The following is a 69,701-nucleotide window of genomic DNA, read 5'->3' as shown; positions in this document are numbered from 1 at the left end:
CTCTCCCTCTAAAGTGTCTTTTACCTCAACCCAAGAGTTTTCCAGCTTTTATCCTTCCAAGTCTGCCCCTGCTCTGGCTGGTGTGGGAGTGAGCGAACGTCTCCACAGTTGCTGACTGGGGTTAAACCCTGACAGAGCTTGTCAGTGGCACAATGGCCCCTCGATTCCACGAGGGTCCGCAATGTCCCAGGGCTCCTTCAGTTCCCTGAGGTTCCGCAGGGTCCCAGGGTTCCTTTGGTTCCATCAGGTTCTGTAGTGTCCCAGAATTCCTTTGGTTCCATCAGGTTCTGTAGTGTCCCAGAATTCTTTTGGTTCCACGAGGCTCCACAATGTCACAACGTCCCCTTGACTTCATGAGGTTTCTCAGTGTCACAGGGTTTCTTTGGTTCCACCAGGTTCCACAGTGTCCCAGGGTCCCTCTGTTTCCCTGAGTTTCTGCAGTGTCCCAGGGTCCCTTTGTTTCCATGAGTTTCTGCAGTGTCCCAGGATCCCTTTGGTTCCATGAGGCCCTGCAGGGTCACAGGGCTTTTAATTAGATACGATGGGGGAGAGGCACAATCTCAGGTTTGTCCCTGGAAAACTGTGGGAGGATATGAAAAACTTAAGGGGACAAGGTACCTGGGAGGGCCCTCTGCAGTGACTCTGAGATGGAGCAGCCACACTGGAGCACACCTGACATCTTACAGAGACGAGCCAGGGACTCCTGGGATAATTGAAGCCAAGAGGGAAACACTGGAGAATGTCCCTCATAGGAAAAGGAGAATTAAGAGGGAACTCCTGGATCAAGCACAGGCAGCCAAAGACACAATCACTACACAGGCCTGGGGCTTATCCCTTTGCTTTCCCACTGGGATATTGTCTCCACCAAACACTTCTATTAGGTGCCTGTACACCAACACACCCAGTATGGGAGCAAACAGGAGCAACCAGAGACCTGCAAGCAGTCCCAGGACTTTGATCCCACTGGGACTACAGAGCCGTGGTGGGACAGCTGCCAGGACTGGAATGTTGTCCTGGAGAGCCCCACACTGCTCAGGAGAGACAGAGCAGGAAGGGGCCATGGTAGAAGTGCCTGATGTGAGGCAACACTTGGAATGTGCCCAGCTCTGTCTTGGTGAGGATGATGAGTGAGTGAGACCCTGTGGGTCAGGATTAAAGGGCAGCCTGGTCTGGGTGACATTGGTGTGGGTGTTTGCTACATCCCACTGGATCCAGGGGAGGAAGTGTATGAGGCCTTCTACAGGCAGCTGGAAACAGCCACAAAGTCACAGGCCCTGGTTCTTGTGGGGCACTTTCACTGCCCTGCCATCAGCTGGAGAAACAACACAGCAAAGCACAAACAGTCCAGGAGGTTCCTAGAAAGCACTGATGACGACTTCCTTTCACAGGGAGTGGAGGATCCCCCAAGGAATGCTGCTGCTGCACTTCACACTGACCAACAGGGAAGGCCTTGTTGGAGATGTGAAGGTTGGGGGCAGCCTTGGCTGCAGTGACCACAAGATTGTGGAGTTCAGTCTTGAACAAAGAGGCAGCAGGACAGTGAGCAAGATTATGACCATGGACCTCCTGATGGAGGCCATCTCTACCCAGGAAGACAAGAAGGTGATCAGGAGTGGTCAGCATGGATTGACTAAAAGGAAATCACGTTTGACCAACCTGACTGCCCTTGACAATGACACAACAATGATGGATGGAGGGGAGAGCAGTGGATATCATCCCCCTGAACTTCAGCCAGGCTTTGGACACTGTCTCTCCCAACGTGCTGCTGGGCTGGATGAGTGGACAGTGAGGTGGGTGGGGAACTGGCTGAAGGGCAGATCCCAGAGGGTTGGGATCAGCAGCACAGGGTCCAGTTGGGGCCTGTCACCAGTGGTGTCCCCCAGGGTTCTATACTGGGACCAGTGTTGTGTCACTTGTCCATCAATGGGTGCAGGAGGGGTCGATGCCTCCTCAGCAGCTTTGCTGCTGACACAGAGCTGGGAGGAGTGTCCCATATCCCAGAAGGACATCGACAGGTTGGAGAGATGGGCACAGGGGAACCGTCTGGAATTGCACGAGGGCAAGTGCAGGTCCTGCACCGGGGGAGGAACAGTCCCAGTCCAGGCTGGGGGGACCTGCTGGAGAGCAGCTCTGCGGAGAAGGACCTGGGGGTCTGGGTGGGCAATGAGCTGTCCCTGACCAGCCGTGTGCCCTGGGGGCCAAGGGGGCCAATGGGATCCCGGGATGCATCGGGAAGAGCTTTGCCAGCAGGTCAGGGACGGGATCCCACCCCTCTGCTCAGCCCTGGGGAGGCACATCTGGAGTGTCCAGGTCCGGGCTCCTCATGACAACAGTGTCCTGGAGCTCCTGGAGTGGGTCCAGTGGAGGCTCTGGAGATGCTGAAGGGGTTGGAGCATCCCTGATGGGGCTGGAGGGCACTTGGGGGGCAGGGAGGGACTTGTGGGGCTGAGAGAGACTTGGAAGGCACTTGAGGAGTGGGAAATAGTTGGGGGTCACTGGGACCCCTATTGGCGGGTGGGGAAGAGACTGAGACTGATTTCTGAGGAGGGGGAGAGGCAGGAGCCCCTTTGGGGATGGGGGAGGGGCTGGAAACACCCATTGCCAGAGTGGGGGAGGGGCTGGGAAGCCAGGGGACCCCCAAGAGCCCCTGTGACTGAAGCCCATACTGGGAACCCTTGGGCCTGTACTGGAAGTATTTGTGACCCCATACTGGGAGCTCTGGGAGTACTGCTGACCCCATCCTGAAAGTACTGGATACACTGGGAGCCCTGGTGCCCCCATACTGGGAGAACTGGAGACTCCTACATTGGAAGCCCTGACGCCCATACTGGGGCCATCCTGGGAGCCCTGGGAGCCCTGGTGCCCATTCTGCTGCCATACTGGTGTCACTGGGGCCTGTCCTGGTCCACCCTGGTGCTGTACTGGTGCCCCTATGGGTCCATATTGGCCCATACTGGTACCATGGTTGTGCTTACTGGTCTCAGACTGGTCCATACAGGTCCAAACTGGTCTGTACTGGTCTCATACTGGCCTGTACTGGTGCCATAGGGGTGTGAAGGGAGGTATTTGTTTTTGTGTTGGTGGTGGGGAGTGCCTGTAGTTACTTACTTATTTATGTATTTTTTTTATTTTGGGGCATGAGAGGTAGAGGGGGCCAGAGAAGGGATGTTGGGGGGGTGCTGGTGTTGTTTGTTTCCCTTTTGCAGCACTGCATTTTGGTTTGGTTTGGTTTTTACTTGTCAGTTTTTCAATGAAATAAATCTCTCCAGACATGGAGCTGCCACCCTGCAAAGGCCGGGCCCCCCCACTGCTGCAACACAGACACAGACAAAGAGACACAGACACACAGAGACTCCCAGACAGACACACAGACACACACACACACACAGAGTGTAGGTGTAGAAAACATTTGAAGAAACACCGAGGATGGAAAACCTTAATGCCCACTCAAGGAAACTCTCGCTGCCAGGGAAAAGCTTTAACGTGGGAAGAAACAACTTTCTCCTGCAGGGTGCTGCGATGTTTTCTTTATCTGCTGCCCGGAGGTAACTCCCTTGCTCCAAGCGATAAAATCCTCACAGAGGTGCCTGGGCCCCCCAGGGGGGTCAGGCAGGTCCCAAACCCAGGGGAGTGTGAGAAACAGAAACCCAGCCGGGCAATTTCCAATCAGAATTTTATTATGTGATAAAAGCAAATTCAGCGCTGGGTGATCAGGGAAGGGGTTCAACAACTCCCAACGCCTGTCACACCCAAAGAAGATAGTTGTTCTACATTTATTTCCAGCTGCTACATGAATATTCATTGTACATAAGTATAAACATTACACATTGTTAGGTCAGACCGAACTGTGGGCAATTGAGATAAAAAGCTTAGAGAGTGGGGAAGGCTTTTTAGCACCTAGAGAGGGGTGGGGAACCTGAAACTGCCTGAAGTGATAAAACTTTATGTAACTACTCCATAATGGTAAAATAGGAGGTAAAACTAAGTGTCTATTTAGATAAAACAAACTGCAAAGGAGTGTATACTTATAACCTGTAACTGTTTGAAGTGATAAAACTTTATGTAACTACTCCATAATGGTAAGAATAGGAGGTAAAACTGAGTGTCTATTTAGATAAAACAAACTGCAAAAAGAGTGTGTGTAAAGATAATTTTGAGCTTGCTCCTTTCACACTGTATAAAAGGCTGTGTTATTTCTTGGCTCGGGGGAGTGCCCTGGGGAGAACAGCTGCCCCTTTGCATTCCCCGGCCGGAATAAAGGTGCTTTTCAGGTTGGCAGAGGTTTCTTTGACTCATGCTGCCAGCAGCAGCCCGACTTCTGGGCGTAGGAACAGAAACGCGTGAGGTTCACCGGGGGGAGTGTTATAGGTAAATAAACCAAATCCAAATTTAGCAGCAAACTTTATTGTGAGATTTCTATAAAGTGCAGATAAGCCAATCAGTATGCTGGGTGGCCTGGAGAGACCCCTGCTCCCCACAAGCCCAATAAAGACAAACAGCAACTTTTATACTTTTCCAACTCCCCTCCCACAGTCACTGTTAGCTCTCGATTGGGCTTGGGGTCGTTCTGGGTGGTTCTGTTGTGGGCCCATTTCAAGTGCCAGGGACTTTCCATCAGTACTTTCCATCAACAGCTTTAATTAGCCCAATGTCCTTGGAGCTGACTGTGGGAAGGTGTCCAGATGGTCCAGATGTTCTCCTTGGCTCTTCTTTATCATCTCCATCCTTGACCCTCTGATCCTCGTTCTCTTCTTCTTTCCTAATGAGTAACTTAGGCAATATTTTTAGAAAAGCAGGATATGGTACACGCGCTCAGCAAAGCAAGATACTCTCTCTTTGCCAACTTGGGAACTGCCAGTTGCAGGACAGTCAACTCATAATAATAATAATACAGCAGTTAACTATTCCGCAGCTCACAACTCCCCAGTCCCAACCAAGCATTAGCTATAATATACAATATTTTTTTTTTTTTGATGAGCAAATTATTTTATCATTGCTTACTTATTACGAGAAGATGTTACGCTGCTGCTGCTAAGGGACAATTGAAGCTGCAGAGTTGAATAAGTGCAGTTTCAGGTTCCGGGGCGGTCGCTAAGGGAGCAGCCATGTTGGCCGGGAGCAGCCAATGGGGAGGCGCCCAGAGGCAGCCAATGGGAAAGCTGCGGGATGGCGGGAAGGGGGGCAGCCAATGGGAAAGCTGCGGGATGGCGGGAAGGGGCAGCCAATGGGAGAGCGCGCGGCGCAGCCAAGCGTAACCAACAGACAACCAATGGGACACCGAGCAGCCGGGCAGCCAATGAGGAGCTGCCGCCAGGGGCCGGTGCTGAGAGACTGCGCATGCTCCGAGAGCGAGGGGACAGTTCGGAGAGAGGAAGACTCTGAGCCTTCATCCCCTACGACCGCCCGGGACGGCCACGGGAGAGAAGCGCGCAGGCGGCAGAAGGCGTGTGCCGAGATGGACATCGAACACCGCCCAGTCTCGGGTAGGTCATGAATATGTAAAATGCACAATGAATATGTATGACGTAGTTGTAGAAAAGGGGAGCTGTGAGGGGGGAGGCTGTGCGCGTGTTGGTTGGAGGTGTCCTGTTTTCGCCCTGCGCCGTAATAAACAAATAGCGGCTTAATAGGACCTGTGGCTATTGGGTTTTCCTACCGTCGGCTTTTGCCGGCCTCAGTTCCGGCCAGCCAGGCGGGAGTCACCCTGTGCTCGGCTGCAGACTCCGCTGGAGGCAGGGACTCCCTGGGGCGCCCTCGGGATTTTGCCGAAGGGACTCCTCACTTCCCTGGGCTCGCTGCGGGAGCAGACGGGGACCTCTGCGACCAATTGAAGGTATTTGTTTCGTGTAATTTGGTTTCGGGTGACCGGTCACTGGAAAGTACCTGTAAGCCGCTTTCTGTTTCGGAGTTCGTGTGTGTCCCGGTAAATTGTTTCTGTTTCGGAGTTCGTGTGTGTCCCGGTAAATTGTTTCTGTTTCGGAGTTCGTGTGTGTCCCGGTAAATTGTTTCTGTTTCGGAGTTCGTGTGTGTCCCGGTAAATTGTTTCTGTTTCGGAGTTCGTGTGTGTCCCGGTAAATTGTTTCTGTTTCGGAGGTCGTGTACGGTGTGTAAGGCAAAGCTTGTGGGTCTTAATAAATTATTTCAGAAGTTTGGTGAGTGCAGAGTGTGTGAAGTATAGCTGTCAGTGTCTGGTGTAGCTGCTGTGAGAGAAGTTTTCTTATTGTCTTGTAGCACGGGTTTTAATGGGCACGTGTTGGCATCTGAGTGTCTGGTGTGAGTGCTGTGAGTGAGAGAAGTTTCCTTGTTTTATAGCACTGATTTTAATCGGCACGTGTTGGCATCAGTGTCTGGTGTAGGTGCTGTACTATGAGCAAAGTTTTACTCTTGTAGCAGCGATTTTAATCAGCACGTGTTGCCATTTCAGTGTCTGGTGTGGGTATTGTGAATGGCAAAAGTTGTCTTCTATTTTTGTGACACGAGTTTTAATCAGCAGCTGTTAATATCTTAGTGTCCGATACAAGGAGTGCGGCCAGAAAAGACTTTTTTCTTGTTCTGTGACACTAATTTTAATTAGCACTGATTAATATGTTAGTGCCTGGTGTAGGCAGTGTGATGAGGAGAAGTTTTTCTTATCATCTGTGGCGCTAATTTTCATCAGCTTCCGACAATTTATTTCCCACATTTCCTAACTAAAAGAGTTGCATTTAAGGGTTGGTGAAAGGGCACCTGTTGGCATCTGAGTGTCTGGCATAAGTGGTGCGAGTGAGAGAAGATTTTTTGTTATCCTGTAGCACCGATTTTAATCGTCAGGTGTTGCCATGTGAGTGTCGGGTGTGCCTACTGTGAGAGCAGTGTTCTTAAAACAGCGATTTTAATCAACAGGTGTTGGCGTCTGAGTGTGGGTGCTGTGAGAGAAGTCGTTATTGTCTTGTAGCACCGATTTTAATGGGCACTTGTTCGCGTCTGAATGTCTGGTGTAGGTACTGTGAGAGCAGCGTTCTTGTCCTGCAGCAGCGATTTTAATCAGCAGCTGTTGGCATCTGAGTGTCTGGTGTGGCTGCTGCGAGTGAGAAATTTTTTCTTGTCCTGCAGCAGCGATTTTAATGGACACGTGTTGGTATTTTATTGTCTGGGATAGATGCTGTGAGCGAGAAAAGTTTTCTTTTTGTCCTGTAGCATCGGTTTTAATCGGCACGTGTTGGTATTTTATTGTCTGGGTTAGATGCTGTGAGCGAGAAAAGTTTTCTTTTTGTCCTGTAGTATCGATTTTAATCGGCACGTGTTGGCGTCTCTGCAGTAGATGCTGTGAGAGTAGTTTTCTTGTGTTCCAGCAGCGATTTTAATCAGCAGGTGTTGGCATCTGAGTGTCCAGTGTGAGTGCTGTGAGCGAGAGTAGATTTCTTGTCTTGTAGCAGCGATTTTAATGGACACGTGTTGGCATCTCGGTGTCTGGGGTAGGTGCTGCGAGTGAGAGAAGATGTTTTCTTGTCTTGTAGCAGCGATTTTAGTCAGGAGGTGTTGGCATTTGCGTGTCTGGTGTGGGTCCTGCGAGTGAGAGAAGTTTCCTTGTGTTGTAGCAGCGATTTTAATGGGCACGTGTTGGCATTTGAGTGTCTGGTGTGGGTGCTGCGAGTGAGAGAAGATGTTTTCTTGTCTTATAGCACCGATTTTAATCGGCAGGTGTTGGCATCTGAGTGTCTGATGTAGGTAGTGTGAGAGCAGTGTTCTTGTCTTGTGGCAGGGATTTTAATCACCACGTGTTGGCATCTGAGTGTCCAGTGTGAGTGCTGTGAGGGAGAGAAGTTTTCTTGTGTTGTACTACTAATTTTAATGGGCACGTGTTGGCGTCTGAGTGTCTGGTAGGGGTGTTGTGAGCTGAGAGAAGATTTTTTTTCTTGTCCTATAGCAGCGATTTTAATCAGCAACTGTTGGCATCTCAGTGTCTGGTGTGGGTATTGTGAGTGAGAAATTTTTTCTTGTCCTGCAGCAGCGATTTTAATGGACACGTGTTGGTATTTTATTGTCTGGGTTAGATGCTGTGAGCGAGAAAAGTTTTCTTTTTGTCCTGTAGCATCGGTTTTAATCGGCACGTGTTGGCGTCTCTGCAGTAGATGCTGTGAGAGCAGTTTTCTTGTGTTCTAGCAGCGATTTTAATCAGGAGCTGTTGGCTTAGTGTCCGGTGTGAGTGAGAGAAGATGTCTTGTAGGACCAATTTTAATCGACACGTGCTGGCGTCTGAGTGTCTGGTAGGGGTGTTGTGAGTGAGAGAAGATTCTTTCTTGTCTTGTAGCAGCGATTTTAATCGCACGTGTTGGCATCTCGGTGTCTGGGGTAGGTGCTGCGAGTGAGAGAAGATTTTTTCTTCTACTGCAGCACCGATTTTAATGGGCACGTGTTGGCATTTGAGTGTCTGGTGGGGATATTGTGAGAGAGGTTTTGTTATTGTCTTGTAGCGATTTTAATGGGCACGTGTTGGTGTCTGAATGTCTGGTGTAGGTACTGTGAGAGCAGTGTTCTTGTCCTGTAGCAGCGATTTTAATCAGCAGCTGTTGGCATCTCAGTGTCTGGTGTAGCTGCTGCGAGTGGGAAATTTTTTCTTGTCCTGCAGCAGCGATTTTAATGGACACGTGTTGGTATTTTATTGTCTGGGTTAGATGCTGTGAGCGAGAAAAGTTTTCTTTTTGTTTTGCAGCACCGATTTTAATGGGCACGCGTTGGCATCTGAGCGTCTGGTGGGGGTGGTGTGAGTGAGAAGTTTCCTTGTTTTGTCTTGCAGCACCGATTTTAATCAGGAGGTGTTGGCAACTCAGTGTAGGTGCTGTGAGAGAAGTCTTGTTATTGTCTTATAGCAGCGATTTTAATTAGCAAGTGTTGGCATTTCGGTGTCTGGTGTAGGTTGTGTGAATGGGAAAAGTTTTCTTATTCTTTTTGTGACACGAGTTTTAATTAACAGCTATTAACATCTTAATGTTTGCTGCAAGCAGTGTGGTAAGAAAAGAGTTTCTTATTGTTCTGTAGCACTCATTTTAATTCGCACTTGTTAACATCTCAGTGTCTGGTGCAGGCAGTGGGATTAGGAGTTTTTATTTCCCGTGGCACTAATTTTCATCAATTTCCCAGTATTTATTTCCCGCACTTCCTAACTTAAAAAACAGTTGTATTTAAGGGTTGGTAAAAGGCAAGGAGGTAGGAAAGCACCTGTAAATTATTGTGGGAAATAGCCAGAGTAAGAAAGTTGTGAAAAAGAGTCCTCTGGGCTGTATTTTAAGCCGCTGGAGAGATCTGGGTGGTGTGAGTGGAAGTGGTGTCAATAAGGCTAACACGATTAAATCTATTAAATCTTGCAGATAATGGTGGCCTTTGTATAAATGAGACGAGGGAGAAAGTTTGCTGCCGAATGGAACTTTAAATTATAATACAGTTTTGCAATTAATGTTATTTTTAAGGCGTAATGGAAAAGGTAACGAGGCAATATGTGGAGATAGGTTTTTCTGTTTGAGAAACCATCCAGAATGGCAGAGAGATTGCAGGAGAAACGTTTCACTCCAGGATCCCCTGTTAATAGCATTAGAAAAGGACGGGGGGAAAGAGAAGCAAAAGATAAAAAGGTGCTGCTCATCATGCAGCATCGGGCAAAGGTGCCTTAAAACAAGGAAAGGGAGAGACCCTGTGTCTCCCGGGGTTATAGATCGGGAAGAATTGAGAGCAGCACACCCCCAGTTCCCCCCCGCGGGACCTGAAGCCCCTGCAGTGGCATCAGGAGATGAATCCAGCAGTGATGGCAGTGAAGCAGGAGCCAGCGGCAGCACCCCCATCACCGCACAGGAGGAGTAAAAGGAGCCAAAAGCCCCCAGCTCCGGGCCCCCCTTGGGCAGGGAGTAGGACGGGCAGGAGAGGTGGTGAGAGTAAAGGTCCCTTTGAGTACAGCAGACCTTGATAATTGGAAGGGAGTGGTTAAGGGGTACCGAGATGATTCCAGTGAGATAGTGAAACATTTTGAAAGGAGTGTTAGAAACCAAGATCCTGATTGGTCGTTTATGGATTTAATGCTTAATGAGATGACTGCCTTTGATTGCCTTTGTTCGCAGGCGAGCCAGAGTGCTGTCCCTTTGGCCGTGGAGAGGAGAGGAGCAGATGAAAGACTAAAGGCATTGAAAAACCCCGAATCCCATCCGGATGGAAGACACTCCTCTAGCGGCCAGGCCAAGTCCGTTCCCGGAGCCCAGGGGAACCCAGGAACGGGGAGCAGGACCTGCGGCAGCGGGATCCGCCAGGCAGGGGGAAACGGGGCACGGGAGTGGGATGCCATGTCTGCCCCACCCAACCCAGGCGTGCCAAGGGTGGGTGATAAACAAAGTCTCGAGTTCCTATAAGTTTTTGAATAATGGTTTATTATATGGGAAAAGCAAGCACCTGGCTGGGTGACAGAGATGGGGACCAGTTTCCTAAATCTGCACACATATTACAGGGTACATTTAGTATTTATCTTAATTATTTTGTGCATATTAATTATATCATATATATATACATTCTACAGGTTTTTGCTAAGTATTTAATATATGGGTTTTCTTACAGCTAAAACTAAAAGTGTTATCTTTACAGCCGGTCATAATTCATGCATTCTTGGACGAACAGGTGCCTAAAGATTTAAAGTTCTACCATATTTTATTCTTAGGATAGTAAGGAGATTTTAGGCTTCTTGACCTTGTAAGGGTCTGTTTTATTTCTTTATGGGGGTGTAATTAAGTTTTACGAGCCATTTGTTTTATTTTGATGTAATCACCCATTCGTTTCACGGATCGCAATTATTTATTTATCACAGGTGGGTGCCCTGGCTCGAGGGCCACCAGGTCTCCTGTGTGGTGGGAGATGGGAGCAGCCGGACCCCTGCACTGATCAGCGAGGGGCCGCCTGCCACTGCCACCCCCTGTGACGGTGGGTTCCCCCATCGCAGCCCAGCCCCAGCCCCGCGGATCCCACCGAGGGAAGCAAAAGCCACCAGTGGCTTCCCATGTGCACTCCCATTGTTGCCTGGTCCCTGGAGCCCAGGTGCTTGGTGCCAGAAGTGAGAGCCCCCCTCGGGGCTTGTCCCCCCCCCTCAGTGGGTAAGTGACAAAACCATCAGAGTAGCGTGTGCCCGGCCTCCTCCTTGTTCTCCAGCTCTCGTGTCTCTTGACAGCACCAGACTGGAGTCAAGCTCCACAGGGACTTCTTTCCTTGGTGATTCAGTTCCCTTGGTTGTGGTTTTGCTGGATAGTCAGTAGGGACAGTGGGAATCTCATTCCTGCATTTATGCTCATCACTAATTAGATGACAAGGCATTTGGCTATTTATCAGGCACATATAATAGCAGATATAATTTCTATGTGCTCTTTTTCTGGATTAAGTGAGGGTGGCCTGTCCACCTTGGTCAGGCTTGGTAGAATTTTGTCACAGATTGGTGGTATGTGACACATCATGATCTGATTCCATTGTCGTCCCCACCTACTATTGAATCCGAAAAATCGGTCCGACAAACTGCTCAGAGACTTTTTATCTTTAAGCAGCAAGGTATTTGTTTATTCAACGTTGGGAGCAAGCCAGCTCGCGCTGGACAAACTTGCTCAAAGGCTTCACACAAAATCAGCATTTTTATACAATCTTCAGATGTGATTAAATGCATATTCAAGTGATTCCAACATTTATCTCTGCATATTAATAATAGGCGGAGTATAGATGGAGCTCAGGCGGGGCTTGGGGCGGTGCTTCTCTTGGCCCTCAATTTTGATGGGTCTGGAGGCTTAAACTCATCTTCCTCAGCTTGACCTTCCTTCTTTTCCATTGTTCTTGACCCGCTCACTGAAGCTTGGAAAAAGCCCTGGCTCCCGGCCTATTTCTTCTATTCAAATGTTTACCTGATCCTGTTATATTTCTAATTTATTGCTTCTAGGCCTATTACGTGTTCTTGTACTATTTGAAGCTTTGGTCCAGTAAGTAGAACAGAACAAGCACAGATCGTTTTGGATGTTGCTAACTTGTTAGCAGGCCCAAATTTCTTAGTTAACTCTTTTGGGCCTGGCCTCCTGTTTCACTATCCAGGCCAGATTTAACTGGATTGTGGTGGCTCTGCATTCACAGCACTCACTTGAAGTGCTGTGAGACTTTGTTGTGAACTAAGGGGATACAACAGTACGTGCTTTGCTCCCAAACATTGTACAATATCTGCAGAGGTAAGGAGTGCTCTGGAGGGCAGGCCCTGGGCTGTCTTCTCTTTGTTCCATTTGGAGAAACACAGGTCCCTCAAAAGTTCCTCATTTTTACGGTACCATTTCCCCTGTGCTCCAAGGGGAAAGCCCATAAATACAATGTCTGCTGCATTTGTCAGATCCTAAATTTGTTGGTATTTCCCTAGTTTTTCCATTGCAGTGTCTTCCAAAGATGTGTCAGTATCACAGTGACATCCACCCCCTATGCTTGGTTGTCCTTCACAAATATGAGGTGCCATTTATGTAACTTGTTGTTATCTCTTCTCTGTGGTTCCTGAAACACCACCCAATTTTTCTCTTTAGCTTCCTTTGATAAGGTACCACAGATACAGTTGTGCCTTTTAAGTCTTGCCTCCTGCAAGGCTGGGCAGTTCCTGATGATATGGGAGCATGTTTCCTTCTCAGCCTGGCAGTGTCTGCAGGATTTGATGTACCTTGCTTGTCTACCCCTTGCCAGGAACTGTCTTGTGGGGTAAACGTTGGCTCTCAATTGCAGTGCTGTTCTAGGCTTTGTGTGGGTGATGCCTCTGTAGTTGTTGATCCCAAAGTTGCTGGTCCCCCCCCTTTCAAAGTTGGTAATGCCCAGGTGCTGGGATACCAGCTTGGTCCATTTTGCAAATTCTGATGCTCTCCAGTTTCAGGGTTTCAGAAAGCTGATGTTCTTTTCTCATCCCCATCACTGGATAGTTGGATTACTGGTTTGGGTTCCAATATTGTTGGCTCTTTTCTTTGTCTCCTCCAGCTTTTATCCATAGCTTTTCATCTGCTTGTTTGATTTCTTTTATTTTCAGAATTGTTGTGGCTGTTTCATCTGAAGACTGAGCCAGTCTCTGCCATCTTTGGGCTTGTGCACTTGGGATCAATCCTGTCAACCTGGTGACACCCAAACCTCCACCCCTTGTGCTTGAATTTAGGATGATGTGAGATGTGCTCGGTGGCAAATGCAGCCATTCCTTGACAGTGGATCGTATCTGTAGGTCCAGGGACTGGAGGAACCCTGCTTTCACATCAGTGTGGGGCCCAAGTAGGTGAATGTGGGGATGGGATAAGTTTTGCAGATGTCAGTTTTCTGTAATGGTTTCAGCGGTGCCTTATTGATCCATTGTGACCAATTTGTTAATTTTGCAGATAGTTCTGGTGTATCTCTACCAGTCCAGGGGTCAATCTGCCATCCCAGATATTTCTCAGAACTACTGGGTTCAATCCCATTGAGGGGTGTGCAGTTAAGGGTCTGTGCTGGACAGTCACTGACGGTGTACGAATCCTTAGTTGGCTTGGTGTAGAAGCCGTGGCACTTTTCTCCCTGTGTCCTGCAGAAGGTCTGTAGGATTTTGATGTTGTTTTTTATGCCTTCCCAGGATCCATTTAATAGGACCAAGTCATCAGTGAAGGGCATTGCTGTTACAGTGTTCCCTCCCTGCTGGTACCCTTTTCCATACTCTTGCAGCTTGCACAGCAGAGGGTCTACAGGCAAATGGAATAGAAGCAACAACATTGGATCACCTTGTTTCACAGCACTTTGTATGTGGATGTGATCGGTGTGTTCATTCTTTGTGTCTATACAGGTGTAGATGTTCTTATGCAGGTTCTTAAACAAGGTGATAATAGGAGGGTCTCCTCCCTTCTGTGCCTGAGATTAATGGGACATGCCTTGGCCAGCCTTGCTGTCAGTGTTCTGGAAAAGAAGCTTAAAATGATTGATCCAATGGTAATGGGCTGTGAGTTGCTGATGTCCTTCAGGCGTTCTGGTCTGGTTGACTTTGGTATTAAAATAGTCCAGCAGCACCTCACCATGTCTGGTATCACTGCTGATGCCAGCCATAGATGGAAAACTTCCATGGTCTGGGAGTGGCGAGGGTCCAGCTGCCACTGCCACCCTCTGTGACGGTGAACGGCGAGTCGATAACTAAGTGATTGCAGGTGGAGGCGAGAAACTGGAATACTTTATTGAAGAGCGAAACGTGATTTAAGGGCCTTGGGGGTTGGGCATGTTAATGAGGAGGACAGGTCATGAAAATAAGGGAATTCCACAAGTTTTTACTGAAGTTACTTAATTGATTAATCTTTCCCTCAGCCAGGATTACATGGGGGGAAGAGGATAAAGGGTTTAAACGTGGTCTGATAAAACCATCTCAAAGTCCTTTCTTATTTTGCTGCAGGAGCCAGGCTAAGCCACATGGTTGTGCATCACCAGGTCTTGTGAGGAAGGTCCAGTCCCTCAGGTCACGGGATTTCTCTCAGTCCTTGTTGTCAAAGGTTTACTGTTCAAGCCCACTAAGCCCCTTTCTGCTGGCAGCTGGGTTTGGGCTCCTACAACGGTGAGTTCCACCGAGCCTCCAGCCCCACGTATCCCCGCAGAGGGAAGGGAAGGCAACGAGAGGCCTCCCACGTGCCCTGCTATTGATGCCAGGCCCCCGGGCCCTGGGCACTTGGTACCAGAAGTGAGAGCCCCCCTCGGGGCTCACCCCTCCCTCACTGGGTGAGTGACAGAACCATCAGAGTAGTGGTATTTCACCGACGGCCGGGACACCGGTGGGTGGGTCACCCTGCACTGCCGAGCACGTGCCCGGCCTCCCACTTATTCTACACCTCTCGTGTCTCTTCCCAGCGCCAGACTAAAGTTCAACAGGGTCTTCTTTCCCTGCTGATTCTGCCAAGCCCATTCCCTTGGCTGTGGTTTCACTGGGTAGTAGGTAGGGACAGTGGGAATGTCCTTCATCCATTCATGCACATCACTAATTAGATGACGAGGCATTTGGCTGTTTATTGAACACATAGAAATGTATGTTCCTTTTCCGGGTTACATGAAGGTGGCCTGTCCACCTTGGTCAGAATGGTAGAATTTTGTCCAGAAGTCGACGTTTCATGTGACACGTGATGATCTGAGCCCCAGTTGTCATCCCCACGTACTGTCTGCCCTGATCCAACTGGCTTGTGGCAGCCCTGCAGCCGTAGGTATTGCTTAACTTTACTGTAAATTAAGGTACAACAGTATGAGCTATTTTTGCCTTGACTATGCCATTAGCTTGCAGATAATGTGGTGTGTGGAATACCCACTGAACTCCTTCTTCTTTGGGCCAGTCTTGGACTGTAGCTGTGAAATATGACCTGTTGTCTGATTGAATTGACACAGGTTTGGGGAAGAAACTGAAGCCTGCTTTAAGAGGTTCCAGAGTGTTTGCCCCAGTTGCTGGAGGGAAAGCCTCAGCTTGTCCCAGTCCTGATCTAACTTCCACTCCTACCAACACATTTTGCTTTCCTTCTGATTTCCAGAAAGGTCCAATATAGTCCAGCTGCCGTGTGTCCCCCGGTCTCTTCCTGTCTCTTCTGTGCAAGGGAGGTTGTTGTAGGGGATGATGCTCTAGTCGGACTCGACACTTCCCATGCAGATATGCAGGTATGAGCCATCTCAGGAGTTACTGCCATCCTCTACTTCCTGCTTGTTTGTCTAGATCTTGTGCCCCTGTGTGCTTTTGCTTTGAGTGCAACCACTCTAATAATTGGTCCCAGTTTTCTGCTGGAGTTTTTACGTGTGGTGGGGCTAGTCTGGCCAGTTCATCTGCCTTGTCATTCCAGTGGCTGGTTGGGATTTCAGTCTCTTGGTGAGAGGCTACTGTTGCCTAAAGTGAAAGGAAAATTCTCTGGAGAGTTTGTTGAAGTAAGGCAGAGAGCAGGTCTTTATTTAAGGCCTTAAGGTGCATAAAATATATTCATCACACACACGCAGAATAGCTGTTACAATTTTATAATACTGGCTAATTGTCCTATCTAACCATTACATCCTGGCCCAAAAACTGTACATCCCCCCTCCCGCCTTCAGGCCCTCCCCTAGGCACACCTCCCCAAATTGGGTTGGTGGTCTCAAGAAAACAAGAGTTGGTCCCTCCTTCATCTTCATCATCCCTCTCTGTCCTGCTCGGCCCTCGTTCAAGGATCCTGGGTGTTCTCTACTAGTTTAGTCTAAAGTTTGATAAGGGGTGATCAAAATCTAGAATGGTGATAAAAGATTGTGGCCTTAGATACTTCCTAGAGTTAATTTTAGATATAATACTGTTAAATTGGAATAGGCCTTGCTTGCTTGTGTTAATTCACAGACAGGATATAGTTAAGTTTATAATGAGAACTGTAGCAGGAGCAGAAAAACCTTGGGGTTTCCATAAGGGGCTTTGAGGCTTAAGAAGAGGGACCTTGAAGACTGCTAAAGAAAGGTTCCTAGAGATGATACCAGTTTGGAGGTGATTGGACAGTGCCAGCTCAGCAATTCTTAGCAAAGGTGAAAAGTTTAGAGCCGAGGAAGACTCTTACTTCATCCAAAAGACCCCCAAATGAAGACCCTCAAGGGGCATTCCGAGGCGGAGTCGGAGGTGTGGTGGATGTTAATGACTTCCCCTCCCAGTTGTCAGGAATTTGCTGACTGCATCTGTAACACAATTAATGTGTATGTAACATTGTATGAGGTAAAAGGGCCAAACAAAGGGAGTAGGTGGCATAGTGGGCAGAGATATTCCCTATGCACCCGGTGCCTGCATAAACATACCTACTCAGTACTCTGTGAGTTTTGGGGTTTGTTTCCACAAGTCAAGTTATATCAAACAATGTGTGTGTTATGTTGTCTAGGTGCATCTCCTCCAGACTGGGTGTTCTTGCTAAAATCTTTCTTTGGAAAAGAACATTAAACAGAGTTTCAGGAATTTGACACAAAGGGTGGTTAGAAATGACACTAAATTGTAAATACTAGGATCTAAGGATCATGCTGCAGGCCTTTTAATTTGGTCTAGGGCAGTGAGCGTATCTGGGGGAATACAGACCATTCCTCCCCTCCACCATATTCCCAGGAGTTTCACTTCTTGCGAAGGCAGTTGTACTTTTTCAGGAGGGAGATGTTTAAGAATGTGTGTTTGGGTTGACTGTCCAGGTGCAGTTTCATCTCCTGCTACCAAAATGTCATCAGTGTATTGGTATACTTTTACTCCCTGTGCAAGAGGAATGAATTACAATTCTGGTGCCAGAGTGTGGTGTGGTAGAGTGGGTGAATGCTTCAGTCTTGTGGGAGGCAGGTTAAAGTGTCCTGCTGGCCTTCCCACGTGAAAGCAAAACACTCCTGATCTTGGTCCCACAGGGGAAGCATAAAAGACACGCCTTTGACATCAACAGTGGCCATGATTTGGTGGTTTTGTTGTTGTATGGTAGCCATTAGTTCAGCAATATTTGGGACTGCTGCAGTAAGGGGCCCTGTGTTTGCATTAAGGCGTCGGTAGTGCCCAGTTAATCTCCACTTGCCTTTTGGCTTGTGAAGTGGCCAATTCTTAGAGATGGATGTAACTCCCCCAGACCAACGCTCGTGGGGAGATCTCTGCCCTCAACCTCGAGGAGTGACTTTGGGGGGTCCCCAGCCAAGGCAGGAATCTCCACACACCCCTCCAAGGAGGGTTCTGTTGTAAGAACCTGCCCCTGGGAAAGGGGACTGGCCCTTTCGGTAGAAGGGGATGGACAGACAGTCACTGGGCTCCAGGGGTTGCCTCACCTTCAGGGGGTTCATGCAGGGTGGAAGCAGCAGCCAAAGCTCTTCCCCCAGTGGGGGCACTCAAAGGGCTTCCCTTACCAGTGGGTCCATTGGTGTTTGTGATGCCAATTTGTGCCCCAAAGAAGGTGCGGAGTAACTGCTCCGAGACAGAATTTTCAGTCTATAAGCAGGAGGTATTTGTTTACGGCCAGGGAGCAGCCAGGTCACCCTGGACAGCCTGCTCCATCAAGAAACTCACAATTGAACTTTTTATACACTTTTTGCCAAGCAATTGCATCACATATTATGAATATTCATTACATTGCAACATCTACTTTCAATATTCATAACAGGTGGAGTTGAGGCAGAGTTAGAGGTGTGGTCTTTAATTTGGGGAGCACTTCGGTGGTCGTTCCTGTCTTACTTCATCATGAACTCAAGTGTCCTTTCATCATCATCTTCATAAACTTCTGAACCTTCCCTAATTTGGGTAGTTTCCTTGTGCATTTGGCAGGGATTTTCAGTATCTGGCAAGAGTACCTGATTTCTTGGCTTGTCCCTTTTCTTATCTCCCTTTGTTTTCTTCCATATGTCCTTTTTTGTGTGTGCTAGCATTTCTAGTTCTCCCCATTCATGCCCATGTTCCCTCATGTCAGAGTGTCCTGTATTCTAGTGAATTTATTGCCTCTGCTATTTCTTAATACTAAGTTCTCTATGCCTTTGTTTAAGGCCTGCATTTGGTGTTTAACTCTAATTCTTGTAGTGCTCTACTAAATTCACTTGCCAGGTTTTACCTGGCTTCATTTGGTCAAGGCAGAGCTGTGGGTGAAGCTCTCCCCACCCTTGTAGGGCCTCCCCCGGTGTGGCTGCGCTCGTGGGTGAGGAGAGTGCAGTTCTGATTGAAGCCCTTCCCGCAGTCGGTGCAGCGGAAGGGCCTCTGCCCCGTGTGTGTCTGCTCATGCCTGAGGAGATGTGAGCTGGTCCTTGCCACGGTCCGTGGGGGAAGGGAAATGGGACCGGGCACTGCAATAAGGGTTCTGACACAGTTGAGGTCTCGTGCAGCAATGCCACTTTATTCAGGGCAAACAAGGGTTTAAATAAAGCGGGTCTGAGGGGCGGATTCTAACCTGGGGAGGCGCAAGAGATTGACAACTCAGGGCAAAGTGTGATAGGGAGACAGGGGAAAGGTGGGTGGAACTCCCGGGTCTCTAAGGGAATGGGCCAATGGTAGCTCTCCCTGCACTGTGGCGCACTGTAACCAATCGGCGGCAGAGGAGCGGGAAAACAGGGGAGACAGGGTGACAAACAACTTTGGGAGGGAAAATCTAAGGGAGAAATGGGGACAATGTGGAGGTATGACAGAATTCATAAAATTTAACAATAAACTGGGGTGCATAAGAATTCATAAACACACAACAATAAACTGGGGAAAAACTGTCAGTCCGGTAGGTGAATTATCCAGTAAGTAACAGGTCCCTTTAGATCCCATTTATGCTTTTCCAGGCAACATCTTTCCCAGTCTGTCTTCTCATCCAGCACATCTCCCCCTTCTCTGTCTTTAATCGTGGTGACATTCACAGTTACACTGCGGATGATCATCTGACGAACACAAATGATGAAACACGGCAAACAGGCACACAAGAAAACGAGGACAAATAGGGAAATTACTAGCATGGTTATAATTTTGCGGGACCATTGAGGAAGGGAGGGAATTTTTAGCCAATCAAAAAGTCCATCCAGTCCCTCATCACGGGACTGGTGGATATCTTTTACGAGATTTTTTAATTGATGTGTGCTTTCATAAACTGACTGCGAATGGTCTGAAAAATTCATGGAGCACATTCCTTCGAACTCCTGGCACCCCTGACCGTGTGCCAGGAGTAGGAAGTCAATGGCAGCACGATTTTGGAGACTAACTTCCTTCAGTTTTTGAGTGTCTTCTAGCAAACCCTCAAGTGCTTTTGTGGTTGCATTTGCCTCCTTGGTCAACCAGCAACCAAGGTGGGAAAGTAAGGAAAGGGCATGGGCAGTTCCTATCCCGGGGATAGGGAAGGAAGCCCAAAAGTTCTTCATGTGGGACCAAATGTCAAGGCTGGAATCACAGTCCGCCGGGAAGGGTAGGGGCGGTGGCAGAGTAATGATTGCATCAATCACACATGGTGCTGCATTAATACTGGGAGGAATGACTGGGCTCTTTGGGGCAACTTTGGGTGTTTTTGGAATGGTTTTAGGTTCAGATTTAGGGAGCCTCCAATTTTCCAAATCTTTTTGAAGGCTGGGGAACCATCCTCTTTTTATACGGAGGGACCTTTTGACTTTATTTTTGGGAGAAATCACTTGATCTGCTAACTGAAACTTCGCCGGGTTAAACAGTGCCAACTTTCCTACTGTGCAGGGACCCCCTTCCGGGTAGGCAGGAATACCCTGCCACGCCCGATCCCCGCACAGGAGGAAAAACCCTTTGGGGAGCCTCATGTCCCTGGGAACATGCTCTGTTGGCACTGTGGTGGCGATTGAACTATTGCACCACGGCGAAATGGTCCCTCTGTAAATTAGTTTGTGTCCGGTTACATTATGAGGGGTGAACAAAACTGGTTGAGTGTAGCGGTGGAAAATAACACCACTAACAGTGGGTAAGGAACCAAGTAAATCAATTTCTTGAAAGGGAGTATTGGTGAAGGTTTGTGCTGCTATAACCTGCGCTAAATTGGGTGAATTCAGTGGTAGGGACCCCATGCTCCGGGTTTGGGACACAAATGTGTTCCATTCGACACCCGAAGTTACGGGAATCCCCACTAAGCAGGTTTTGAAGGGGTTGCTGGCGCTGGTCAAGGCCAGGCAAAGGTGTCCGTGCCCGTGGCCTTGGCCAGCGTTACCCACAAGTTCTCTGAAGGTTGGCTCATCCAGTCTCTTAGTGGCGACATGATGATGCGAGGGATGAGTCCGATGATAACACTCAGGAAGATGTAAAACAGGAGTGCTTGCATCTTTCTCTTCAAGTCTGGGAGATCTTTATCCGCTTAGCAGGGACCCACTTCGGCCCTTCTGAACCTACCAGATGGTCGGCAATCTGGTTTCCCTCCGCCACAGGACCGGGTAAAGTAGTGTGTGACCTGGTGTGGACAATATAATAGCCGAATTCTCTTCGAATTGGTGTGGGAGGAATATCCACTCCCATAAACAGAAGTCCTTGCAGTCGCGGGTAAACTGGCCCAAGAGGGCCAAAGGCTGTTTCTGTTCTCGGATTACTACTAGGGAGGATGGCAGTCCCTCCATCCTCCTGCATGATTGTCTCTGGGTGATTTTCTTCTCGACAGTGGATAAGGCCTTTTCTGCTTGGTTGGAGCGATGCTGGTCTGCCCTCTGGTCCGTAGATTGTTAGCACTTCCTTGCTCCTGACGGGATACTGTGATCCCCCTGCCCCACTGACTTTGACGTTAGCAGTCTGGGCTGGCCAGCCGTATGGCCAGTCCTTGGAGGCAATGATGGTAATGTCCTCCACTTTGACCTTCTGCGGGTGCCTAGGTTGTGAAAAAGAAACCAGACACGTTAAAAGTGGACGGGAGGTTTTCAGCGAGGTCGTCCAATGGACTTCCCTCAGTGCTTCCTCCCTCCGCTCCTCATCTGAGGATTTCACGCAGAGTAAGTCGTCTGTGGAGACCGTCTTTGTCACGGGGAAGAGGTCCTCCAGCTGCACGGGAGGGAGATGCACAGTTAGGCATATAGCAATATTTGTGTTTGTAAGTCCTGTCAGGAGGGTGGGTACAATAAAGATTCCCTTAGCCACTGCTGAGAAATGTGATATCATTAAGTATGTTTTGTCAGGATCTACAGGGGCAGATGGCCTGACTCTGGCCAATTGCTCATAAGAGCTTAGGTGTGTTGAAGGGTGGACGATGGAGAGAATGATCCAATTAAGGGGAATACATTGATTTTTAACTGGAACAGGGTCTGCCAAATTAGGGGAAATACACGGAACAGGAATAGGGTCTGTTGGATTCAAGGGAATAGAATCTGCCGGAGGCTTTGGGCTTACAGGGTAGCAGGGTGTGGTGTGGGGCGCAGGATTGAGCGGAGAGCAGGGGTAATTTGTGTCGTCACGCCCCCCCGGGCGCTCTGCTCCCCGTTTCCCGACGGCCCACACTCACATGACCGAAGGTCCGGCAGTGACGAGAAGGTCACTCGCTTTCGCAGCCTAGGTGAACGGCGCGGAGGGAGAGGCTCTCCGTTGATATTTGTGAGGGATCGGCAACTGGAAGTCCAGTGCCGTCCCTTCCCGCACCTGCGACATAAAGTATTGGGTAAGTCAGGGGTAGATTGAGACAACTTTGGACAATGTTTTTTAAAGTGTCCCTTCTCCCCGCACTCGAAACAATGATTGGGACCAGAGAAAGCGTCAGCCATCAGACGTGCTTTATGGGAGTTCGATCCTATATTTTTGAACGCCTCTATCATGTCTAGTAGAGTGGGATCTTTTAAAAGCTTAAGTGCTTTTTGGCAGTCCTCATTAGCCTTTTCGATAACCAATTTATTAAACAAAATTTCCTGGCATTCTTTCTGAGGAACTTGCCGGGCAATAGCCTCTTTCAGCCGAGTTATAAATTCTGTGAATGGTTCTTTTACGCCCTGATTAATCATGGTAAAGGAGGGGGTCGGCACATAAGCGTCGGCCACCTTCTTTATGGCCTCTAATGCCAATTCTTTAGATTTATCTAACAATTTAGGGTCTAATCGTGCTTGATCCCCTCTACGAGCGTAATCTCCCTCACCATAAAGCATGTCTGGCTTGCCGTAGGGGGATACCTCGCCTCTCCATTCGGTCATTCACCCAGGTCACTACTCGCTTTTTCCGCTCCGCCTCAAAGACTGAGGCCTGTACGGTTGTCAGTAATCCTCCCATCACCGCCCGTACATCGAATGGAATTAATGTGTACGCTAAGAAAAAGGACTCGAGTAACCCAGTGGTAAAGGGGGCGCCCAACCCATACTCCACGATAGCTTTCTTTATGTCTTTTAACATGGGGTATGAAATTGGACGCCATTCTGGTGGTTTGCCCTCTTCATAATATACAGGAAAGGCCCTTAAGAACTCTGTGTCTTTGGCGGATGCCGCCTCTTCCCGGAAGGCTCTCCAGATATCCGGAGCGTCAGATGGTTCCTCCCAGGAGTGTGGCACCCAGTGATAATCGGAGTGGGGGTACTGGCAGGCGGAGTAGGCCTCGGTGGCCTGGGCCTTATGGGCGTGGCCATCTTGGCGGATGTTACTTTGGGCCTTTGCCCTTGCCCCGCCCACTGCACCGTGTGGTTTCCGGGAGGGAGAAGGTTCCGGGGAGGAGACTGGAGTGGCGGAAGTGGGCGTGGAGGAAGGCATGTCTGGGGAGGGGCTCCGTGCGCGCGTATACGGGGGCGGAGGCGGCGCTGTGGGTGGAGCTACGAGAGCCCGCCTCCGCTTTTCCCGCGTCGATTTTTCCCGCGAAACCCGGGGCCCCGCCTCCTCGACGCCATCTCGAGATCGACGCGATCCTTTTCTTCGCGCCCTCCCGCCATCTTGGGACTCGCTGTCCGTCTCCCGCCCGCCATTTTGTGTGTTGGAGCCGATGTCCTTCTTTTCCCTCCCGCCATTTTGGTGGAAACTTGCGGTGTCCTTATCCGAGTGAAGAGTGTCCGTGTCAGTATTTTTAGTGTCCTTGTCCGTGTCTGGTTTGTTCTCTTCTATTAACTTGGAGGATTCAGCGCCTTGGTTGTTATTGCTGATGTTCTTGTTCATCATCTGGTGCTGAAGCACCATCAGAACAAGCCTCCAGGCTATCAGCGCCTCCTTAGCAAGCCGGTCACCCTTGCCGCTCTCTCGCCATAGCTGGAATCCGATGGCTTGCCACTTATCAAATGTAGTGTTGTCATTAACTTGGTGACCATGACGGTCAAGCCATCTGGCGAGGGCTTTCGCTGATTTCTTATCCAGCGGGGACCATGCTCTATCACAAAGTCTTTGAGGCGGCGGTAGACAAATTTCTGGGAGGTGGAAAGTGTGAGCCCCATGATGTTAATCGGGTTTCTCACCATACTTCCAGATGTTATTCCTCCCTTTTTAGTTTTGATTACGGGGATGAGGTGTTGGGTGAGGGTGTTAGGGATGTCCCCTGCAGCTCACCTTTCCAGGCGTGCGACCCGTGCGACTCGATGGAAGTCCACAGCCGTCAGCTATGCAGAGGAGGGTCGGCGGGACGAGCTCCGCTCCTGGAGTCGTCTGAGCCCAGCAGCAGCACAGGAGTTCTCCTGATACAGGAGACCTCTACTGTGCCCCACGTTGGGCGCCACTTGCCACAACCCGCGGGAAAAGGAATAGGATCGGGCACTGCAAATCAGGGTCTTGACACAGTAGAGGTTGAGGAGCAATGCCAAACTTTATTAGGGAAACAGTAACTTACATAGGATAGGTTTAGGGGTGGAGTCTGGGCTAGGGAGGAGCATAGGACTGACAACTCAGGGATGAATGTGATTGGGTAACTGGGTAAGGAGGGGAGGAGTTTAGGGTGTAACTGGGGAAATGGGCCAATGGCAGCTACCTCTGCACTGCACCAAACATCAGCCAATGGCAGGCAGAGGAGCGGGAAAACAGGGTTAAGGCGGGAAAACTGTGAGGGGAAGAAGGAGACAATATGGAGGATAATTTTAAAAACAACAACTGGGGGTACACACAATCATATAACAATATAACAATAAACTGGGGAAAAGTGGGGTAAAACTGTCAAGTTCGGGGAATGTCACATCCAGTATAACAGTGTCCAATCCCGTATAAAAATGTCCATTTATGGGTCATAAATCTTTCTCCAAGCTTCATATTTTTGCCACTCCGTCTCTTCTCCTCTGATATAGATAAAATGAGGCTATAATTTCGATTGCAAGGTAAAAAGGTTTATTAATGCTAACAAGCAAAAGCGGCCAGCTGGGCGACCGGGGAGACCCTTGCTCCACCACAGTCAGCAAAATGGGGAACCGAAACAGCAGCAATTATACCCTTGGTTGACACCACCCCCCTGAGTCATGTCAATAGTCCATTGGTTGGGGTTTCGCAAGCTGCTCCCTGTTTGGTTCCTCTTTCGCGGGCAGATCTGTGGTTGGTCCTTCTAATCCCGGGAGTCGGCCGTTGCTGAGGGGCTTCCACCAATGAGGTTAAAGTTATTAGTCTCTATGAGGTCGTGGTTCTGGAACTTTCCATAGGGTGATGTCATCTAGTCACAAGACTCCTCATGACTCCTCATGGCTTGCCCCTTTACATTAGTCCATATCAATATGCCTGTAACAAACAACTTCAAAAACACTGAATTACTCTGCGTTGTGTTCTGCAATAGTCAAATTTATGGTTAAGGATTCCATAATCACTCTACTCATAACTTTTAATAACATAACAACTTAATTAACCCATTTCTTGAACAGCAAATTTCCTTGGTTTACTTATAACATCCTCCAACAGTCCTCCTCATCTCCATTGTTTTCATTTTCAGTGTCAGAGAGATTGTTTTTATTTTCTCTGACTGAGTCTGGTGTAAATGACTCGTAAACTTCTGGAAGTAAAGCCAATTTATCCCCTTGTATTAAAGATTGAGTGGCCTGCCAGTTCTCTATCTCCTTTGAGCTAGAGAACTCTAACTGTTGCAATTCAGTTTCATCTGATGTTGTTACTAAGGGACTAGATGTTTCATCTGATTTGGCTACAAAAGGTTTCCAATCATTAGGATCAGTTTGAGTGGCTGTTGGTACATGCATAAGCCTCATCAACCAGCCCATTTTGTCAATTTATGTAGTTTGTCCATCCAAGTGAGAGATGACAAGGTTAACAGTACCCCTCAATATCTGTCAACCTGTGCCCAACTTGAGCCCGTGGGCAAGGTTCTGGGTAAATAACTTCTGTAAGTTATTAACAAAAAATTTGTATCACTTTCGTTTGATTACTCTCGCTGGGCAGTGACTCCAGACGATAGGGAGAGAGAGGCTTTAACCCCTCCTCCGAACTGGGGCCGAGGCCAACTTAGTTACCTGTGAAGGGCATCCAGCGGGACCACGAGGAGGTGCGACCTCTGCGGCTGAGCCCAGTCAGTAACTCTGCTCCCCCTTAGGAGAGCGATAGTTACTCCGCCGTTTACCTGCACTTCACTGAATTTCTTCCCTTTGCCATGGAGAGCTCTGGGCAGAAATCCCAGCGCGTCAGCCCCCGCCGTGGGCCTTGGCGATGCTTGGCTTTGATTAAACAGTCGGATTGCCCTGGTCCGCACCAGTTCCGAGCCTGGTGCTGAGCCCTGGCCAAGGGGGGGCCCTGCCGTGGGGCCCCCTCTGGGGACCCTCCCCCACCTGAACCGTGGAGCTGATGTGTCCCCACCGGGCAGAGCGGGAACCCTCCAGACCCAGAGGGTCCACCCTGGGGTGGAGCTGGCACGAGTAAATTGGGATAATGAGTGATTGGTCACTCAGAAATCTGAACATGAAATAATACGTTCTTTAGAAGATCTGGTGAAGGAATTGTACTTTCAGTTAAATGAGGAGAAGGAAGAAGAGATGCAGGTGGAGGGGCTGCTGCTGGTGAGCACCGTGTTGGAAAGCTTCCCCCAGAGCTTTGGAATGCACATGAGAGAGAATCCGAGGGAAGAATTGCAGGATGTAGAACCTGTGACTCAGACCTTCTGTGTTCAGTGGAGGAGTTTGGGAGATGGTGAATGAGTGTTATTCTGATAAAGAGCAAAACCTAACGTTTGCATTGACAGCTGATGACGAGGAAGTAACATTACGACCCTTAATTAAAACTGAAACCACAAACGATTGTCAGGGTCAGCAAACTGCTACTAAAATGGTGCCATGTACGGCCACGGAGATGTGAAGGTCTGGCCATAAATGAGGTGAGATTGAAATCTGGTCAGCATTAAAGCAGTGGGATGCTGAGAGGCCAGGTGTGCTTCCCGGGTAGCAAAGAGTTAAAATCACTGCAGTAAACAGAGCAAGTGGGATCTGCCAAACTGCTGAGGTGACTTTATGGCTCCTGGTTGAAAAGTGGAAATCTGGTAATCTTAACCCTAAAGGAAACACAGGGATTGTGCTCTCACAAGGATTGTGCTGGGGTTTGCTGCAACACCAAACGGAATTTCTGAAGTTACAGCTAATTTGGCTCCACTGACAGCTGCAGCATTAAATGTTGCAAACCCAGGAGCCACAGTAGCAGCACACCCGTGCTTCAGCCCTGGAGGAGTGGTCTCAGCCTTCCCTCCTAATTCTCCTCCCTGGGCAGTTTATTACAGACAGCTGAATACCAATGCTTGGCCTTTAACAGCTGCTCTGCCAACCAGGACCCCCCTGAAAAATAGGGGAAGTTTGTGTTGTTTTCTTTTCCAGGAATGCCAGCACTGCCCCCACTGAAGATGAGAAGAAGGAGTTGCAAGCAGGGCAGCTGCCAGCGGATTTCCCCGAGAAGGCTCACAGCCAGCCAAGATGGGATAATCATTTTTCCCTTAGGCCCTTTGAACTTTGGTTACTTGCTGCTTGAGTAGCATCCTGCCAGACAAGACATTCTTTCTTCTTTTTAAGGATTGGTCTATATTAGGCCAAATTTTCCCTTTGTTTTTCTAGGAACCTGCTGACAGGTGAGACCCAGCTGCCTGAAACCGATGGAGCTTTTAACTGCCCCATAATTGCTTGTGCTGTCAGTTTATTAATGTTTGTGATTTGTTCGTGTTTCCATGGCAAGCAACTTGTTGAGAACTAAAAATATTAGGAGGATTTTATAGGACAAACCATTCTGTGTATTGCCAGTTTGATTTTTGCTAAGTTCATTTTGTCTTTTTACAAAAAAGATTGGGGTGGGGAAAGCTTTTATCTTATGGACCTATAAGTTTGTCTCAGAAAACTCAATCAAATTTAGCCTGGGAGTTGGTACAAGAATTTATGCCTATTTGGAATCCTATAAATATGTATTAACCTTCCCATTCTGCCTGAGAAGGATTTAGATTTATTATGATTTGGCTAATTTTTTCAGAGATGTTAGTGAGTGAACTAAATAATCTTAACAAAAGAAAACATTACATGGGAAATGGTTGAGTCCCCCTTCCTAAACCAGAAGGAGGGATGGCCAAGGACTGCAAAGGGGACATGGATAAAATACAGGAAGGCCTTTTACCAGCTCTCAAGACCTGTAACCAGTTTTGGAAACACTTGTATTCTCACTTGAACGTGTCTGATGTACTGTTGGGTTTCCTACCCTGTGTCCTAAGCAGGTTTTTTACTTTGCATCTCTTCTTTCATTTTTGCTAATCAGTATGGTAACTCTAGTCCACTGTGCACCCCACATGCTTCTAAACTTTGGGTGCAATTTACTGTAGCAGCAATTGTAAAGGAATGTGATGAGGGGAATTTGCCCACTAGAATTAAAAAAATAAAAAAGGAAAAGCACCTGGGGATAATACAGTTAAATTTGAAAGGGAATTAATTTCATTTATGACCCCACCACCAGTAAAGCCACAGCTTTTTGTTTTGTGTCAGGACTAAATCACGACAGAGCTCTCCCCTGTGCTCTGTCCCCTGAGAATGGAGCATAGGCCTGATGTAAAGATGTGCTTATATGAACACTCTTTTATATTTTGTATGAGGACTTTGTACACCAAAAGTTAATTTTTCATGGTGTGTAGAATTACCCAGTGGGGCAGGAACATTGCCAAGAAATTCTTCCAACTCGATGTGGATGTGGCCAAGAGAGAACCCTGTTTTAAAGCCTTTGAACTGTATGAACACACCTCCTTACAAACCCAGTCACACTTGTTCTGGTGTGCAAAGGGAACCAATTTACTGGGAGACCTGGAGATGCCCTTTGAGTCTTGGCTGAAAAACACGTGTCTTATACGTGAGGTGTGTTTGTTGGGGATCCCCCTCGATGGGATTGAAAAATCAGTACTTGCTGTGGAATTCTGGGACTCATTTCAAGCCCCAAATGTACTTGAGAGACCCCTGGACTTGCAAGACAAGCAGCTCTGGTGCCCCACTTGGGTCAGCTTGGGGTGTTCCTGACTCCTCACTCTGGTCTGAGGTGGGGGTAGTGCTGCCATCCCTTTGCCCAAATCGTGTCTCTCCTTACCCGTGGGCAGGAAGGACAGGGCAGGAACTGAGTTGTCCTGAACAAAGCTGAGACTGGATCACTGACACACGTGCCCCAGATTATTATACAGTCAGGCAAAGGATAGATTTTCATCTTTGGGTATTTTTTACACCTTCTCTAGTTCTAACACACCACCAGTGGGCCTTGGAAAGTAGCCCAGGGCAGGTGCATGCCCTCAGGAATTGGGACAGGTGTGTTCAGAGAGCTGAACTTGGGAGTCCAGCAGGTGTCAAAACTGGCTTTACAAAATGGGTTGGTGTTAGAGATGTTACTGTTAAAGGAACAGGGGGTGTGTGGAATGTTAAATCTTCCTGAATGTTGTATTGCCATTCACAATGTAACGGCAGCAATTGAAAAAACCTGAGGCAAAACGAAAGAAAAGGCTGATCAAACCTCAGAACTTTTGCAATCACTCCAACCCAAGGACTGGCTTCAAGGAACTGGCCCCAGTTCCTGGCTGATGTCCATGTTCTGATCCTTGGGACTGGCGGGGTGGGGGCAGTGGCTGATGAGGGTTGGGTTGATGGTTGCAATTGGATTTACATTTTTCATGATTGGAATAGCTGATGTCCGTGGTATGATTACTCTTGTTGTTGTTTCTGCTGTTTGTGTCTTTTCTGCTCTGTCTTGTCTACGTGCACATCACCCTGATGGAAAACCCGTGAACTGAGGAAAAGTCCCTGGCAGAGAGTGTTTGAGCCATGGGGTGGGGTAAGGACTTCAGTGCAGTTCCCTCTCTCCAAACCCTGTCAAAGCACAGAAGGAACTTGCTGTAAGAGAAGCCACTGGATAAAAAATCCCCACTGTGCAGACTGTGAGAACTTGAGATGAGCCCAGAAGGGAGGAATGTGCAAGAGGAAAGAGCTCATTCCAGGCAGGTGGTGAGGCAGATCTGGGGAACCTCCTCCTTCCTTCATCTCAGCAAAAATTCCCCCTGTGGCAGCCTGGGGGAAAGGAAACAACTGCTCACACATGTGCCATCCCAAGTAATGGGAATGGGATCTAGGCCCCTTTTAAAGTCCAGGAGTTCAAGCAAGGCAGTAAAACTTAGGAGACTGATGTATCTCACCATACTCAGCCATAAGGTTCACATCTGCAGCGGACACTTTTATAGCATGGAGGCAAGAGGTACCTGCACTACCACTTCATGAGGTAAAGATGACTGACTGTAGTCAGGGGGGGCTGTGGCAGGGGGGCCTACCCCGAGAAGGCCCAGAAGCCCATCAGAAAATGCCCACAGTGCAGGCTCTCATGCAAGCTGGCTGTGGTGAGTTCTGGTGGTGCCACGGTGGTGGGTTTTGGTGTTGAATGAGGCTAAAACCAGCCTGGTTCACCAAACCCCAAACATCCTGCTTTTTGAAGTTGGGTGTAGCAGATAAGCTGGTGGCTGGCCTGTAAATTTGTGACTAGCAGTCAATCACTTTATACTATAAAAGTCCAGTCCACTTTTCTGCAGTCAGGTTCTTCAAACATAGCCCTTCTTGGGGTGTATGTGTGGAGATTCCTCCCTTGGGCTGGGGACCCCCCAAGGATACTCCTTGAGGTTGAGCAAAAGAGTTCTCCCCACAAGCATTGGTATGGGTGAGTTACATCCAATCTCTACTTAATGATTATTTCCCTTTTGCTACCTTGAATATAATTGCTTCAGTAATTGCTTCAATAGAGTGCACTATCCTATCCTACCCCGTGCTAGTAGTAGTCTTAGCCTTTATATTGTGCAGTAAATAATTCTGATTAAGATCTCTCTGTTCACCTGTTGATTTGTCTGATCATTTGTATCAATAAATGATTCATTTTATAGAAATAGTCTCACTTTGTCATCATTCAAACCTGCAGGACAGAAGTGGTTCAATCCCACCTCTGTAATTCCTCAGATTTAAACCATTGACATGATCCGAGGCTAAGATTGGATCCAGGCACACCGAGACTCCTCTCTGAGAAGGACTTTAGAAAGCAAGGGGGTCCTTTGTGCCCCTTGTGACTCCCCAGCAGGGCTTCTGTAATAAATGTTGTCTGAGCCTTCCACACCCGTGACAGTGATCTGGGGGTGTCTCGGCCCTCCTGGTCTTGGAGCCAGAGGAGCTGCTCCCAGGGCTGCTCTCAGTGCTGCTCCTCGTGCAGAAGGAGCTGTGTCATGGCAGTGCCAGCCCTGAGGACGTGCTGCTTGTCCTGGAAAGGGAAAGGAGAGGCTCTGCTGGGAGGGCTGAAGGTCGGTCTGTCCTCCCTGCTGGGAGGGGTTTCCCTTTGCCTTCTGGCCTGCAGGAGAAGGGCTCCCTGGAGAGCAGAGAAAGCAGCATTTCCCCATGCTGGCCCCCCAGGCCTCCCTGCAGAAGGAGCCCAGGACTCGGCTGTGTCCCTCCAGGGAGCCCCCAGCCTCGGACACGGTGCTGGCAGGCTCCTGGCTTGGGGTGCTTTGTCACCCAGACGGCCCTTCCCAGCCCCCCTCTCCTCACGTGCCACCAGGCACAGATGGACCCACGGACGTGGCCATCCCAGCTGTGGCCCAAGGCGTGGGAAGCAGCAGCTCTCTCCTCTCCTCCTGGCAGCCCAGCCAATTGACCAGCACGTAATGGAAGAGGGGGTAAATGTCTTCACAGAGCTGCACTTCCCGGCTGCCAGGGAAGGGGTGTTGCTCCTGGGTGACATATTTGGACCATTGTTTCACAACTGTGCCAGGAGAAGAGAAAAGGGAGCACTCGAGAGTCTGCAGCCAGGAAGGTTCCTTGCACCCTCCCCCAAGCCAAGCTTTCTGGGCAGTCCCAGGCTCAGCCCAGGACCAGCTCTGGATCCAGGCTCAGCCTGTGCCCTGAGGTATCTGGATTCAAACCCCTGGCTGTTTCTCTCCTCCTCCCCATTGCACCTTTTCCTCCTAAGTGGCTGTTCCCCTCCAGCCTCTTCCACTGCACCCCTGCACTTCCCCTTCCATGTACTCACCCTTTTAACCCTAAAGCACAGCCAGGGAACAAAGTCATGGGAAGGGACCCGGCAGTTCCTCCACCCCAGCACTGGGGAAGAGACCCTGCAGCTCCTCCACACACAGCACTGGGGAAGGGACCCTGCAGCTCCTCCACAGCAGCACTGGGGAAGGGACCCTGCAGCTCCTCCACAGCAGCACTGCCACATCCTGCCCACAGAAACCTCCCAGGCTTCCCCCGCTCCTCCTGCTCACTCACAGCAGTTGGGGATCTCCAAAGCCTGACCTTGCAGCAGGCTGACACTCCCCATGTTCCCTCTGAGATCACAGGGAGGCATCCAAGGTCACTCCAGCCCCATCCCCGGGATCCCGGCCAAGGAGCCGACACTCAGCACTGCAGACGGGCACAGGATCCGGCCCCTCCACACCCGACTGGGCACAGCAGGGCGGGAGCGGCGTTCCCAGGAAGGGGATGCACCGGGGGCTGCAGAGAAGGCAGAGACAGGCACTGAGAGGAGGAGGGAGAGACACAGGAGGCTGGGGCTGTTCCCTGGCAAGGCTGGGGCTGCTGGGCCGTGCTGGATGAGCCAGGGGGTGTGGGGAGAGCTGTCTTCCTAAGGGGGACCCAGAGGAGCCCTTGAGGCAAATGAGGAGGACAGAGAGGGGCAGAGACCCTGCAGGTTTTTCCCAGCGGGTTCCCACCCTGCAGGAACTGGGATTGGGCTGGTAAGGCAGAGCAGCCAGCTGGCCCTGGCTCAGAGCAAGGAGGCACAGCAACTTCGTACCCCCAGTCCAACAGGGAGCTTTAGAGAAAGGGGAGGGACCTCCCCATGACCGCAGACCCCTGCCCAGACCAGGGGACCGAGAGTGCCGTGCCGGAGCTGCGGCCACTTTGCCCAAGGTGAGGAGCAGCCTCACCAGGGCCCTTCCCCGTGGCCTTCAGGTGGCTCTGGAGCTTGGACAGGGCACAGTGGGAGCAGGAGTGGGCCAGAGCCACCCAGATGTCACTCACAGCTGCCGTCACATCATCTGTCACCCCCTGAACAAGCACCACGGGACAAGCTCGTGGCTTCCATTATCTGGTGGTTTGACACTGTAATGGAACTACAGTGCTATTTTTTCCTGTCCTGTATGTTCTTTGCCCACAGAAATAGGGAAGGTCTCCTTTCCAGGATGAAGCCATCCCAAATGTCCCGTTGCTCTGGTGGCAACTCATGGAAGTTGTTCATTTCTGCAGCTTTAGTTGCAAGCTGTTTCCTTCCACCTCTGCCTTGGGCTGCTGAGGCTGCACCAGCAGCTCCACTGTGCAGGGAACAGAGGCTCTTTGGCTCTTTGGTCCCTTAAGTGTCAGCTCATTTGGATCTTCCTCTGGAAACCACCCTCACAAAACCTCCTATTGATGCATAGATAGCACATAACAGTGACAATGGGAAACTGATGTCCAGTTAAAAATTCAGACTTCCTGGAGCTGGGGACTGTCACTTCTTAACTTCATTTGCTGCCCCTTGTTTCCCTCACCTGCTGGAACACTCTCAGCACCCTGTCTCTTATTATACCCAGAGCTATTCTGGGGTTAGGTTGCCAGCTTTTGAGCAAAGCTCTATTCTAACTGAGAAAGTTTTGGGTAGTCCCATTTCTGGAGAAAATTTATTTATTCTAGGATTCTATGATTGATGAGGGTTTCCTTTCTTCAAACCTTATAGGTTATGTCCTGACTTCCTTCTATTTCTTTTTTGGACCCAATGAATCCTGCTTTATTGCCAGCTGGGGTCCTATCTGTGCAGGTACTACTGAATATGGAACAGTTCTCCTGTAGTTGGGGGGGGCTCTTTTGTTATGTTTTGTTTTTTAATTAATTTCTTAGCAGCTGTATCAGGGAGAGTTTGGAAGGATGCTGAAACTGAAACCATCCACTGTTGAAAACTCAACCAAACCAATATTTATTATCAAGAGGTGGCCAACAAAACGAAAAAAAAACAAGAGAGAGGAAGGAGGAGAAAAATAAGCCCTCAGTACAACTCCCCCAGTCCCCCAGGTGTTGTTTCTGAAGTTATCTCACCTCCCCAGAATGCCCAGAATTGCCCAGAGCAGAAGCTGCACTCTGGGACAGTCGGCAGGCTCACAAGGTCGCAGCGTCCCCGCAACAGGCAACGTTGTCCTTTCAGGTGAAGCTTGTGTCTCCCGAGCACGAGCCATCAGCTTTTTACCCAATTAATTGGTGAGGTCTGCCTGGGCAGGTGTGGCCAGCACCACCCAGCCAGAGGCCTTCAGTCCCTGCCAGCGTTCTGGAAGCGCTGCCCCTTTTGCGCACGCGTGTGTCCTTTGGAATTCCCCCCACACTTGCACGCTGTACTTCAGGGGGTCTGGGGCCATACTTCATCCCCCTCCTCTTCACTTTCTTCTTCAAATGCCCTTGGAAGGCCATCAGCCAATTATAAGACACCAATTAATTGCAGTTTGTACAAAACGCCTCCTTCAAGGTCCAAGTTCCCGTTTTTCAGTGCTTGTTTTCTCCTAACTGGGCAGGAAAAGGAGAGACTGTCCCAGGTGGCTGGGCCAAAGACAGACCAAAAGTATCAACATCTAACACAACCCTGATACATCCGCAAAGAAAAAGGGAAATTTCTTCAGCCTGTTTGCAGTGCATTGTAGTGTCCCTCCCCTGAGAAAGCTGGTGCAGAACCTCTGGGCCTTCACTTGGTGTTGTCATTGGGACAAAGTGGGACAAGATGTGTTTGAAAGTTTCTTCCTGCCCTGCTGTGTGCTGCCTGTTGGCTGGTGGAGCAGCAGAGCAGAAATTCACTGTTGGCATCTGGCAAAGCAGCAGGAGAGAGCAGTTGTGAGGGGAAGGGGGGTGAGGTGTCTGCTCTTCAAGAGGGACAAGACAAAGGAGTTGGGGAATTGTCCTGGAACTCTGGCCTGGCGGGCTTGGAGCGCTGGGTGGGCATTTCTTGAGAGCTGTGGTGGCCCCACTTCGTCCTGAGCCTCATTTGATGGCAGTGTGTCCAGAGGCAGCCCGGCTCCAGGCTGAAGCAAAAAGCCAGAGCGGGTGATGCGGGAGCTGCTCCAGCGCCTACCGCAGCCTGCGGCCCGGTGGGAGCGTCCCGGGCCCTGCCCCGGGGCGCCCTGAGGCGGGGCAGTGCCCACTCCCGCCGGCCGCCCTCACAAGGCCCAGGCCGCCTCCTTCCCACAAGGCCCAGCAGGGCCGCCCTCACACCTGCCCCGCCCTGCCCTGTCCCGCCCGGCCCCACCCTGCCCCATGGCCTCTGTCACACCCCACGCTGACGTGCTGAGCCTTCCACCAGCCATTGTGACGCCACAGGCGCCAGTCGGGCACGGCTTTGTTGGTGCCCGCAGCCGGCGCCCAGAGCTGCTGTAGCCTCTCGGGGAGCAGCAGCACATCCCGCTCGGGGAGCATTGCGCGCCTGCATCGCCGTCTTGGCAGCTGCAGGCCACGACCACTGCGCAGGGCGACCTCGTCTGCCTTGTGCTTTCTACCCTGTGCCCGTCCTTATTCTCGTCCCCTTTGTCACCCTCCCCCTAAACCTCGCCCCGTCCCATTCCTCATCCCCACTTGGCTCCCGGCAGCCCGCCGGGGCCTTCTTGCCCTTCCTGCTGCTGGGAGCTCCAAGCAGGGCCATGCCGTGGCTTCTGAGCAAGAAGCGACGGCAGTCGCCCTCCAGCAGCCCCAGTGGGCAGCCCTGGGCTGCCACCAGCTCCAGCAGCGCCTCCCAGCTCCGGGAGCAGGGGCTGGGCAGGCTGCACCGCGCGGCCGCCCGCGGTGACCTGGGCTGGCTGAGGCGCTGGCGCTGGTACGTCAAGGTAGTCGGCATCGACAGGCCAGACCAGGAGATGCGGTGAGTTCTGGGCCACGCTGATGGCACACCTTGGCTGCTCCTGAGCCAAGCTGCAGTAGTCCTCGGCAGCCCTCTCTTAGGGACAAGGCTTGAAAAGTGACATTTGCCCTGTCAGCTGGGACAGGGAACTCTTGAGCTTTTCACTGCTCGGAGCTGCCGGCCGGGCTCCAGCGCTGTTGCAAACGCGTGTTGCCCACCTACCCCTTGGCCGTGCTCTCTCTGCAGGGCTGTTCTGCAGCTGCTCGGCCCTCACCTGTTCTCTTCTGCCCTCTGGCTCATCAGGGCAGGGTTGCAGCAGCAGCAGCAGCAGCAGCAGCAGCAGGAGCAGCAGAGTCCAGGCAGGGTCCCCAGGGTGCTGGGTAGAGACACAGCTTGGGCTCGTCCTTTGTCTGTCTGGGTTAAGAGTGTCTGTTTAATTTTTAGGACACCTCTACATCTGGCTTCAGCCAATGGCCATGCAGATGTCGTCAGATATCTGCTAAGAAAGAACAGCCAGCCCAACCTCGCTGACAGCTTCAAGAGAACAGCCCTGATGAAGGTGTGTGGAATGCCTTCTGAGCTTGGAGGTGGGGCTCAGTGCTGGGGTGTTAAAGGGGAGGTGTCTGGCAGGATTCCTTGCAGGGCAGGGCCATAGAAACACACCTATTGCAATGGGCACAGCACAGCCTCTGTTAGCTGATCTTTGAAGATGGTCTTCTATGGCAGCACTCAGGAGCTGAGGGAGTTGTGAGAGAGGGGGATGGAAAAGTTGGAAGTCTTTCCCTTTTGGTGTGTTGTTGCCAGGCAGTCCAGCAGGAGCAGGAGGAATGTGTTGCTGTTCTGCTGGAACACGGTGCCGACCCCAATCTGGCAGACGCTGACGGCAACACTGCCCTTCACCTGGCTGTCCTCTCTAAAAACACAGCTGTAGCAGGGCTGTTACTGGAGCATCATGCCAACAGTGATGCTCAGAACCAGGTAACCTTGGCACGTGGCTAAAGCTGCTCTTTCCAACAGCTGCAGAGCTTGTCTGTGTCTTTCTAATGGGGATTCTTTCTCCTTTTAGTGGGGATTTACCCCCTTGAAACTTGCAGCCTTGCAACAGCACGAGGAGATTCTGGAGTGCCTTGTGAACAAAGCAGCTGACAGGCCTGCTCAAGGCCAGGGGGAAAGGTGAGGGCTTTGTCAAAACAGCCCCCGGGTGTTCTGGGTAGTCTGCAAGTGTGACCCAGACGAGGGGCGTGGCAATGAGCTGGGAAAAAGAAGGAGCAGCCCCGTGGAAGCAGTTCCCCGTGGGACTGGTAAATGCAGGTCTGCCCTTGGCTGCTCTCGTACCTCAGGGGCTCTCGTCCTTTGCCCGCTGAGGTCTGCAAGAAAGCCTTGTCTGTGGTGCCCTCCCCACACCCAGAGCCAGAGCCCCGGGGAAACTTGCCAGTAGCTCAGCAGCGGGGCTGCTCTGCAGGCCAGGGGGGTTTGAGGCACGGCAGAGTTGGGGCGTTCAGTGCTCTGAAGGGAAGCGTTGGGGGAAAGAGAAGCAACACTGTCCCAGGGGACACGAGGGGCTCCGAGCACAGAAGGAGAAAACTTCCTGCCATGGAGATGGTCAGGGGGTCGAAGGGCTTGCCCTGGGAGTTTGTGCAGCCACATCGGGGGGACTTTGAAGAGCAGTGCAAGGAGCCCTGAACAGCATGGCCTGAGCTGGTAGTTGAGGCTGCTTTAGGGAGGCCCCTTGGAAGAGAAATTCTCCAGTGCTTCCATGGACTTGGCTTTGCTTTCCCGGAGCTTGTAGGAAAGGGGGGAAGAGCTGTTTTGGGAGCAAGCAGGGGAAAACTGATGCAGGGTCAGACATGTTTCCGATGAAATGTTGCATGCTTTAGGAGTGCTCTTGTGGTTCCTGGAAGCCATGGGGCTCACCTGGAGGAAGATAATCTGCGCTTGCAGGAGGAGCTGGACAGGGCTGGCGCGGAGGTATGGAAAGCCTGTCCCCACAGGGAGAAACCTGGGGGTGCCTGTTGCTTCCTATCCATCCTGAAAACGGACAAAACAGTGTTCATTGTGTTCATTGGGGAGTAGAAGTGAAGCTTTGAAGGGACTTGAATGGGTTGCAGTTCTTTGGGCAGAGGGGATGCACACAGACATGCAGCACCTGAGTTCTTCAGCAGCAGCTGGCTCCTCTCTGGAAAAGCTCCCCTGACAACTGTGGATTCTTCCCGTGGTTTTACAGCTGCAGGAGGAGGAAGAAAAGCATCTTCAGTCTGAGCATTGTGTTCCTGACTTGAAGACTGCCTTGGATGCCAAGAAAAGAGAGGCAGTAACTTCCTCCCAGGAACTGCAGGACCTCCTGGAAGAAGACGCGCAAGAGTAAGAGAGTAACCCAGTGAAGCGAGGGGTCTGTGGCTTTGGGGGATTGGGTGGAAACAGGGGGAGAGTCAGTGGGATTTTGAAGGACACTTCTGCTGTGGCTTCTGTTCCTCAGCACAGTTTGTCTGGCATTGGCTTTTCTGGTAATAAGAGCTGTATTTCTTCTTAAGCTTTGCCAGTGAGAACAGCAGATTGGAAGCCACTGTCCAGCAGCCAAGCGAGAGCGTTGAAGCCCTTCCGAGAGCCCTGCAAGCCTCTGCCTCAGTAAGCTGGTGCTAAATTTGCCTTTTTGTGACTCTTGAGCCTAGTTGCCTATTTCTGTGGGGCAATTGCCAGATGAAGTTTTCCTGCAGAGCCTGGGGAGCTCAGTTTCTGCCTTCTCCTCAGCAGAGACTGCTCAGAAAGCAGCCTGGTCCTTTCCCCAGCTGCTACAAAAGCCCTGAGGGTATTTGGTGTGCTGGACACTGGAGGAATTCTTAGATTCTAAATGAGGAGTTTCATCATGAGCTCCAAGGGAGCTGGAAGTATTGCTGCCAGGAGTGTCTCCCAAATTCTTAAGTAGGTGTAAAGTTTCTTCTTTCTGTCGGGGAATCTTTCAAGTGTTTCCTAGGCTGGTTTCCAGTAGATGATAAATACAGTTGCCATGGCCACCCCCTTGAGAGGTTTTCCCAGAATTCACTGCCTTTAGACCATGCTGAGTTTCCTTTTCTTTTATTTTTCTGTGTCCAGGGTGGTGAACTTTCCCAGCAGCTGGACATGGAGCCTGGAACAGGCATGCAGCTCGAGGCCCCAAACCAGGCTTTGCAAGAAGAGCTGTCCACTCTGCTTGGGAAGTGTGAAACACTGGAGAAGAGCAAATGTCAGCTGCAAGAAGAGGTGACAAAACTCCACCACCATTTGGAGACTTTGGTGCTGGATGGCAGCCAAAGAGAACAGTGTACAGGAGAGGTGGCAGAAGGAGCTGACCAGGAAAGAAGTCCAAAGCTACAAGAGGTCAGCCTCGTTTTGCAAGTAAGTGAATTTCTCCCCAGTGTCCACAGGCTCTTCATTAGGAGCTTTGAAGCAGAGTGCTCATTTGGGCTTCTTTCCCACTGCAAAGAATTGTTTGCCCTGGTAGCTCCTGGGTTGTGCCTTGATTGCTGCTGGGAGTGAGGAGGCAGAGCCGCCTCTCTGAGTAAGGCTGGGCCCTTGGAACTGGGTGTGTGCAATTTTGTGCTGGGCAGAGCTCTCTTTTTCTTGTGGTGGTTGAAGGTGCACTGTCTCCTTCAGGCACAGGCAGCCCACCAGGCCCCACTAGGACAAATCGAAGACAGTCATTGTGATTCCATGAGAATCCAGTTGGAAGAAAGGATTAGAAATGTGGAAAGTGAATTGGAGAGGATCAAAAACTCCCAACAAGAGAGTGCTTCTCATAAAGAAGCAACACAGGGAGGGATGGAAATGTACAAAGAGCTGTATGTGGAGGAAGTGAAAACCAGAAGATGCCTTACCAGGAAACTGGAAAGGTAAGTCCATGCTTGTTTGGAGAGGTAATAAGAGACTCCTTTTTCTTCCTGCATTTTCCTTGGGAATCCATCTTCTCCATCTGGCCAGCATTATTGCCCTCCATTGGCCACCAGGGTCTGATGGAGTTGCCAAGACACTCTCCTTGATGTTTGAAAAGTCGTGGCAGTCAGGGGAAGTCCCAGGTGAGGGGAAAAAGGGAACCCCACTGTGCCCATCTTTGAATGGGGTAGAAAGGAGGGCCCTGGGAACTGCCAACCTGTCAGCCTGCCCTCTGTGCCTGGGGAGGTGATGGAAAAGATCCTTCTAGAAGCTCTGTCAAGGCACGTGGATGACAGGGAGGTGATTGGAAGCACCAGCACAGCTTCCCCAAGGGCAAGTCCTGCTTGACCGACCTGGTGGCCTTCTAAGATGGAGTGACTGCCTCAGTGGACAAGGGCTGCCCATGTCATCTCCCTGTCATTCTGGGAAGCCTTTGACACAACATCCTTCTCTCCAAAGTGGAGAGAGACAGACTGGATGTGTGGACTGTTAGATGGATAAGAAATTGGGTGAACAGTCCCATGCAGAGGTGGTGATCAATGGCTCAGAGTGCTGAGGGCCATCAGTGCCGAGTGGTGTCCCTCAGGGGTCTGGATTGGGCCCAGTGTTCTTTAATGTCTTCACTAATGATCCAGAGGAAGGGCTGGAGTGCGCCCTCAGCAAATTTGCAGCTGCCACCAAGCTGAGGGGTGTGGTTGACACAGGTGATGCCATCCAGAGGGCCCTGGTCCAGCTGGAGAAGTGGGCCCATGGCAATCTGCTGATGGTTTACCAAGAGCCAGTGCAAGCTGCTGGCCGTGGCTCAGGGCAGCCCCTGTATCAGTGCAGGCTGGGGGATGAAGAGGGGCAGAGCAGCCCTGCCGAGAAGCCCTTGGGCTGGAGGAGAGGCCGGACATGAGCCGGCGATGTGCGCTCGCAGCCCAGAAAGCCAATTGTGTCCTGGGCTGCGTCCAAGGCAGCGTGGCCAGCGGGTGGAGGGAGGGCATTCTGCCTCTCTGCTCTGCCCTTGGGAGAGCCCAGCTGGAGGGCTGCATCCAGCTCTGGGCTCCTCAGCACAGCAAGGACCTCCAGCTGTTGGACTGAGCCCAGAGGAGGCCACCAAGGTGCTTGGAAAGATGGAGCACCTCTGCTAGGAGGAAAGGCTGGGACAATTGCAACCCTTCAGCCTGGAAAAGAGGAGGCTTTGGGGTGACCTAATTGTGGCCTTTTGGGGTGAGAAGGGAGCCCACAAGAAGGATGAAGAGAGTGCATTTAAAAGAGCAGGTAGTGAGAGGACAAGGGGGAATGGCTTCAAATGGAAAGAGAGTAGGTTTAGATTTGATGCTGGGAAGAAATTGGTTGCTGTGAGGGTGGTGAGGAACTGCAACCGGTTGCCCAGAGGAGCTGTGGATGCCCCATGGCTGGAAGTGTTCAAGGCCAGGTTGGATGGGGTTGTGAACAAGCTGGTCTGGTGGAAGGTGTCCCTGCCCAGAGCAGGAGGCTTGGAACTGGATGATCTTTAAGGTCCCTGCCAAGCCAAGCCATTCTAGGCTTGGATGCTGTCTGTGCTGTTTCTGTGAGACCGTGGGGGAAAGGCTGGTTCTTCCTGTGTTTCATGGTTTTCTTGACTAATTTGCTGTGCAGGCTGGAAAAGCTTCTGAGGATAGAGAGGAGGAAACTCCGGGTTAATGAAGAGAAAGGAAGTCAGTCCCAGCTGGAAGAAATGAAGAAGAGATATTCTGAAAAGGTCAAGGAAGTTGAAAGATTCCAAAGAGAGGTGAGCTGTGCTCTGGGTGGGGCTCTTTGGTTGTGGTGTTCCTTCTTTGGAAAGCTGGGGGATGCTTTCCCTCTATTTCTTGTCATGTGGATGTTTTTATTCCCTTGGCTGCATTTTGGATGTGATGGGCTTTTCTTAATGCTCCTCCTGCTGTTCCAGTGGGAGATGACTCGAACTAATCCAGAGGTAGTTCTCCTTCTGGGGAAAGATGCAAATGTTGAGGGCAAAGCAGTAGGTGTAAGGGCTGATGGAGGCCAGGCTGTCCTGCAGAGGAGGGGCAAGCCAGGAGTGGCAGCCAGCCTGGCAGGGTGCGTGAGCTGAGGGGCCAGGGAGCCGTCCCACAGGCCCTGAGCAAGAAGAGCAGAACAGGTCCCCTGAGAGTGAGCGGGGTCAGCCAAGAGTGCAGATCCCCCGGCTGGGCCTGAGGGATGGGCAGGTCTGCCGTCCTGGCAGGACATCACGTCCGTGGGCTGAGAGCAGTGGGGCCCAGCTCAGGCCTGGCTGCAGCTGGAGGGAGGCTGTGACAGCGTCCTCTGGGTGTGCCAGATGAATTGCTGCCCTGGCAGAGAGGGGAGGAACAGCGCTGTCACTGGCAGGGCACCATCAGCCCCTGAGCCCTGTCTCAGGCACGAGCTGAGCAGGAGGCACTTGAGGTTTGGCTTTTCTCCACAGTGTTGTTGCTGCCCAGGGCCCAAGGAGGACAGGGGCCTCCCAGGGGAAAATCTGTCCCTTCTTGCTCACGGGGAGCTGTTTCAGCCCATCCTGTGGCGGGGAGCCAGAAGGACTGTTCCCAGCAGTGCTGTTGAGGCTGCTGTGCCTGTGCAGCAGTGGCACAGAACCTCTGATCCCTTCTCCGCTCGTCACTCGGATCCGTTGCTGAAGCGGCGTCTGTCAGAGCCACGCTTGGGTTTGAAGGCATCCCTGTAGAATGGCTTCCTGCCTTTGCAGTCATTCCTTTGGAGTCCAGAACCTTGGAGCATTTTTGCATGAGGAACTCCAAAAGGCTGGGAAGCTGAGGAATCCTATGGCAAATGATGGGAAAGCTGTTCTTGCTGGAAAAGAAAAGCCTGGTTGCACTTTGTGTCTAGTCCTGAGCCAGCAGATGATGAATAAAGTCTCCCTGGGCACCCCCTTTTGGGGTTTTCCCAGAATTCACCTCCTTTACACCACACTGAGTTCCTTTTTTGTTCTTTCTGTCTGCAGGTTGCTGAACTTTCCCAGCAGTTGGACAGGGAACATGAACAGTGCACGCAGCTGGAAGCCAAAAATCAGGCTTTGCAAGAAGAACTGTCTGCCCTGCGTGGGGAGTGTGAGAACCTGGCCATGGACAAATGCCAGCTGCAAGAAGAGCTGGCAAAACTCCACCATCATTTGGAGACCAACGTGGTGGATCGCAGCCAACTCGAACAGTGCAAAAGAGAGGTGGAAGAACAAGCAGACCAGGAAATAAGACAAAAACTCCAGGAAGTCAATGAGTTTTTGCAAGTAAGTGAATTTCTCCCCAGTGTCCACAGGCGCTACGTAAACTTCTCTTGTGGCCATGGTTTTGGTCTTTTTCTTTTCTCCTGTATTCTGTGGGTTAGCTTCTGTCTTTGCTGAAGGCAGTGGCAGAAGGCAATCTGGTTGGGCAGGAGTGCTGTCATGGGTGTGGAATGTGGCGGCAGGTCCCTGAATCCAAAGGCTGCCCAAGGCAGATTCCCACTTTGCAGTGCTTGGGGGGATCTCTGTGCGCTGCTCTGCTTCTCACTGCTCATCCTTGAATGGCTTTGGCAACTTCCAGCTGTCATGGCCAGACCTACAGGTGCTGCTTTGTCCTTGTAGGGGGGAAGGTGCTCAGAAAAGGAGTCACTGAAATTCCAGGGATGGCAGGGAGGGGGTGGAGGTGGAGGTGGAAGCTCTTCTTGTCTTTGAAGAATCCTTTTGGACATGCCCTGTCCTACAGACCCAGTGTCTCTTCATTAGTAGCTTTGAAGCAGAGTGCTCATTTGGGCTTCTTTCCCACTGCAAAGAATTGTTTGCCCTGGCAGCTCCTGGGTTCTGCCTGGGTTGCTGCTGGGAGTGAGGAGGCAGAGCCTCCTCTCTGAGTAAGGCTGGGCCCTTGGAACTGGGTGTGTGCAATTTTGTGCTGGGCAGAGCTCTCTTTTTCTTGTGGTGGTTGAAGGTGCACTGTCTCCTTCAGGCACAGGCAGCCCACCAGGACACCTTAGAAGAAATCAGAGCCAGTCATGTGGACTCACTGAAAAAACAGTTAGAAGACAGAATTAGAGATCTGGAACGTGCACTGGGAAGGACAAAAAGCAACCAAGCAGAAAGACCTTTTCAAAAGGAATCCACCCAGGCAGAAGTGGAAAAGTACAAAGAGCTGTATCTGGTGGAAGCCAAAACCAGAAAAAGCCTCGCCAAGAAACTGGAAAGGTAAGTCCCTGCTTTTTTGGACTGGTAAGAACAGACTCCTTTTTCCTCCTGCATTTTCCTTGGAAATCCCTTTTCTACATCTGGCCAGCATCAGGTGTGACAGCAGAACGTGGCATCTTTGTGGGGAAAGTTCCTTCAGAGCCTTCCCTTCCTCAGACCTGTCTTCCTTTCTCTTTAGAGTTCCAGCAGTAACCCCACAGCAGCACCACTCTGGCATTATTGGTGTCTTTTCAAGTTGAGGTTGTTTTAGCAGGCAGTCTTTTTGCCAGTCTCTCCTCTCCTCATGCCGTGGGTGACAGAGAAGATGAATCTTGTGCCCTTTCCTGTTTGAATAAGGAGAGGCCTCTGGGAGAAGAGAGTTGGATTCTGTGAATCCAAAATAAGGCGGCTCTTTCTTGGCTTCTGTTTTGGCAGCGGGTCTGAGGGTTGAGCTTTCCTTGAGAAGGCCAGGGTAGGCCAGAGTTCTTCTGGAGGTGACACTGGCTGCTCCTTGCACTTGGTGTGATTTCTTAGAAACAGGCCCTGTGAACAAGCTCAGATCAAAGGATGTGCTTGTTTTGGACGCTCTTCATGCCCTTGGCTTTTAGAAGTCGAGTAGTAGCCAAGGCTGTGGAGGGGAACTTTGCAAAAGCCTTCCTGCCAAAGATGACTCTGTGTGTGCTTGTGAATGTTTCAGAGCTACTGAGAGACTTGCAGTGGCCAACACCAAGCTCTTTTTGGAGCGCCACAGAAGCAGATCTGCAGTCCCAAGCAGCGCTGTCAGCGGAGTTCTGGCTGCAAGTCCACTTCTGGATTCACCTGGCCTGGGACATGTTGGCATCAGTTTGGGACTGAGCAGAAGTCTGGCTCTCAGAACACCACCCAGACACCTGTGGTAAAGCCCAAGACTTCTGCTCATCAGGTTGGTACAGATTTTCCAGAGTGGTCAAAGGCCAAAAAGATTGAAATGGAAGCAATGAGCTGTGGAACTCCATTCTTTTCCAAGAGAAACTGTGGGAAAGAGCTCTGTGGCACAGGAACCTCCCACCTAAGTTCTACCCTAAATTTACACATAGTAATCTTCTGTAGTCTGTGGGGTTTGGCAGGAAGCCAACTCCAACCGGCTACAGATGGTTTTGGTGTCAGCAGTGGGATTGTTTTGGTTCCTTTGCTTTTGTTGTGGGAACATTGTCTGGGAAAGCTGCCAAGAGCAGGTTTGTTTGTCAACATCCACCATTGTTTTGGGACACTCCTGGGAGAGCTGCCAAGGAGGATTTTGTTTATCTAAACATAGCTTTGTTTAGGAACAAGGAGAAAGAAAAATAATAACAATGGCCTTTTTACTAATTTTATTCCTGATTCTTGCTGGTTTTGTGCCTGTCCCAGGACATCCTGTAAGGGACCGTTCAGATGGATGGAACAAATTGCTTCCTTTCCTTAATTTCGACATCCACAGCCTAGTAACCAGTTTCCTTAATGGTGGCCTTCAAGGTTTCGTAGCAAAGACTCCAAGATCAGCTCTAACCCATCCCTACATTGTTCAGCGACAATGATCCTAGTGGTGAAGGCAGCGAAAATGCTACTTAAAATTGGAGAGGTGGTGCTGCATTGGTCCCCTTGTTGTACGAAAGGAATCGCTGGAGCTTTGGGGACAAGAAGTGCCAACGGCCACGACAACTGTACACAGGCAACAGTATCGGAGGAACCGAGATGCTGTGACCCCCATCCATCCATCCAGTACATCCATGACATCATTGTGTGGGGGACACAGCAGAAGAAGTTTTCGAGAAAGGACAGAAGATCATCCAGATTCTCCTCAAGGCTGGTTTTGCCATCAAGAAGAGTAAGGTCAAGGGACCTGCCCAAGAGATCCAGTTCCTAGGGGTGAAATGGCAAATGGACGACACCAGATACCAACAGACGTCATCAACAAGATTGTAGCAATGGCTCCACCCACAAACAAGAAAGAAACCCAAGCTTTTCTGGGAGCCATTGGCTTCTGGAGGACGCACATCCCAGAGTACAGCCAGATGGTGAGCCCTCTTTACTTTGTGACCTGTGAAAAGAACAATTTCCAATGGGGTCCTGAACAACAACAAGCTTTCAGGCAGATCAAGCAAGAGATTGCACATGCCGTGGCTGTTGGAGCAGTCAGGACAGGACCAGTGTTGTCATGGTTTGGACCTTGTTTTCCCCCAGAGGCTAAAAGAAGTGGTAGACCCCAAGGGGTGGAAACCCTTAGAAGTTTTGAAGTTCTGCCCAATGGGTGCTCCTGCAGAAATGTAAACATATCACAACCAGACCGGAAGAGAAGAGTTGTAGTTTTTGGTTGTTGAGGAGAGGTGGCCATGTTGTGAGCCACGAGGTAGGGGCTCTGAGCCCCTTGGGGCCTCTGGCCCCCTCCCAGCCCCTGGCTAGGGGCTGCAGGGACCTGGAACAGCATAAAGCTGGGCTAGGTGCCTGTAGTTATGCTGGGAGACGTTTTTCTCCATGGGCACAGACAGCAGCCGGGACTGACCAGAGAAACGGTGGCAGAGAGCCAGAGAGATAAGACCTGAACTGGAGAAGCAGCAGAAGCAACATGCAGCACTGCAGAGAAGACTCCTGGAAGACAGAGCCAGGAGAAAGAGAGCCAGCAGCTGAGAGACAGAGTTTGGGGTAAGACTGATACCAGATTCCCCAAAACTCCCTTGGAGACCCTCTTGGAGAAGAGGGACATGGACTCCTATTTTAGAGGAGCCTTGGAGTATGCAGCACCGGAGAGAGAGAGGAGCTGAGAAGCTCAGAGCGTCCCGGGAGCTGGACCGGGACGGCCAGATGGAATGCGGGGGGAGTTGACCTTGGCTCCCCCCCCTTGCACTGCTGCCGCAGTGGCAGCCTGAAGGCAGGGCACAGAGGCCCTGCAAGAAGGAGCTGAGTCTCCTGCAAGAGATACCAGACCGTCACGAAGACCCCCCCGTGTCTTCGTGATATGACGTGGTGATACGACCTTGTCTGGGGTTACGAAGCCCACGGAAGACCCCTCGGTTGAGGCGATGGGGCCAAGGGAGATTGGATATCTCCCTCGTTGAGTGCTGGAAGAAAGCCAGCTATCAGCTGCTGCATGTGGAGAAGACAGACAACCTGCTGCCTCAGAAGATGCTGCTGCTTAAGGACTGGAAGGGATCTGTCCTTCTTTCCCTCCTGGACTTTTATTTGGAGGGGAGAAGAGATCTGATCATTGTAAATACCATATGTCATGGTAGAGATAGTTTGTGATCATGTGTATAATGTGATGTTATATTTATTTGTACAGTCGTAATATATTCCCTTTCCCCCACTTTGAGTCTGGTGTGTTTTGTCTGGAAAAACCCATCTCACATTAGGTTGAGATGTGGGAGGGGGGATGGAGCTAGGGAATTGGATTTTGGGGCTATCTCAAACCATGACACAGAGGTAAAGAATGTGCTCTACTCTGCAGCTGCAGATAAAGGTCCCTCCTGGAGCCTCTGGCCAAAGGTGCCTGGTGAGACGTGAGGGCGACCACTGGGTTTCTGGAACCGAAGCTACAGAGGTTCTGAGGCCAATTCCACCCCTGAGGAGAAGGAAATCTTAGCAGCCTATGAAGGCATATGAGCAGCTGCAGAGGTAATTGGTACCAAAGCACAGCTCTTCTTGGCACCCCAGATGGGACCCCAGCATGCAAAGTGTAACTAGATAAGGGAAAAAGGGGTAGGGTTTATCCATTTTAGGGAAAGGGTGGCCAAAAGGGAAATACTGCAATGCAGCAAACTTTGGCCAATGGGGGAGCGGGGTCTAAGGATACAGACATCAAGGGGAGTTTTCATCAAACAATTTCAGGGGACAAACAAGGGAAAAACTACAAGAAATGTTAAGACACAACCGTAAAACTCGAAAGGCATTGGGTCTGAACTTCTTGACAACTTCATCCAGGGCTTTCATCCTCTGGAGGGTCGCACATTTCTTGTTGTCTTCTCCAGCTTTCAGATTCAGCAATGTCCTCACTCCTGACAGACCAGGGTCCCTTTCCAGAGTAATGGAGGAGCACCGTGATTTTTTAATCCAAAATTCCCGGATTTGAATGAAATGCTCTGGAAAGGCTCTGGAAATCATTGGGTGTTCACAGTGAGTCTCTGGTTTCCCATCCCCTGCTTCAGATGTGAAAACATGTTCCTTGCAGTCAGAATGTAAACTCATCAGCTCCAATAAACTTGAGCACTATATCCCATCATCCAGATCATCAATGAAGATGTTCACCAGGAATTGCTGATCACTGGCCTCCAGCTGGATGTTGCACTCCTGATCACCACCCCGGCCAGCAGATTTCAACCAGCCTGCTGTCTGCTCATCCAGCCCATACTTCATGGGCCTCTCTGTGAGGGAGCCCTGTCTGTGTCCACTAGTACACACATTCATTTGGATTTTAATGAATCAAACAGAAGTGAGAGTTTTAAGAGCAGAATTATTTTTCAAAGGGAAATAGAAGGGTAAGAGTTTTCAATTTTAATGATCATGTTTTACATGATGCTAATTGACATCTAGTAGAAATGAGAGAGCACCTTAAGAGACAAATCTACATTCTCTATTTATGCCTCTGAATTACAGGTATGGCTTTGATGGAACGAGTGCCTTCAAGCTCCACTGGCAGGCACTGTTTGAAAACTATTTGGGTGATTTTTGATAAGAAATGAAAGATGCAACAGCAGGAAGCCATTCAGCAATCCCTGACAAGGGAGGTCCACTGTCAATTGCTGGGAGGGCCCCCACCTGTTTCTTTTAATGGTGCTCCCAAATCCCACCCCTTGGGCCTCCCATCCCATCCTTTTTGGTCCCCTCAGGCATCTCCTCCCCAGGATCTGCTCTGTGTCCTACCCAGGGTCCCCAAACATCCTCCCACTGATCATTCCCAAAGCTTTTCTTTCCAGACCTTTGCCTTTCACCCAGGCCACTGCCCTGGTACCTCCCAAGACCATTCCTTGCCTCCCTCTCCACTCCCAACCATCTCCCAGTGCCCTCGTTTTTGTCCTCCTCCATCCTCCTCCTCCTGTCCCCACCAAGCCTCTCCCTTGCAGTCCCCATGTCCCTACACTTGAATTCCTTTCCCCTCCCCTGCACCCTACACAGGGCCCCTTCAACACCCCAATCCCAGTCCCGTGGGCTTCCCAGTTCCCCCCAGTTCAGCATCTTTGGGTCCCCCCCAACCTCCTCCCCCCCTCCCTGCAGGCCCTGAATTCCCCTGGCTCTCCTTGTCTCCATCCCCACCCTGGGCCCTGCAGGCACAGGGCTTGGAGGTGAAACTGGGTGCAGTGGGAGCAGGGGGAGCAGAAGGGATTTTCCCCCTCAGACGGGGGCAGCCCTGGGCTGGGGGGGCTGGGGACACCCGTGTCCCTCCCCCAGCCCCACAGGAGCCAATCCTGCTTAACCCTTTGCTCTCCTTGCCCAGGCACTCTTGGCAGGAACCCAAAATGATCTGCGGGAGGTGAGTGGGCCGGGGGGACTGGAGGGCATCCAGTCTGGGAACTGGGGGACACTTTGGTCCCCCCATCCCTCACCTGGCACCGGGGACATCCCAGTGACCAGCCAGGGCTCCTGGTCTCTCTCCAGCTGCATTTAGTGGACGTTGGGATCCTGAAGATGGCTCAGGTGGGTACCAGGAGTTCTGCCTGAGTCGGGTCCTCCCCTCACATGGCCATGACACTCCCAATCCATCCCAGTCTGCCCCAGTATACCCCAGTGCACCTTCCCAAGGATCCCATTTCTTCCCCCAGGCTCCCAATACATCCCACTGCACCCAGGGTGTCTCTGAGCCTGTCTTTGTCCCCAGCCCCCTGTGGTTGAGAAAGTGGTGGGTCTTGTTGGTGAGAAACGTGTGGCTGCATCCCTGGATGTCTGAGGTGAGCAGTGCCTGCAGGGAGAGGGGTCAGGACAAGGCCCCTCTCATGTTCCAGTGGACTTTGGGGGTGACATTTGGGGCTCTGTCTTTCAGGACTGGTGGTGACACCCGTGCCCTGTCCCCCTCCAGCACCATGAAGAGATGATCATCCCTGGAAGAACTCCCTGCTTTCCCTCAGAGCCCAGGGGCATTTTCCCAGAATGATCAATAAATCCCTTCAGCAAAGCTACTCTGCTTGATCTTGTGTGTGTGTTCCCATCTCCATGTGTGTGTTCCCATCTCCATGTGTGTGTTCCCATCTCCATGTGTGTGTTCCCATAGAATCACCACTTCCCTGGGCAGCCCATTCCAATGGCTGATTACCCTCTTTGTAAAGAAATTCTTTCTAATATCCAACCTAAACCTCCCCTGGCACAGCTTAAGACCATGCCCTCTTGTCTTGCTGATGGTTGCCTGGGAAAAGAGACCAACCTCCACCTGGCTACACCCTCCTGTCAGGGAGTTGCAGAGAGTGAGGAGGTCTCCCGTGAGCCTCCTCTTCTCCAGGCTGAACAGCTCCAGCTCCCTCAGCCTCTCCTCACAGGACTTGTGCTTGAGTCCCTATCCCAGCCTTGTTGCTCTCCTCTGGACCTGCTCCAGGACCTCAATATCCTCCTGATCTGAGGGGCCCAGAACTGGACACAGCACTCCAGGGGTGGCCTCACCAGCACTGAGTCCAGGGGAAGAATCACTTCCTTGGACCTGCTGGCCACACTGTTCCTGAGCCAGGCCAGGATGCCATTGGCCTTCTTGGCCACCTGGGCACACTCTGGCTCATGTTCAGCTTCCTGTCAATCCAAACCTCCAGGTCCCTTCCTGCCTGGCTGCTCTCCAGCCACTCTGTCCCCAGCCCAGGGTGCTGCAGGGGGTTGTTGTGGCCAAAGGGCAGGACCCGGCCCTTGGCCTGGTTGAACCTCATCCCGCTGGAATGAGCCCAACTCTCCAACCTATCCAGGTCCCTCTGCAGAGCCCTCCTGCCTTCCAGCTGATGGACACTCCCCCCCAGCTTGGTGTCATCTGCAAACTTGCTGATGATGGACTCAATCCCCTCATCTCATCATGACCAGTCTTCACAAATGAAGATTTGGGAAAGGTCTCCACCCACATTTGTTACAAGCGCGCTGGTGATACAGGGCTTTGCAAATGCAGGTAAGGCCTTCGAGCCTGAGCAATGGATATTTTAGGTGAGACACAGTGTGCGCTGAACTGAGCCCACCCTTTAATCCTGAGGTTCATCTGCCGGGGCCGAGCGAGCTTGGACGGTGGCAGCGAGGTCCTCAGGACGTAGGTTTGTTTAGAGTGACCTTCTCTTAGATGGATGACCAGGTCGAGAGCAAAACGGCCTCAGAGCTTTTTCCAACACACTCACCCCTTGCCTCCGTTAAGGCAAAAAGTGAAGTGCCACTTTCCAAGGAGAGGAGGGGAGAAAAAAACCCCTCACGCCCCCCCCCAGCCCCAGGGAGAGCTGTCAGGCTGGAATGTAGTTCTGCCAGCCAGCTCCTTTGGGTAGGTAATCACCCAAGGCAGAAAACTGTCCTCCCCATTCAACATCCCTCCCCCACAGGCAGCAGGGGAAAAAAAATTCCCGTCCGGGTTTTTAGAACAAGTAAACCCGTGACACTGGGGAACAAATCCCCCAGTGTATTTCCCCCATCTCTACACTGTCAACTCCTTTGAACACCAGGCTGGGCAGGGATTCTTACTGTCATTGGATCTCTGTGAACACAAACAGAGCTGTCCTTGGGGGCTGAATGACTGCAAGGCTCATAAGTTAACACAGCAGTGAGGACTTGTGCTCCACATGCCAGCAGCTGTGCCACAGGGAACTGTGTTACTGGTAAATTTCACTGAATCTGGCCCAGTGCTACAGACAGAGCCCATTCATCCTGGGTTTGATCCTACTAATCATCCTAATAACCATCATCCTGGTTTTGCACCTACTAATTTTCTTCTCATCGAAACCCCCTTTCCATACTTGTTGGGTTTAACAGCCTTTGCAACACCTTGCAAAGCACAATGACACAAAAGAGCTGGTTAATATTCAAGGATCACTTCCATCAAGCTCAAGAGAGTTTCATCCTAAAAAGCAGGAAATCAGGCAGAAATTCCAGGAGGCCTGCATGGATGGCTTGACAAGGAGCTTCTTGTTCAAACACAAAAAGGAAGCTTACAGAGAGTGGACGCAAAGAAAGAAAACAGAAATATTATCTGGGCATGCAGGGATGAAGTTGGTAAAGCCAAAGCCCAAATGGAACTGAATCAGGCCAGTGATGTCAGAGACAACAGGAAGGACTTCTTTAAGTCTGTAGGTGACAAAAGGAAAAGCAGGGAAATTGTGGGCCCATCTCTCAACAAGATGGGGGAGCTTGTTCCACAGGACAGGAAAAAAGCAGAAATACTGAATGTCTTCTTTGCCTATGTCTTTCCTGGCTTTTCCCAACCTTCAGGGATCAGGACAACTGACTCTAGGAAACCCTGTTCCAGAACAGGCCTTGGACTAGAGCACCTTAGTCTTTCCGTGATTCTGTGCAGAGGGTGAGCAGTGGCCACCAGCAGAGCAGGGCCATACCCACAGTGCAGCCTGTGCCAAAGCACACACAGCATAGAGGGGCTCCTCCGCCAGAACCAACGGCAGGCGCCATCAAGACTCCAGGATGTGTCCTCGTTTTCTTCTGTTCCCCCTGCTGGCTTTGCTTCTCCCATTCCCCCATCCCAAGGCTGTCCCCTCTTCTTCCCTCTGCTTGCCTCTGGGACAGGTGGGGACCTGTCCAACTTTGGCAGAAAGGGCACGGCTGCCACAACTGTCCCGACATTTGAGGAGAACTGCTGCGTTTGGTGACAGAATTGGAGCTCTTTGGGCCTAGGTGGGAGGGATGAGAAGAGTCATATTTTTGAAGGCTTCTTAAGGCTTTCTTCCCGGGCCGGGAGTTCAGACTTCTCTCTCTGCCCTTGCTCAGAGTGCATATGAGTCTGGCAGACATCTTCAAGGCTGAAAGAGAAGCCAGGCCTGAAGGCCGAGCCAGAGCTGTCCTCTGCTCCCTTCAGCTCTGCTCACAGCTGCATCTTCAGCCTGTCCCAGAGGCCAGGCAAATGTGTGCCCTTCCTCCGTGAAGGCTTGAAGCACAGTGGTGTTAAGATCATGGCCTCCAGGTGAGCTATTGCTGCTACTCAGTTGCCAGACTCTTGCAGTGCTTTCGAGCCCTCCTCTTTGTGTTCTGGGCAGAAGATAGTGGGTGAACTTCTGGTAGCCTTAAAACACAGGCAAATCCCTGATCCTGAGGGAAGCAGACTGGTTTGTAGCCTGCAGAAAAAAAGGGAAATTTCTTCAGCCTGTTTGCAGTCCACTGTAGCGTCCCTCCCCTGTGAAAGCTGGTGCAGAACTTGTGGTCCTTCCAACACTTGGTGTTGTCATTGGGACAAAGTGGGACAAGATGTGTTTGAAAGTTTCTTCCTGCCCTGCTGTGTGCTGCCCGTTGGCTGGTGGAGCAGCAGAGCAGAAATTCACTGTTGGCATCTGGCAAAGCAGCAGGAGAGAGCAGTTGTGAGGGGAAGGGAGGTGAAGTGTCTGCTCTTTGAGCTGACAGGCCTGCTCAAAGGACAAGACAAAGGAGTTGGGGAATTGTCCTGGAACTCTGGCCTGGCGGGCTTGGAGCGCTGGGTGGGCATTTCTTGAGAGCTGTGGTGGCCCCACTTCGTCCTGAGCCTCATTTGATGGCAGTGTGTCCAGAGGCAGCCCGGCTCCAGGCTGAAGCAAAAAGCCAGAGCGGGTGATGCGGGAGCTGCTCCAGCGCCTACCGCAGCCTGCGGCCCGGTGGGAGCGTCCCGGGCCCTGCCCCGGGGCGCCCTGAGGCGGGGCAGTGCCCACTCCCGACGGCCGCCCTCACAAGGCCCAGGCCGCCTCCTTCCCACAAGGCCCAGCAGGGCCGCCCTCACACCTGCCCCGCCCTGCCCTGTCCCGCCCGGCCCCACCCTGCCCCGTGGCCTCTGTCACACCCCACGCTGACGTGCTGAGCCTTCCACCAGCCATTGTGACGCCACAGGCGCCAGTCGGGCACGGCTTTGTTGGTGCCCGCAGCCGGCGCCCAGAGCTGCTGTAGCCTCTCGGGGAGCAGCAGCACATCCCGCTCGGGGAGCATTGCGCGCCTGCATCGCCGTCTTGGCAGCTGCAGGCCACGACCACTGCGCAGGGCGACCTCGTCTGCCTTGTGCTTCATACCCTGTGCCCGTCCTTATTCTCGTCCCCTTTGTCACCCTCCCCCTAAACCTCGCCCCGTCCCATTCCTCATCCCCACTTGGCTCCCGGCAGCCCGCCGGGGCCTTCTTGCCCTTCCTGCTGCTGGGAGCTCCAAGCAGGGCCATGCCGTGGCTTCTGAGCAAGAAGCGACGGCAGTCGCCCTCCAGCAGCCCCAGTGGGCAGCCCTGGGCTGCCACCAGCTCCAGCAGCGCCTCCCAGCTCCGGGAGCAGGGGCTGGGCAGGCTGCACCGCGCGGCCGCCCGCGGTGACCTGGGCTGGCTGAGGCGCTGGCGCTGGTACGTCAAGGTAGTCGGCATCGACAGGCCAGACCAGGAGATGCGGTGAGTTCTGGGCCACGCTGATGGCACACCTTGGCTGCTCCTGAGCCAAGCTGCAGTAGTCCTCGGCAGCCCTCTCTTAGGGACAAGGCTTGAAAAGTGACATTTGCCCTGTCAGCTGGGACAGGGAACTCTTGAGCTTTTCACTGCTCCGAGCTGCCGGCCGGGCTCCAGCGCTGTTGCAAACGCGTGTTGCCCACCTGCCCCTTGACCGTGCTCTCTCTGCAGGGCTGTTCTGCAGCTGCTCAGCCCTCACCTGTTCTCTTCTGCCCTCTGGCTCATCAGGGCAGGGTTGCAGCAGCAGCAGCAGCAGCAGCAGCAGCAGGAGCAGAGTCCGGGCAGGGTCCCCAGGGTGCTGGGTAGAGACACAGCTTGGGCTCATCCTTTGTCTGTCTGGGTTAAGAGCGTCTGTTTAATTTTTAGGACACCTCTACATCTGGCTTCAGCCAATGGCCATGCAGATGTCGTCAGATATCTGCTAAGAAAGAACAGCCAGCCCAACCTCACTGACAACTTCAAGAGAACAGCCCTGATGAAGGTGTGTGGAATGCCTTCTGAGCTTGGAGGTGGGGCTCAGTGCTGGGGTGTTAAAGGGGAGGTGTCTGGCAGGATTCCTTGCAGGGCAGGGCCATAGAAACACACCTATTGCAATGGGCACGGCACAGCCTCTGTTAGCTGATCTTTGCAGATGGTCTTCTATGGCAGCACTCAGGAGCTGAGGGAGTTGTGACAGAGGGGGATGAAAAGTTAAAAGTCTTTCCCTTTTGGTGTGTTGTTGCCAGGCAGTCCAGCAGGAGCAGGAAGAATGTGTTGCTGTTCTGCTGGAACACGGTGCCGACCCCAATCTGGCAGATGCTGAGGGCAACACTGCCCTTCACCTGGCTGTCCTCTCTAAAAACACAGCTGTAGCAGGGCTGTTACTGGAGCATCATGCCAACAGTGATGCTCAGAACCAGGTAACCTTGGCACGTGGCTAAAGCTGCTCTTTCCAACAGCTGCAGAGCTTGTCTGTGTCTTTCTAATGGGGATTCTTTCTCCTTTTAGTGGGGATTTACCCCCTTGAAACTTGCAGCCTTGCAACAGCACGAGGAGATTCTGGAGTGCCTTGTGAACAAAGCAGCTGACAGGCCTGCTCAAGCCCAGGGGGAAAGGTGAGGGCTTTGTCAAAACAGCCCCCGGGTGTTCTGGGTAGTCTGCAAGTGTGACCCAGACGAGGGGCGTGGCAATGAGCTGGGAAAAAGAAGGAGCAGCCCCGTGGAAGCAGTTCCCCGTGGGACTGGTGAATGCAGGTCTGCCCTTGGCTGCTCTCGTACCTCAGGGGCTCTTGTCCTTTGCCCGCTGAGGTCTGCAAGAAAGCCTTGTCTGTGGTGCCCTCCCCACACCCAGAGCCAGAGCCCCGGGGAAACTTGCCAGTAGCTCAGCAGCGTGGCTGCTCTGCAGGCCAGGGGGGTTTAAGGCACGGCAGAGTTGGGGCGTTCAGTGCTCTGAAGGGAAGCGTTGGGGGAAAGAGAAGCAACACTGTCCCAGGGGACACGAGGGGCTCCGAGCACAGAAGGAGAAAACTTCCTGCCATGGAGATGGTCAGGGGGTCGAAGGGCTTGCCCTGGGAGTTTGTGCAGCCGCATCTGGGGGGACTTTGAAGAGCAGTGCAAGGAGCCCTGAACAGCATGGCCTGAGCTGGTAGTTGAGGCTGCTTTAGGGAGGCCCCTTGTAAGAGAAATTCTCCAATGCTTCCATGGACTTGGCTTTGCTTTCATGGAGCTTGTAGGAAAGGGGGGAAGAGCTGTTTTGGGAGCAAGCAGGGGAAAACTGATGCAGGGTCAGACATGTTTCCGATGAAATTTTGCATGCTTTAGGAGTGCTCTTGTGGTTCCTGGAAGCCATGAGGCTCACCTGGAGGAAGATAATCTGCGCTTGCAGGAGGAGCTGGACAGGGCTGACGCGGAGGTATGGAAAGCCTGTCCCCACAGGGAGAAACCTGGGGGTGCCTGTTGCTTCCTATCCATCCTGAAATCGGATAAAACAGTGTTCATTGTGTTCATTGGGGAGTAGAAGTGAAGCTTTGAAGGGACTTGAATGGGTTGCAGTTCTTTGGGCAGAGGGGATGCACACAGACATGCAGCACCTGAGTTCTTCAGCAGCAGCTGGCTCCTCTCTGGAAAAGCTCCCCTGACAACTGTGGATTCTTCCCGTGATTTTACAGCTGCAGGAGGAGGAAGGAAAGCATCTTCAGTCTGAGCATTGTGTTCCTGACTTGAAGACTGCCTTGGATGCCAAGACAAGAGAGGCATTAACTTCCTCCCAGAAACTGCAGGACCTCCTGGAAGAAGACGCGCAACAGTAAGAGAGTAACCCAGTGAAGCGAGGGGTCTGTGGCTTTGGGGGATTGGGTGGAAACAGGGGGACAGTCAGTGGGATTTTGAAGGACACTTCTGCTGTGGCTTCTGTTCCTTAGCACAGTTTGTCTGGCATTGGCTTTTCTGGTAATAAGAGCTGTATTTCTTCTTAAGCTTTGCAAGTGAGAACAGCAGATTGGAAGCCACTGTCCAGCAGCCAAGCGACAGCGTTGAAGCCCTTCCGAGAGCCCTGCAAGCCTCTGCCTCAGTAAGCTGGTCCTAAATTTCCCTTTTTGTGACTCTTGAGCCTAGTTGCCTATTTCTGTGGGGCAACTGTCAGATGAAGTTTTCCTGCAGAGCCTGGGGAGCTCAGTTTCTGCCTTCTCCTCAGCAGAGGTTGCTCAGAAAGCAGCCTGGTCCTTTCCCCAGCTGCTACAAAAGCCCTGAGGGTATTTGGTGTGCTGGACACTGGAGGAATTCTTAGATTCTAAATTAGGAGTTCCATCATGAGCTCCAAGGGACCCAGAACTATTGTTGCCAGAAGTGTCTCCCAAATTCTTAAGTAGGTGTAAAGTTTCTTCTTTCTGTCAGGGAATCTTTCAAGTGTTTTCTAGGCTGGTTTCCAGTAGATGATAAATACAGTTGCCATGGCCACCCCCTTGAGAGATTTTCCCAGAATTCACTGCCTTTAGACCATGCTGACTTTCTTTTTCTTCTTTTTTTCTGTGCACAGGGTGGTGAACTTTCCCAGCAGCTGGACATGGAGCCTGGAACAGGCATGCAGCTCGAGGCCCCAAACCAGGCTTTGCAAGAAGAGCTGTCCACTCTGCTTGGGAAGTGTGAACAACTGGAGAAGAGCAAATGTCAGCTGCAAGAAGAGGTGACAAAACTCCACCACCATTTGGAGACTTTGGTGCTGGATGGCAGCCAAAGAGAACAGTGTACAGGAGAGGTGGAAGAAGGAGCTGACCAGGAAAGAAGTCCAAAGCTACAAGACGTCAGCCTCGTTTTGCAGGTAAGTGAATTTCTCCCCAGTGTCCACAGGCTCTTCATTAGGAGCTTTGAAGCAGAGTGCTCATTTGGGCTTCTTTCCCACTGCAAAGAATTGTTTGCCCTGGTAGCTCCTGGGTTGTGCCTTGGTTGCTGCTGGGAGTGAGGAGGCAGAGCCGCCTCTCTGAGTAAGGCTGGGCCCTTGGAACTGGGTGTGTGCAATTTTGTGCTGGGCAGAGCTCTCTTTTTCTTGTGGTGGTTGAAGGTGCACTGTCTCCTTCAGGCACAGGCAGCCCACCAGGCCCCACTAGGACAAATCGAAGACAGTCATTGTGTTTCCATGAGAATCCAGTTGGAAGAAAGGATTAGAAATCTGGAAAGTGAATTGGAGAGGGTCAAAAACACCCAACAAGAGAGTGCTTCTCATAAAGAAGCAACACAGGGAGGGATGGAAATGTACAAAGAGCTGTATGTGGAGGAAGTGAAAACCAGAAGATGCCTTACCAGGAAACTGGAAAGGTAAGTCCATGCTTGTTTGGAGAGGTAATAAGAGACTCCTTTTTCTTCCTGCATTTTCCTTGGAAATCCATCTTCTCCATCTGGCCAGCATTATTGCCCTCCATTGGCCACCAGGGTCTGATGGAGTTGCCAAGACACTCTCCTTGATGTTTGAAAAGTCGTGGCAGTCAGGGGAAGTCCCAGGTGAGGGGAAAAAGGGAACCCCACTGTGCCCATCTTTGAATGGGGTAGAAAGGAGGGCCCTGGGAACTGCCAACCTGTCAGCCTGCCCTCTGTGCCTGGGGAGGTGATGGAAAAGATCCTTCTAGAAGCTCTGTCAAGGCACGTGGATGACAGGGAGGTGATTGGAAGCACCAGCACAGCTTCGCCAAGGGCAAGTCCTGCTTGACCGACCTGGTGGCCTTCTAAGATGGAGTGACTGCCTCAGTGGACAAGGGCTACCCATGTCATCTCCCTGTCATTCTGGAAAGCCTTTGACACAGTCCCCCACAACATCCTTCTCTCCAAAGTGGAGAGAGAAGGATTCAATGTGTGGACTGTTAGATGGATAAGAAATTGGGTGAACAGTGCCATGCAGAGGTGGTGATCAATGGCTCAGAGTGCTGAGGGCCATCAGTGCCGAGTGGTGTCCCTCAGGGGTCTGGACTGGGCCCAGTGTTCTTTAATCTCTTCACTAATGATCCAGAGGAAGGGATGGAGTGCGCCCTCAGCAAATTTGCAGCTGCCACCAAGCTGAGGGGTGTGTTTGACACAGCTGATGCCATCCAGAGGGCCCTGGACCAGCTGGAGAAGTGGGCCCATGGCAATCTGCTGATGGTTTACCAAGAGCCAGTGCAAGCTGCTGGCCGTGGCTCAGGGCAGCCCCTGTATCAGTGCAGGCTGGGGGGTGAAGAGGGACAGAGCAGCCCTGCCGAGAAGCCCTTGGGCTGGAGGAGAGGCCGGACATGAGCCGGCGATGTGCGCTCGCAGCCCAGAGAGCCAATTGTGTCCTGGGCTGCGTCCAAGGCAGCGTGGCCAGCGGGTGGAGGGAGGGCATTCTGCCTCTCTGCTCTGCCCCTGGGAGAGCCCAGCTGGAGTGCTGCATCCAGCTCTGGGCTCCTCAGCACAGCAAGGACCTCCAGCTGTTGGACTGAGTCCAGAGGAGGCCACCAAGGTGCTTGGAAAGATGGAGCACCTCTGCTAGGAGGAAAGGCTGGGACAATTGCAACCCTTCAGCCTGGAAAAGAGAAGGCTTTGGGGTGACCTAATTGTGGCCTTTTGGGGTGAGAAGGGAGCCCACAAGAAGGATGAAGAGAGTGCATTTAAAAGAGCAGGTAGTGAGAGGACAAGGGGGAATGGCTTCAAATGGAAAGAGAGTAGGTTTAGATTTGATCCTGGGAAGAAATTGGTTGCTGTGAGGGTGGTGAGGAACTGCAACCGGTTGCCCAGAGGAGCTGTGGATGCCCCATGGCTGGAAGTGTTCAAGGCCAGGTTGGATGGGGTTGTGAACAAGCTGGTCTGGTGGAAGGTGTCCCTGCCCAGAGCAGGAGGCTTGGAACTGGATGATCTTTAAGGTCCCTGCCAAGCCAAGCCATTCTAGGCTTGGATGCTGTCTGTGCTGTTTCTGTGAGACCGTGGGGGAAAGGCTGGTTCTTCCTGTGTTTCATGGTTTTCTTGACTAATTTGCTGTGCAGGCTGGAAAAGCTTCTGAGGATAGAGAGGAGGCAACTCCAGGTTAATGAAGAGAAAGGAAGTCAGTCCCAGCTGGAAGAAATGAAGAGGAGATATTCTGAAAAGGTCAAGGAAGTTGATAGATTCCAAAGAGAGGTGAGCTGCTCTATGGGTGGGGCTCTTTGGTTGTGGTGTTCCTTCTTTTGAAAGCTGGGAGATGCTTTCCCTCTATTTCCTGTCATGTTGATGATTTTGTTTCCCTTGGCTGCATTTTGGATGTGATGGGCTTTTCTTAATGCTCCTCCTGCTGTTCCAGTGGGAGATGACTCGAACTAATCCGGGGTAGTTCTCCTTGTGGGGAAAGATGGAAATGTTGAGGGCAAAGCAGTAGGTGTAAGGGCTGATGGAGGCCAGGCTGTCCTGCAGAGGAGGGGCAAGCCAGGAGTGGCAGCCAGCCTGGCAGGGTGCGTGAGCTGAGGGGCCAGGGAGCCGTCCCACAGGCCCTGAGCAAGAAGAGCAGAACAGGTCCCCTGAGAGTGAGCGGGGTCAGCCAAGAGTGCAGATCCCCCGGCTGGGCCTGAGGGATGGGCAGGTCTGCCGTCCTGGCAGGACATCACGTGCATGGGCTGAGAGCAGTGGGGCCCAGCTCAGGCCTGGCTGCAGCTGGAGGGAGGCTGTGACAGCGTCCTCTGGGTGTGCCAGATGAATTGCTGCCCTGGCAGAGAGGGGAGGAACAGCGCTGTCACTGGCAGGGCACCATCAGCCCCTGAGCCCTGTCTCAGGCACGAGCTGAGCAGGAGGCACTTGAGGTTTGGCTTTTCTCCTCAGTGTTGTTGCTGCCCAGGGCCCAAGGAGGACAGGGGCCTCCCAGGGGAAAATCTGTCCCTTCTTGCTCACGGGGAGCTGTTTCAGCCCATCCTGTGGCGGGGAGCCAGAAGGACTGTTCCCAGCAGTGCTGTTGAGGCTGCTGTGCCTGTGCAGCAGTGGCACAGAACCTCTGATCCCTTCTCCGCTCGTCACTCGGATCCGTTGCTGAAGCGGCGTCTGTCAGAGCCACGCTTGGGTTTGAAGGCATCCCTGTAGAATGGCTTCCTGCCTTTGCAGTCATTCCTTTGGAGTCCAGAAGCTTGGAGCATTTTTGCATGAGGAACTCCAAAAGGCTGGGAAGCTGAGGAATCCCATGACAAATGATGGGAAAGCTGTTCTTGCTGGAAAAGAAAAGCCTGGTTGCACTTTGTGTCTAGTCCTGAGCCAGCAGATGATGAATAAAGTCTCCCTGGGCACCTCCTTTTGAGGTTTTCCCAGAATTCACTGCCTGTAAACCATGCTGAGCTCCTTTTTTGTTCTTTCTGTCTGCAGGTTGCTGAACTTTCCCAGCAGTTGGACAGGGAACATGAACAGTGCACGCAGCTGGAGGCCAAAAATCAGGCTTTGCAAGAAGAGCTGTCTGCCCTGCGTGGGGAGTGCGAGAACCTGGCCATGGACAAATGCCAGCTGCAAGAAGAGCTGGCAAAACTCCACCATCATTTGGAGACCAACGTGGTGGATCGCAGCCAACTCGAACAGTGTAAAAGAGAGGTGGAAGAACAAGCAGACCAGGAAATAAGACAAAAACTCCAAGAAGTCAATGAGTTTTTGCAAGTAAGTGAATTTCTCCCCAGTGTCCACAGGTGCTACGTAAACTTCTCTTGTGGCCATGGTGTTTGGTCTTTTTCTTTTGCTCCTGTATTCTGTGGGTTAGCTTCTGTCTTTGCTGAAGGCAGTGGCAGAAGGCAATCTGGTTGGGCAGGAGTGCTGTCATGGGTGTGGAATGTGCTGGCAGGTCCCTGAATCCAAAGGCTGCCCAAGGCAGATTCCCACTTTGCAGTGCTTGGGGGGATCTCTGTGCGCTGCTCTGCTTCTCACTGCTCATCCTTGAATGGGTTTGGCAACTTGCAGCTGTCATGGCCAGACCTACAGGTGCTGCTTTGTCCTTGTAGGGGGGAAGGTGCTCAGAAAAGGACTCACTGAAATTCCAGGGATGGCAGGGAGGGGGTGGAGGTGGAGGTGGAAGCTCTTCTTGTCTTTGAAGAATCCTTTTGGACATGCCCTGTCCTACAGACCCAGTGTCTCTTCATTAGTAGCTTTGAAGCAGAGTGCTCATTTGGGCTTCTTTCCCACTGCAAAGAATTGTTTGCCCTGGCAGCTCCTGGGTTCTGCCTTGGTTGCTGCTGGGAGTGAGGAGGCAGAGCCGCCTCTCTGAGTAAGGCTGGGCCCTTGAAAGTGGGTGTGTGCAATTTTGTGCTGGGCAGAGCTCTCTTTTTCTTGTGGTGGTTGAAGGTGCACTGTCTCCTTCAGGCACAGGCAGCCCACCAGGACACCTTAGAAGAAATCAGAGCCAGTCATGTGGACTCACTGAAAAAGCAATTAGAAGACAGAATTAGAGATCTGGAACGTGCACTGGGAAGGACAAAAAGCAACCAAGCAGAAAGACCTTTTCAAAAGGAATCCCCCCAGGCAGAAGTGGACAAGTACAAAGAGCTGTATCTGGTGGAAGCCAAAACCAGAAAAAGCCTCGCCAAGAAACTGGAAAGGTAAGTCCCTGCTTTTTTGGACTGGTAAGAACAGACTCCTTTTTCCTCCTGCATTTTCCTTGGAAATCCCTTTTCTACATCTGGCCAGCGTCAGGTGTGACAGCAGAACGTGGCATCTTTGTGGGGAAAGTTCCTTCAGAGCCTTCCCTTCCTCAGACCTGTCTTCCTTTCTCTTTAGAGTTCCAGCAGTAACCCCACAGCAGCACCACTCTGGCATTATTGGTGTCTTTTCAAGTTGAGGTTGTTTTAGCAGGCAGTCTTTTTGCCAGTCTCTCCTCTCCTCATGCCGTGGGTGACAGAGAAGATGAATCTTGTGCCCTTTCCTGTTTGAATAAGGAGAGGCCTCTGGGAGAAGAGAGTTGGATTCTGTGAATCCAAAATAAGGCGGCTCTTTCTTGGCTTCTGTTTTGGCAGCGGGTCTGAGGGTTGAGCTTTCCTTGAGAAGGCCAGGGTAGGCCAGAGTTCTTCTGGAGGTGACACTGGCTGCTCCTTGCACTTGGTGTGATTTCTTAGAAACAGGCCCTGTGAACAAGCTCAGATCAAAGGATGTGCTTGTTTTGGACGCTTTTCATGCCCTTGGCTTTTAGAAGTCGAGTAGTAGCCAAGGTTGTGGAGGGGAACTTTGCAAAAGCCTTCCTGCCAAAGATGACTCTGTGTGTGCTTGTGAATGTTTCAGAGCTACTGAGAGACTTGCAGTGGCCAACACCAAGCTCTTTTTGGAGCGCCACAGAAGCAGATCTGCAGTCCCAAGCAGCGCTGTCAGCGGAGTTCTGGCTGCAAGTCCACTTCTGGATTCACCTGGCCTGGGACATGTTGGCGTCAGTTTGGGACTGAGCAGAAGTCTGGCTCTCAGAACACCACCCAGACACCTGTGGTAAAGCCCAAGACTTCTGCTCATCAGGTTGGTACAGATTTTCCAGAGTGGTCAAAGGCCCAAAAGATTGAAATGGAAGCAATGAGCTGTGGAACTCCATTCTTTTCCAAGAGAAACTGTGGGAAAGAGCTCTGTTGCACAGGAACCTCCCACCTAAGTTCTACCCTAAATTGACACGTAGTAATCTTCTGTAGTCTGTGGGGTTTGGCAGGAAGCCAACTGCAACCGGCTACAGATGGTTTTGGTGTCAGAAGTGGGATTGTTTTGGTTCCTTTGGTTTTGTTGTGGGAACATTGTCTGGGAAAGCTGCCAAGAGCAGGTTTGTTTTGTCAGCATCCACCATTGTTTTGGGACACTCCTGGGAGAGCTGCCAAGAAGGATTTTGTTTATCTAAACATAGCTTTGTTTAGGAACAAGGAGAAAGAAAAATAATAACAATGGTCTTTTGACTAATTTTTTCCTGATTCTTGCTGGTTTTGTGCCTGTCCCAGGACATCCTGTAAGGGACCATTCAGATGGATGGAACAAATTGCTTCCTTTCCTTAATTTCGACATCCACGGCCTAGTAGCCAGTTTCCTTAATGGTGGCCTTCAAGGTTTGGTAGCAAAGACTCCAAGATCAGCTCTAACCCATCCCTACATTGTTCAGCGACAATGATCCTAGTGGTGAAGGCAGCGAAAATGCTACTTAAAATTGGAGAGGTGGTGCTGCATTGGTCCCCTTGTTGTACGAAAGGAATCGCTGGAGCTTTGGGGACAAGAAGTGCCAACGGCCACGACAACTGTACACAGGCAACAGTATCGGAGGAACCGAGATGCTGTGACCCCCATCCATACATCCAGTACATCCATGACATCATTGTGTGGGGGGACACAGCAGAAGAAGTTTTCGAGAAAGGACAGAAGATCATCCAGATTCTCCTCGAGGCCTGTTTTGCCATCAAGAAGAGTAAGGTCAAGGGCCCTGCCCAAGAGATCCAGTTCCTAGGGCTGAAATGGCAAATGGACACCACCAGATACCAACAGACGTCATCAACAAGATTGTAGCCATGGCTCCACCCACAAACAAGAAAGAAACCCAAGCTTTTCTGGGAGCCATTGGCTTCTGGAGGATGCACATCCCAGAGTACAGCCAGATGGTGAGCCCTCTTTACTTTGTGACCCGTGAAAAGAACAATTTCCAGTGGGGTCCTGAACAACAACAAGCTTTCAGGCAGATCAAGCAAGAGATTGCACATGCCGTGGCTGTTGGAGCAGTCAGGACAGGACCAGAGGTAAAGAATGTGCTCTACTCTGCAGCTGGAGATAAAGGTCCCTCCTGGAGCCTCTGGCCAAAGGTGCCTGGTGAGACGTGAGGGCGACCACTGGGTTTCTGGAGCCGAAGCTACAGAGGTTCTGAGGCCAATTCCACCCCTGTGGAGAAGGAAATCTTAGCAGCCTATGAAGGCATACGAGCAGCTTCAGAGGTAATTGGTCCCAAAGCACAGCTCTTCCTGGCACCCCAGATGGGACCCCAGCATGCAAAGTGTGACTAGATAAGGGAAAAAGGGGTAGGGTTTATCCATTTTAGGGAAAGGGTGGCCAAAAGGGAAATACTGCAATGCAGCAAACTTTGGCCAATGGGGGAGTGGGGTCTAAGGATACAGACATCAAGGGGATTTTTCATCAAACAATTTCAGGGGACAAACAAGGGAAAAACTACAAGAAATGTTAAGACACAACCGTAAAACTCGAAAGGCATTGGGTCTGAACTTCTCTACAACTTCATCCAGGGCTTTCATCCTCTGGAGGGTCACACATTTCTTGTTGTCTTCTCCAGCTTTCAGATTCAGCAATGTCCTCACTCCTGACAGACCAGGGTCCCTTTCCAGAGTAATGGAGGAGCACCGTGATTTTTTAATCCAAAATTCCCGGATTTGAATGAAATGCTCTGGAAAGGCTCTGGAAATCATTGGGTGTTCACAGTGAGTCTCTGGTTTCCCATCCCCTGCTTCAGATGTGAAAACATGTTCCTTGCAGTCGGAATGTAAACTCATCAGCTCCATTAAACTTGAGCACTATATCCCATCATCCAGATCATCAATGAAGATGTTCACCAGGAATTGCTGATCACTGGCCTCCAGCTGGATGTTGCACTCCTGATCACCACCCCGGCCAGCAGATTTCAACCAGCCTGCTGTCTGCTCATCCAGCCCATACTTCATGGGCTTCTCTGTGAGGGAGCCCTGTCTGTGTCCACTAGTACACACATTCATTTGGATTTTAAACAATCAAACAGAAGTGAGTGTTTTAACAGCAGAATTATTTTTCAAAGGGAAATAGAAGGGTAAGAGTTTTTAATTTTAATGATCATGTTTTACATGATGCTAATTGACATCTAGTAGAAATGGGACAGCACCTTAAGAGACAAATCTACATTCTCTATTTATGCCTCTGAATTACAGGTATGGCTTTGATGGAACGAGTGCCTTCAAGCTCCATTGGCAGGCACTGTTTGAAAACTGTTTGGGTGATTTTTGATAAGAAATGGAAGATACAATGGCAGGAAGCCATTCAGCAATCCCTGACAAGGGAGGTCCACTGTCAATTGCTGGGAGGGCCCCCACCTGTTTCTTTTAATGGTGCTCCCAAATCCCACCCCTTGGGCCTCCCATCCCATCCTTTTTGGTCCCCTCAGGCATCTCCTCCCCAGGATCTGCTCTGTGTCCTACCCAGGGTCCCCAGACATCCTCCCACTGATCATTCCCAAAGCTTTTCTTTCCATCCTTCCCCTCACACCTTTGCCTTTCACCCAGACCACTGCCCTGGTACCTCCCAAGGCCATTCCTTGCCTCCCTCTCCACTCCCAACCATCTCCCAGTCCCCTCGTTTTTATCCTCCTCCATCCTCCTCCTCCTGTCCCCACCAAGCCTCTCCCTTGCAGTCCCCATGTCCCTACACTTGAATTCCTTTCCCCTCCCCTGCATCCCACACAGGGCCCCTTCAACACCCCAATCCCAGTCCCGTGGGCTCCCCAGTTCCCCCCAGTTCAGCATCTTTGGGTCCCCTCCTACTCCCCCCACCCTCCCTGCAGGCCCTGAATTCCCCTGGCTCTCCTTGTCTCCATCCCCACCCTGGGCCCTGCAGGCACAGGGGTTGGAGGTGAAACTGGGTGCAGTGGGGCTGGGGGGAGCAGAAGGGATTTTCCCCCTCAGACGGGGGCAGCCCTGGGCTGGGGGGGCTGGGGACACCCGTGTCCCTCCCCCAGCCCCACAGGGGCCAATCCTGCTTAACCCTTTGCTCTCCTTGCCCAGGCACTCTTGGCAGGAACCCAAAATGATCTGCGGGAGGTGAGTGGGCCGGGGGGACTGGAGGGCATCCAGTCTGGGAACTGGGGGACACTTTGGTCCCCCCATCCCTCGCTGGCACCGGGGACATCCCAGTGACCAGCCAGGGCTCCTGGTCTCTCTCCAGGTGGATTTAATGGAAGTTGGGATCCTGAAGACGGCTCAGGTGGGTACCAGGAGTTCTGCCTGAGTCAGGTCCTCCCCTCACATGGCCATGACACTCCTGGCTTTCCCAGTCTGACCCAGCATACCCCAGTGCACCCTACTGCCTCCCCAGAGAACACCCCTGCCCCCAGAATTTTCCCAGGAACCCAGTTCCCGAGGGCCTCCACTGCACCCCCATCCCTGACACCCCAGGACCAGCCCCTCTCCCAGCTGTGCCTCTTTGCCAGGACCCCCCAGTGCTCCTGGGTAAGACCACACAAGCTCCTGGACCCCGTTTCTGCCCAGAGGCACCTTCCCCACGGACCCCATTGCTTGCCTCTGGCTCCCAGTACATCCCAGTTCAACCCAGTCTCTGAGCCTGTCTTTGTCCCCAGCCCCCTGTGGTTGAGAAGGTGGTGGGGCTTGTTCGTGAGAAACGTGTGGCTGCATCCCTGGATGTCTGAGGTGAGCAGTGCCTGCAGGGAGAGGGGTCAGGACAAGGCCCCTCTCATGTTTCAGTGGACTTTGGGGGTGACATTCTGGGCTCTGTCTTTCAGGACTGGTGGTGACACCCGTGCCCTGTCCCCCTCCAGCGGCATGAGGAGATGATCATCCCTGGAAGAACCCCCTGATTTCCCTCAGAGCCCAGGGCCATTTCCCCTGAATGATCAATAAATCCCTTCAGCAAAGCCACTCTGCTTGATCTTGTGTGTGTGTGTTCCCATCTCCATGGGTGTGTTCCCATCTCCATGTGTGTGTTCCCATCTCCATGTGTGTGTTCCCATCTCCATGGGTGTGTTCCCATCTCCGTGTGTGTGTTCCCATCTCCATGTGTGTGTTCCCATCTCCGTTCCTGCGTTCCCATGTCCCCTCCTTCTCCAGCCCCTGCACACCCAGTGCCTCTCTGGCCGCTCCCCTGCCATGAGCAGAGAGGCTCAGGGGGCTCCTGGGGGTCTCTGCACACGAGATCCCCTTCACCCCCTCCATGTGCATCCTGAGCAGTGCAGGTTGGGGCATCATGGAATGTCTCTGCTGGGGGCTGGGACAGGCAAGGGGCACACGGGGCAGCCCCTGGAGCACCTGGACCTCCCCTGTGCTCTGGGAGGGATGGGAAAGGGGATCAAAGGAGCCAGCGGGTGTCAAATGCCCCCAGATGTCAAGGGCCAGGCTCAGGGCTGAAGGGATGGAGAGCAGCCCTGCATCCAAGGCCATGGGGATAGTGGGGGATGAAAAGCAGGATGGGAGCCAGCAATGGGAGCTCACAGCCCACAACCCCCCGTGTCCTGGGCTCATCCCACAGCGTGGGCAGCAGGGGAGGGGGGTTCTGCCCCTCTGCTCCACTCAGCTGAGACCCCTCCTGCAGTGCTGCCTCCAGCTCTGAGCTGCCTCAGGGTGTGGTTTTCTGTTGAGGAGGAAAAGGCAGGACTGAGTCAGGTCAGACTCTATTGGCAAAATGTGTCTCTTTTTAGGAAGACGTCTCTGCATCCCTCTCCCCTGAGCTCTGGGTTTTGCTGGCTTTGAGAGCAGGGACCCTGTGACAGGCTCCTGAGGAATCCTCCTTGCTGTGAGAGGCAACTCGGAACACGGGGTGATCCGAGATTAAATGTGCCTGTGACACATCAAAGCCTGTGACACATCAAAGCGTTTCCAGCCCTGCTGTTCACAGTTTGCCCAACTGCAGAGCAGAGCTGAGGGGATTTGCTGTAGTTTTGTTACAGTTTCACTTGGCACATTTAGAAGTGAATTTGGATGGCTGAAATCCCTGACGTTTCTAATGTTCTCCAAGTGAAATCTCGTGGGTCCTGGGAGGCAAAGGGATGGTCTCAGTGCAGAGAGAAGAACTACGCTGGCCATCACTCCTGTTCTCAGCTGCCCCTCGCTGGCAGCTTGGAGCTGAGGGAGGATCACACTAAGGAGCTCCCTTAAAAAGAGACAGGGCCTTTCTGGGAGCAGAGGAATCTGGGCTGAAAGAGCAGATTGACGGACTCCTTGTCTTTTCTCAGGGTGCCTGATTAGGATCTCCTCTTTCTTCTCCCAGACTGCTGCACAGAGGGATCATTGCAGCTGCCCAGAGCATTTCTATGGCTCTTACCACCGAGGTGTCCTCTCCATGGGGATCCCAGACAGCAGAGAGATACTATGGCAGAGCTGTGCCCTCCTGGAGGACACCCTGCAGGACACCCGGGGAAGCAGCTGAGTGTCCTGAAGTTGCCTGGAGGGCACTTGGGCATTTTGCTCCCACAGACATCCCCACAGCAGCACCCAAAGGGTTTGTGTCTGGACAGGAACCTGCCACCCCAAAGCCCCTGCACTGCCTGAGAAAAGCCAATGGTGAGAAGAAGAACAGCCCAGACAACAGGGGATGGCAGGGAAATGCCACAATGCAGCTGCCAAGGGAGGAGGGACACAGTGAGAGATGGAAATGGGGGCCTTGTCCTTGCCTGGGCTCTGGCTGCTGCAGGGCAATGCACAGCCCAGGGGCCATGGCCTGAGGGCACAGGCTCTGCTTAGGCTGGGAAAGGAGCCCAGGGAGGAGCTGCTCAGGGAAGGGGTCTGTGCCACAGGGACAGCAGGGAGGGGCCCACATCCCCCTGCCCAGCACTTGTGGCAGCAGCTGCCTCTCCCTGCCTGCCTGTCCCTGGGTGAGGAGCTGTTCCTGCCAGCAGCCCCTCCCTGTGCCCAGCTCAGCTCCCTGCCAGTGCTGCCAGAGCCATGCTCAGCCCAGTGCCAAGGGGTAGCTCTGCCTGGGCAGGGGCTGCAGAGCAGATCCCAGACAGCCTGCGGTGGCTGGGAAGGGGGAGGTGTTCTGGGGGGATGTGCTTCCTGAGAAGGGCCCCTGGAAATGGAGGAGGTGGAGCTGAAGCTGTGAGGAGCCCTGAGCCTGCAGCTGAAGGGCCCTGCCCAGCCCTGCCCAGCCCTGCCCTGCCCTGCCCTGCCCTGCCCTGCCCAGCCCTGCCCTGCCCTGCCCTGCCCTGCCCTGAGGGGTCACTCCTTCCACCCACCCCTTCTCCCCCAGCCCCGTGGCAGCTCCTTGGCCGGGCTGAGAGCTGAGCCTGGCAGGCAGCAGAGTCCCTGCCCCAGCACACAGAGCCCTGGG

At 51.7% G+C, this 69,701-nt stretch overlaps 4 long non-coding RNA genes across 4 annotated transcripts; all 4 read left to right on the top strand.

Moving 5' to 3' along the window:
• The first annotated feature begins 37,506 nt into the window (after positions 1-37,506).
• Positions 37,507-56,910, top strand: LOC135405924 (uncharacterized). Its single transcript, XR_010426100.1, has 3 exons — positions 37,507-37,600; positions 37,857-37,993; positions 56,703-56,910. It is a non-coding gene; the product is annotated as an uncharacterized LOC135405924 (long non-coding RNA).
• Positions 47,222-48,050, top strand: LOC135405744 (uncharacterized). The gene is made up of 3 exons (XR_010425994.1): positions 47,222-47,315; positions 47,669-47,813; positions 47,925-48,050. It is a non-coding gene; the product is annotated as an uncharacterized LOC135405744 (long non-coding RNA).
• Positions 56,911-62,932: 6,022 nt separating the features above from the next.
• On the top strand, positions 62,933-65,871 carry LOC135405171 (uncharacterized). The gene is made up of 5 exons (XR_010425770.1): positions 62,933-63,161; positions 63,626-64,600; positions 64,954-65,098; positions 65,210-65,460; positions 65,579-65,871. It is a non-coding gene; the product is annotated as an uncharacterized LOC135405171 (long non-coding RNA).
• Positions 65,872-66,598: 727 nt separating this feature from the next.
• Positions 66,599-67,293, top strand: LOC135405937 (uncharacterized). Its single transcript, XR_010426113.1, has 3 exons — positions 66,599-66,626; positions 67,000-67,069; positions 67,162-67,293. It is a non-coding gene; the product is annotated as an uncharacterized LOC135405937 (long non-coding RNA).
• The last annotated feature ends 2,408 nt before the right edge of the window (positions 67,294-69,701 follow it).

Source organism: Pseudopipra pipra, chromosome W (assembly GCF_036250125.1).
Source record: "Pseudopipra pipra isolate bDixPip1 chromosome W, bDixPip1.hap1, whole genome shotgun sequence".
Lineage (NCBI taxonomy): Eukaryota > Metazoa > Chordata > Aves > Passeriformes > Pipridae > Pseudopipra > Pseudopipra pipra.
This window is presented reverse-complemented; position numbering and strand designations above follow the sequence as displayed.